The sequence below is a fragment of the Corvus cornix genome, chromosome 14, assembly GCF_000738735.6.
Source record: "Corvus cornix cornix isolate S_Up_H32 chromosome 14, ASM73873v5, whole genome shotgun sequence".
NCBI lineage: Eukaryota > Metazoa > Chordata > Aves > Passeriformes > Corvidae > Corvus > Corvus cornix.
Window position 1 is genome coordinate 14,968,622 of NC_046344.1, and position 60,792 is coordinate 15,029,413.

The 60,792-nt window shown below is 58.5% G+C and overlaps 6 protein-coding genes and 1 long non-coding RNA gene across 14 annotated transcripts; 4 read left to right on the plus strand and 3 right to left on the minus strand.

Moving 5' to 3' along the window:
• The first annotated feature begins 4,026 nt into the window (after nt 1-4,026).
• Nucleotides 4,027-6,719, plus strand: ANTKMT (adenine nucleotide translocase lysine methyltransferase). Its single transcript, XM_039560193.1, is given in 6 exon segments — nt 4,027-4,149; nt 4,151-4,216; nt 4,295-4,399; nt 4,987-5,127; nt 5,617-5,667; nt 6,220-6,719. Coding segments are annotated over 6 exon segments (669 nt in total). The 5' UTR covers nt 4,027-4,032; the 3' UTR covers nt 6,409-6,719.
• Nucleotides 6,720-6,991: 272 nt separating this feature from the next.
• CCDC78 (coiled-coil domain containing 78) lies at nt 6,992-22,375 on the minus strand. Of its 5 annotated transcripts, none has more exons than XM_039560163.1 (14): nt 21,824-22,375; nt 21,465-21,593; nt 21,203-21,289; nt 20,792-20,971; nt 16,112-16,255; nt 15,979-16,029; nt 15,228-15,316; nt 14,428-14,506; nt 13,868-13,993; nt 12,942-13,153; nt 12,234-12,508; nt 11,653-11,696; nt 8,552-8,652; nt 6,992-7,609 (listed from the first exon to the last, which is right to left on the minus strand). In XM_039560163.1, the coding sequence occupies exons 1-14, from the start codon at nt 21,854-21,856 to the stop codon at nt 7,519-7,521; spliced, it is 1,641 nt and encodes a 546-aa protein (XP_039416097.1). In that variant the 5' UTR covers nt 21,857-22,375; the 3' UTR covers nt 6,992-7,518. The 5 variants fall into 5 exon arrangements, 3 of the variants coding, with proteins under 3 accessions (XP_039416097.1, XP_039416098.1, XP_039416099.1); XR_005603122.1 differs by having other exon boundaries at nt 7,524-7,609; nt 12,234-12,405; XR_005603121.1 differs by lacking the exon at nt 6,992-7,609 and adding an exon at nt 9,968-10,034 and having other exon boundaries at nt 8,569-8,652.
• Nucleotides 22,376-28,400: 6,025 nt separating this feature from the next.
• On the plus strand, nt 28,401-31,401 carry IGFALS (insulin like growth factor binding protein acid labile subunit). The gene is made up of 2 exons (XM_039560152.1): nt 28,401-28,474; nt 29,067-31,401. Exons 1-2 carry the CDS (start codon nt 28,459-28,461, stop codon nt 30,878-30,880), a joined length of 1,830 nt encoding a protein of 609 aa, XP_039416086.1. The 5' UTR covers nt 28,401-28,458; the 3' UTR covers nt 30,881-31,401.
• An 852-nt stretch (nt 31,402-32,253) lies between these two features.
• NUBP2 (nucleotide binding protein 2) lies at nt 32,254-36,916 on the minus strand. Its single transcript, XM_039560178.1, has 7 exons — nt 36,841-36,916; nt 35,406-35,524; nt 34,598-34,796; nt 34,168-34,322; nt 33,901-34,011; nt 33,535-33,604; nt 32,254-32,956 (listed from the first exon to the last, which is right to left on the minus strand). The coding sequence occupies exons 1-7, from the start codon at nt 36,872-36,874 to the stop codon at nt 32,814-32,816; spliced, it is 831 nt and encodes a 276-aa protein (XP_039416112.1). The 5' UTR covers nt 36,875-36,916; the 3' UTR covers nt 32,254-32,813.
• Nucleotides 36,146-45,826, plus strand: SPSB3 (splA/ryanodine receptor domain and SOCS box containing 3). 3 transcript variants are annotated; one of them, XM_039560170.1, is made up of 8 exons: nt 36,146-36,404; nt 39,476-39,609; nt 41,159-41,339; nt 41,947-42,134; nt 43,900-44,002; nt 44,401-44,526; nt 44,764-45,126; nt 45,476-45,826. In XM_039560170.1, the coding sequence occupies exons 1-7, from the start codon at nt 36,356-36,358 to the stop codon at nt 45,108-45,110; spliced, it is 1,128 nt and encodes a 375-aa protein (XP_039416104.1). In that variant the 5' UTR covers nt 36,146-36,355; the 3' UTR covers nt 45,111-45,126; nt 45,476-45,826. The 3 variants fall into 3 exon arrangements, with proteins under 3 accessions (XP_039416104.1, XP_039416102.1, XP_039416105.1); XM_039560168.1 differs by having other exon boundaries at nt 44,764-45,826; XM_039560171.1 differs by having other exon boundaries at nt 41,162-41,339; nt 44,764-45,826.
• Nucleotides 45,827-52,383: 6,557 nt separating this feature from the next.
• On the minus strand, nt 52,384-54,678 carry LOC109143608. The gene is made up of 2 exons (XR_002043901.2): nt 53,839-54,678; nt 52,384-52,931 (listed from the first exon to the last, which is right to left on the minus strand). It is a non-coding gene; the product is annotated as an uncharacterized LOC109143608 (long non-coding RNA).
• A 140-nt stretch (nt 54,679-54,818) lies between these two features.
• On the plus strand, nt 54,819-60,223 carry LOC104684655 (nucleoside diphosphate kinase 3-like). Of its 2 annotated transcripts, none has more exons than XM_010392102.4 (5): nt 54,819-55,234; nt 56,172-56,302; nt 56,714-56,815; nt 57,274-57,386; nt 58,107-60,223. In XM_010392102.4, the coding sequence occupies exons 1-5, from the start codon at nt 55,186-55,188 to the stop codon at nt 58,222-58,224; spliced, it is 513 nt and encodes a 170-aa protein (XP_010390404.2). In that variant the 5' UTR covers nt 54,819-55,185; the 3' UTR covers nt 58,225-60,223. The 2 variants fall into 2 exon arrangements, with proteins under 2 accessions (XP_010390404.2, XP_039416113.1); XM_039560179.1 differs by lacking the exon at nt 54,819-55,234 and adding an exon at nt 55,773-55,882.
• The last annotated feature ends 569 nt before the right edge of the window (nt 60,224-60,792 follow it).

The following is a 60,792-nucleotide window of genomic DNA, read 5'->3' on the forward strand; positions in this document are numbered from 1 at the left end:
CCGCGCCTGCGCCCGGCGCGTCCGGCTGCCGACAGCTGGTGAGAAGCGGCTTTCCCAGCACATAGCGACAAATTCCTGGCGGTCAGGGCTGCTTTGCAGCCGCCGCGGCCCCGGCGGGGGAAGCTGCCCTGGAAAGAGGAGGATTAAAAGCTCTTTGGCTCCAGTGACACATCGCAACTGGTCCCCTCGCACGGCCACCTGCTCGTCCCGGCGCTCCGAGATGCTGCGGGCACCCCGGGGCTGGGGCAGGAGGGGATCGGCCGCCCCCCTGCTAAATCCCAGGGGCCCAGCGAGGAGGGCTCAGCCCTGCCTGGGAATCGCTGCCGTAATTAATTTGCTCTGCAGCACCACAGGGGCCCTTGGGCTGCTCCAGGGACCGGCTCATCCCCACGGACTGTCCTCCTCCTCCTCCTCCTCCGCAGCCCCCTGGCCCCCCTGTTCCCCCAGCTCCGATTTCCCTGGATTTTCTGCTTTAACCAGCTCCACCTGCCAGCAAGAAAAAGCAGGAACCGGAAAATCAGGGTGATCCCCGTGACCCCTGATTTGGCCACACTGGGCCCTTTGGGGGGGCTGGGAGGGAACAGCCCTGGGATGTATTTTGGCGGCAGCTTCACCTCCCTGTTGGAGCCCCACTGCTGCTCCTGGGAATGTGATTAATGGGGTCTGGTGGTTGTGAAGTGCCCTGAGCTGTGAGTGTCTGGGGGTAGAACACGTGGGGGTGCGTGTGGGTGCGTGTGCATCCTCATCCCACTCGGTTCCCACAAACCAAGTGAGGTGGGAGCAGGGCCACGTGCTGCCTCCGGCAGCTCCACTCCTGGCTCCTCTGCAAACAGGGGCTCCAGGGGGGCTGTGCTGGCCCCAGCACTGAGGAGATGGGAATCCCACTCCCCAATTCTGCCTCCCTGCACCCCAAAGCCATTCCCAGGATGGTGCGGGGTTCTCTTCTCCGCTGGCAATGCCCCCAGGGACACCGAGGCATGTGATGAGGCTGGTGGTCCTCTGGCAAGGACATGGGGTGCCACCAGCCCCCCCAGGCTCTCAGGGGACACCCTGATATGGTGCTGGAGTGGGACCCCCAGGAACCCCACAAATACTGACCCACAGGCTGAGGGGAGAGCGGGGGGAGGTGACAGCAGTGACATCCCTGGTGACATGTGGCTGCGGCCCTTTGTGCCCTTCTGAACGGGCGCTGTTCCCGCGTTTGGGGCGGCATGGGGGGGTCACTAATTGGGGGTGGGCAGGGGCTGCGGGGCCTGGCTGCCCCCCCGCATCCCAGCGCCTGGAATGTTCCCACAGTCGCTGCTGCCTCACAGCAGGAAAGCCCCAGGCTGAGGCAGCACAGCCCCAACAGCCCCACACGGGTGTGCACAGCCCCCCAACAGCCCCCAACAGCCCCACACGGGTGTGCACAGCCCCCCAACAGCCCCACACGGGTGTGCACAGCCCCAACAGCCCCACACGGGTGTGCAGAGCCCCACACGGGTGTGCACAGCCCCCAACAGCCCCACACGGGTGTGCAGAGCCCCACACGGGTGTGCAGAGCCCCCACAGGTGTGCAGAGCCCCCAACAGCCCCACACGGGTGTGCACAGCCCCCCAACAGCCCCACACGGGTGTGCAGAGCCCCCACAGGTGTGCAGAGCCCCCAACAGCCCCACACGGGTGTGAACAGCCCCCAACAGCCCCACACGGGTGTGCACAGCCCCCCAACAGCCCCACACGGGTGTGCAGAGCCCCCACAGGTGTGTACAGCCCCCAACAGCCCCACACGGGTGTGCAGAGCCCCCACAGGTGTGCAGAGCCCCCAACAGCCCCCCACAGGTGTGCACAGTTCCAACAGCCCCACACGGGTGTGCACAGCCCCCCAACAGCCCCCCATGAGTGTGCACAGCCCCCCAACAGCCCCCAACAGCCCCACACGGGTGTGAACAGCCCCCAACAGCCCCACACAAGTGTGCACAGCCCCCCAACAGCCCCACACGGGTGTGCACAGCCCCAACAGTCCCCCCTGAGTGTGAACAGCCCCCAACAGCCCCACATGAGTGTGAACAGCCCCCAACAGCCCCACACGGGTGTGCACAGCCCCAACAATCCCCCCTGAGTGTGAACAGCCCCAACAGCCCCCACATGAGTGTGCACAGCCCCCAACAGCCCCACACGGGTGTGCACAGCCCCCCAACAGCCCCACACGGGTGTGCAGAGCCCCAACAGCCCCACACGGGTGTGCACAGCCCCCCAACAGCCCCACACGGGTGTGCACAGCCCACAGCCCCATGCACAGCTGTGCACAGCTGGTCACAACTGCGCTCCACCGTGCACAACCAGACACACAACTGTGCACAACCAGACACACAACTGTGCACAACCATTCCCAGCTTCACTTTTGCCTGTCCATGCACCAGCACAGCCACACACAGCTGCACAAAACGGGGCACAGCTGTGCACAACCACACACAGCTGCGCACAGCTGCAGTGACCACACATGCACGAATCCATGCAGGACCATGCACGACTGCACACAACCGTTCACAGCCCTCCTCACCTGCGCACAGCCACACACAGGTGCACAAAACCGTGCACAGCCACAGCTTGCAAACACATAACTGTGCACTACTGCACAGCCTCTCACAGCTGCACAAACCTGGGCAGTCACACACAGCCCCTCCCAGCCCTGCACAACCGCACACAAACACTCACAGCTCCACACAGCCGTGTCCATCTCTGCACAGCCGTGCACGGCCACACGCAGCCGTCACAACCCTTCCCACAGCGTGTACAGCCCTGCACAAGCACACAGGACTGTGTGTAGCAGCGCACAGACACACACAACCATGCACAACCACTAGTCACACCTGCACACCACCACGCTCAGTCACGCACAGCCGCACGAGGCCGCGCACAACCGCGCACGACCACGCACAACCGCAGAGCCACGCACAAGCACACACACGGCTGCAGTCACTCACACCCTCCCCCAGCTGTGCTCCTCCAGGCACACTGTGCACACACACACAGCTACTCCCAGGAGCACACAGCCGCACCCATGGTGTGCAGCACACAGTGGCACACCGCTGCTCACAACAGCCGTGCACACACACACACACACAGAGCAGCACACGGCCATTCACCACGATTCACAGCTTTACACGGCCGCGTTTACACAGCTGTGCAGAACTGCGCCTGAGCAACCACAGCTCTGCACACACACAGCACTGGGATCACACACACACACAGAGCTGTGATCACACACAGCACTGGGATCACACACACACACAGAGCTGTGATCACACACACACACAGAGCTGTGCACACACACAGCACTGGGATCACACACACACACAGCTGTGATCACACACACACACAGCTGGGATGTCACACACACACACAGAGCTGTGCTCACACACACACACACAGCTGGGATCACACACACACAGATGCACACACAGAGCTGTGCACACACACACAGAGCTGGGATCACAGACACACACACACACACACAGCTGTGCACGCACACACACAGAGGTGTGCACACCCGCACAGAGCTGTGCTCACACACACAGAGCTATGCACACCCGCACAGAGCTGTGATCACACACACACACACAGAGCTGTGCTCACACACACAGAGCTATGCACACCCGCACAGAGCTGTGCTCACAGACACACACACAGAGCTGTGCTCACACACACAGAGCTGTGCACACCCGCACAGAGCTGTGATCACACACACACACATACAGCTGTGCACACACACACAGCCGTGCACACCCGCACACAACCCCGCACGGCTGTGCCGCCCCGTGCCCCCCACGGGCGCTGCCGCCCCGCAGACGCAGCCCCGGGGGCGGGGGCAGCGCGGACCCCCGGAGCCGTGTCCGTCCCGTGCCGGAGCCGTGTCCTTCCCGTCCCCCCGGCCCCGTGTCCCCGTGCCGGAGCAGTGCCCTCCCCGCCCTCTCCAGCCGCGTCCCCCGCTGCCCCGGAGCCGCTCCCGGCGGAAGGCGCCCGGCCGGGCTCCCCTCCCCTTCCGGCGGCCATGGAGCCGTGCTGGGAGCCGGGCGAGCCGGGCGAGCTGGGGGAGCCGGGCTGGGCACGGCCCGGGGGCGCGCTGGGCGGCCGGGGGCTGCTGGCCCTGGCCGTGGCCAGCGGGGCGGGCCGCATGGGCCACCTGGGCCGTGCTGCTGATGCCCGGCTTCCGCCGCGTCCCCCTGCGCCTGCAGGTACCCCGACACCCCCCCAGAGCCGTCCATCCCCGACCCCCGCACCCTGACCCACCCCGACCCCCCTGTGCCCCCTAGGTGCCCTACCAGCCCTCCAGCCCCCGGCAAGTGGCCAACGCCCTGGCACTGCTGCGGGGGCGCGCCGGGAAGACCGTGGATCTGGGATCCGGAGATGGACGGCTCGTAAGGGCTGGGTCCTGGGGGGGTTTGGGGTGTCCAGGGTGGGCGAAGGGCAGCGAGGGGGGCAGCGCGCACGGGGAGGCGGAGGGGAGACCCCCACCCGGCTGCTGCCTGGCTTCTGGCTGTGCTTCTGGGTGGCCCTCCTGGCTACGGTCCAGGACCATCCCAGGTAGTCCCAGAGGGTCCTAGATTGTCTTAGACAGCTCTAGGTGGCTCTAGATAGTCCTAGGTGTCCCTAGATGGCCCTAGATGGTCCTAAATGGTCCTAGGTTGTCCTAGGTGACCCTCTAAACAGCCCCAGGTGGTTCTAAGCAGTCCTAGGTGGTCCAGGGTGGCTCTAGATGGTCATAGGGAGTCCAGGGTGGCTCTAGATGGTCATAAGTGGTCTTGAACAGTCCTAAAAGACATCACATGCAGGGAGCAGGTGGGAATAAGGGCTCTGAGTGGTGCTGAGCACCGAGGTCACCCTGCCCGGGAGCCAGCAGGATGGGTTGAGTGGAGCTGGGCAACAGCCCCTGCCCACCCAAATCCTCTCCCAGACCCAGCACTGAGATGGTTTGATTTCCAGCCCTCCCTGTCTCCCTCTCCAGGTGCTCGAGGCTCACAGGCAGGGGCTGAGGCCAGCCCTGGGCTATGAGCTCAACCCCTGGCTGCTGTGTCTCGCCAACTACCGTGCCTGGAAGGCCGGGTACCATGGGAAGGTCTCCTTCGTGAAGAAGGATCTGTGGAAGGTAACAACATCCTGAGGGTCTGGATGCGCTCAGGGCAGGGCCAGAGCTCGGTTTGCATCTCCAGGATGGATTTGCTGATGGCTGCTTGATCCTTCCCCATCCCACGCTGCTCCTGGGAGGTGGAAAATGATCCTTCTTTCCAGGGGAACGCCAGCTGGGACAGCCAGTTCTGCTGCTTGGAGCAGCTCTGAGGAGAGGTCTGGGTGCTACTGACAGGGTCACCTGCAGTGATGAGCTTCTCAGGCTGACAGAAGGTGTTTGCAGCCTGACCAGAGAGAATCCATCAGGGAATGTGGTTCTGGGATGGTGCTGGAGGCAGGTGTTTTCCAAGAGGTGCCACTTTTACACTCACACTTCCCCATCCCACACATTTTGGGGCATCTTTGCTCCCTCCAAGGTTCCAAAGATCACCCACAAGGCTTGGACACTCAAAAAGCTGTTCCTGCTCTGCCTGTTGCTCCTGTGATTCCCCTTTTCCTTCTGTTTAAGGTGAATCTTTCCGACTGCCACAATGTGATCGTGTTCCTGGCCCCCAGTGTGGTGAGTCAGTCCCTCACACCCCGAGTGGTTCTGGGCCAGCTCAAGGGGGATTTTCTTGGGGAAAAAAGGGGATCTGGGATGGAGTAAGGCCAAGTGGGCATCGCTGTGGGTGAGTGCTTTGGTGCTGCACAGCATTTGGATTTACAGAATCATGGAATCATTTAGGTTGGAAAACCCCTCTGAGATGGAGTCCCACCATTCCCCCAGCACTGCCAAGGCCACACTGACCCCTGTCCCCAAGTGCCACGTCCATGTCTGTTAAATCCCTGCAGAGCTGGTGACTCCACCACTGCCCTGGGCAGCTGTGCCAGTGCCTGACCACCCTTCCCATGAAGGAATTTCCCCAATATCCAACCTAAACCTCCCCTGGTGCAACTTGAGGCTGTTTCCTCCTGTCCTGCTGCTCATCTCTTGCTCCAAGTCCCAGCCTTACACAGGGCCAGTACCAGCTTTGGTTGATGCCCCAGAAGCTGCCCCATGGTCCCTGGTGGCACTGCCACTGTGTGACCGTGTCCTAAGGCTGCCTGTCCCTGGCTGTGTCTCTCTCCCCAGAAACCTCCCTTGGCCACCAAGCTCCTGGCAGAACTGCCTGACGACGCCCGAGTGGTGGCTGGACGCTTCCCCTTCCCCTCCTGGACCCCCAGCAGCACCCTGGGGCAGGGGCTGGAGCAGGTCTGGGCCTATGACATGAAGGAGGTGCGGAGAGAAGCGCAGGGCAGCGCCCAGGGAAGCCGGATCTGACCCCAGCCTCGTTAAGCCCAGTTTAACACCAGCCTCATTAAGCCTGGCACTGAGGGTCAGAGCCTGTCCAGCCGTTGGCTCAGCTCAGGACAGCAGTGCTTGGCCAGCATTTGTCCTGGGGCCTTGCAGGGTGGCAGTCTTGCATTTTTCCAAAGAGTTTGAGCAAAGCAAGGGAGGAGAAAATGAGACCTAGAAATCCTGGGGTTAACGCAGGATTTAAGGAATAAAGCTCCAGTGCCTCTTTCTGGACGATTGCTACTTTATTTCTATTTAATTTTTTAAAATAAAGTTTTGGTTGATTGTTCCTCTGAGGTTTTTGCTTTGTCTTTGAGCTGCTGGACTTGGAGCAGCTGCTGCTCCTGGACTCGGGCTTTGCTCTGCCATTTCCAGCTCACCGTGTGAAGGATCAGTTAGGCCCTGCTCAGCCATATAATATTCCATTTTCCACTCAAACACAGAGGAAAATGGGGTTTTCCCACCACAGAGTCACAGAATCATGGAATGGGTTGGGTGGGAAGGGACCTTAAAGCTCATCCCGTTCCACCCCCTGCCATGGGCAGGGACACCTTTCCCTATCCCAGGCTGCTCCAAGCCCTGTTCAGCCTGGCCTTGGACACTACCAGGGATCCAGGGGCAGCCACAGCCTCTCTGGGCACCTTTCACCACCCTCCCAGTAAAAGAGCAGCTCATTCCTTTGTCCAACCCCAGAACGAATCCTGGCCTGAGCCAGCCTTGGCTCTGTCTCACAGGAGCCACGAGGGGAGCAAGGCAGGAGCAGCCCTTGGTCCAGGTCCAGCTCTCATCCAGGAAAAACATTACAGCCAGAGCAGGAACCTGTCCCTGCAGCCCAGCAGTAAAGAGCTGCCTGGGAAGCTGACCCCGTGTCCGAGGCATGCTCAGGGAGGAGCAGAATTCCCGCGGCCGGCGGGTGGCCGGGGATGGACGAGACGCAATTGTCTTGTCTCGTTTGAGTCCTGTGAACTTGAGACCAGGAACACCCACGTGGGTTCCCTCGCTGTTCCCAGCTCCCAGCCCGGGCAGGATCCTTGCCTGGCAGTCCATAAAACGCAGACCTGCCTTGGGATGCTGGTGTTCCCAAGGCTGGGGCTGCTATGGCTGGTGGCTGGCGGTCCTGGCGCGGGGCGCTTGGGGCACCTCGCTGCTCTCAGCGTTCCGCAGCCGGAGGATCTCCTGCTTGTACCTGCAGTGGGAGTGGCACTGTCACCACCTGGTGCCAGTGAGCCATGCCTAGGGCTGAGCCTGGCACGTCGATCCCACAGCCTGTCCCGAGGAAAAGGTGTTGATGGGCTCTGCCAGGTACGGGCAGAGCCTGACCCGAGCTCACGGCTGGGGCAGGTGGATCGTGCTCTGACACTGCTTGTGTCCTGTCCCTTCCCTGCCCTTCCCAGCTGTGCTCCCTGCTCCAGAGCAGGATGAGCCATGGAGAGGGGAACACAGATCAGGGGCTGCTGGAGGACTTAGATTAGAACCTGTGAAAAAGAGAACTCTAAAGGTTTTAGACTTTAGATTAGGCTTTAGGTTTTAGGTTCCTGTGAAGGCTCCAGGGAGACCTTAGACCCCCTTCCAGGGCCTAAAAGGGCTCCAAGAGAGCAGGAGAGGGACTTGGGACAATGGCATAAAGTGACAGGGCATGGGGAATGGCTTCCCACTGCCAGAGGGCAGGGAATGGATGGGATATTGGGAAGGAATTTTTCCCTGTGAGGGTGGGGAGGCCCTGGCACAGGGTGCCCAGAGCAGCTGGGACTGCCCCTGGATCCCTGGAAGTGTCCAAGGCCAGGCTGGACATTGGGGCTTGGAGCAACCTGGGCCAGTGGAAGGTGTCCCTGCCCGTGGCAGGGGAATTGGGTGATCATTTATGCCCCTTCCCACCCAATCCATTCCTTGATTCTGATTCCTCCCAGGGACAGGTGAGCACGCAGGGAAGGACACCTGTGGCAGGGCATGTCTGTCCTGCTGCACTGTAGGACAAGAGGTGGTGACAGCTGCCTGCACAGCTGGAGGAGCAGTGGGACATTGGCTGTGCTGGCAGCGCTGTGCCAGGGTCAGCAGCGGGCACGGGGATGTCACTGGCACCGAGCCTGGGAGAGGAAGCAGGAGCACGAGGGGGGATCCCTCAGCTGACCTGGCAAGGTGCTGATCTATGTACTCCTGCAGCTCCGACACCTGCTCCTCTGCCACCACAGCCCGGGTCAGCAGCTGGCTCCTCTCCTGCTCCAGATCCTCCTGGAGGGGCAAAGAAACATGGAAAAAACATGGGGAAAAAGCGGGATCTGTGAGATGGGAGTGATTGCTCAGCCCCTCTCTGCTGGGTGAGTCCGACCTTCTGACCACTTGCCCACCACTCCGACCTCTCAGCCACGACACCTCCCTTCCTTTGGCCACAGAGATACACCCAGTGCAGCTGTTCAGCTTGACACCCCCAGGAATGGTGGAGCACCTCCTCAGGCTGCTCTGGACAGGGAAAGCCACGACATGGGAGTGAATATCCCTGCACCCAGCAGGAACTAGACTGGGGAGCTGACTCAGATTCAGCCTAGGCTTGAACCAGGTCGAATAGAATTAAAGAATCTTGGAATTGTGGAGGTTGGAAAAGCCCACTAGAATCCAGGTGTTAACCCAGCACTGCCAAGGCCACCACTGACCCATGCCCCAAGTGCCACATCCACACGCCTTTTCAATCCCCCCAGGGATGGTGACCCCACCACTGCCCTGGGCAGCTGTGCCAGTGCCTGACCACCCTTCCCATGAAGGAATTTCCCCAATATCCAACCTAAACCTCCCCTGGCCCAGCCTGAGGCCGTTCCCTCTCCTCCTGTCCCTGTTCCCTGGCAGCACAGCCCGACCCCCCCGGCTGCCCCCTCCTGTCAGGGACTTGTGCAGAGCCACAAGGTCCCCCCTGAGCCTCCTTTGCTCCAGGCTGAGCCCCTTTCCCAGCTCCCTCAGCCGCTCCTGGGGCTCCAGCCCCTTCCCCAGCTCTGTTCCCTTCTCTGGACATGCTCCAGCCCCTCAGTGTCCGTCCTGTCATGATGGGCCCAAAAGTGCCCCCAGGACTGGAGGTGTCCCAGCAATGCCAGCACAGGGGGACAATCAGCCCCAGTTTGTAACAGAGATGCCAGAAGGTTGTTCTGAAATGCAGGCAGGAGTGATTAGGGGCTGCTCTGCTTCCTTTGGTAGCAGGGACAGTGGAGCCTTGAGACACCTCCAGCTGGGACCTGCCAGCATCGCTTGGAGGGCTGAGGCCAAAGCCACAGCAGGGCTCCATGGAAAGTGATCCCAGGGAATGGGCACGGCCCCGAGGCTGCCAGAGCTCCAGGAGCGTTTGGACAGCGCTGCCAGGAATGCCCAGGGTGGGGTTGTTGGGGTGTCTGTGCAGGGCCAGGGGCTGGATTGATGATCCCGGTAGGACCCTTCCCACTCAGGATGTGCTGTGACTCTACAGAAGTCTCCCCGCTCCAGCCTGGAGCAGCGTGTCAGCCCCGTCTCTGCCATGTGGGCGAGGGATGAGCTCTGACTCCCGTGGGCTGTTCCAGGCCTTTACCTGGGTGTTGTGTGTGAATTCCCGGAGCTGCTTCCTGACCTCTGCCCAGCCCTCCTCATCCAGCTGCCTGGGACAGAACAGCTTGTTTGGATCATGCCCAGACATCACATCCAGCCCCTCCACAGATCCCACACAACTGGTGCCCATCCCACCACAATCCCCAGCACTGGAACCTTTCCTCTCCCAGTGCCCGAACTTCCCCAGGGTGTGCGGCACCACCGGGGAGTCCCAGCCCTTCTGCCAGCCTGGGACTCCCCACCCACAGCCTGGGGCTGTCCCAAAAAACATCCATGCAGAAAGAGTCCTGAACCTGCCGCTGCGGGGCTGGATTTGGTGGCAACAGGGAGCCATCAGTGCCAAAGGCTGGCACTGCCCCTGTTTGGAGCAGGGACCGTCCGTTCTGGTCAGCGAGCATGAGAGGTGAGCTGTCTGCACAGCCCGGCGTGGGAAAGCCCTTCCCAGCCCGTCCCAGCCTCCGGGAGGAAAATACAGGTCACATCTGAGGCTCGGGAATTCAGGCTGTGTGAAGGCAGGAATGCATTGTGCTCCCTCCAGTTCCCTCCGCTGGCCGCAGCTTCCCGGCACGGGGAGATCCCGGCTGGGATTTCGTGGGAGCAAGGGGAGAAGGGAACAATAAGCAGGGAATTGGTGCAGCTGGTAAACCCCCACAGCAGGGGAGGTGGAAGGAGCTGGGCTTGAAGGTCCCTCGCAGCCCAAGCCATTCTCTGATAAAGGCAAGAAGCAGCGGGAATTGGAGCTGGAGTGCTGCGGGAACACCGGGATTCCTGTCTCTAGCTGGAGGAACAAGGCAGCAGCACGGATTAACCCATCAGTGTTTGAAGTGTGTGGGGTCTCTCGGCAGTTAAAAGAAACCCCAAAAGACGAGATGCATCACTGAAATTCATCTTCTGGGCTTTCCATGCCTTGCTCTGCCCAAATCACTGCATTTACTCATGGACCATTGCTATTTTCAGTGTGGAAAACGTGGCCGGGGCTGGTTGAGGCTCAAGCTTGTGCCCGAGACAGCCTTCCAGAGCCCAGGGGCTTTGGCACTGACCCACTCCTCAGTGCTAGCATCCAGCTAATGGAATATTTGACATGTTTTCTAGGTGACCACATCTTTTAAAAGGCTGAAAAACCCCAGCTCAGGTTTCTCCTGCGCTTCGTTCCAGCCCTCCACAGCCATAGTTGGTTGAGTTTTAGCAGGATAATGGAGCAGGGGGAAGAGACCCATCAAAATTTAGCAGCTCCAGGGCTTGTTGGGAAGCCAGGGAGGCACCAGCACAGCAGCACCAAAGGGTTCCAGCCCAACTCCCGCACTGGGAAGGAGGAAAACCAGGACCATGCCAAACTGGTGGTGTCTCACAGGCCTTTCTCAGGTTGTGATCCACCAAAGCACTTGGGCATCTGCTTAACTTCGGCTTTTAAAGAGGTCAGTGGGGCTAAAAACATCATTAAATCAAATATGTGCTTAAGAGCTTTCTTGGATCAAGGCCCAGTGCCCAGCTCTCTTCCCGCAGGAAGCGCTGTGCCGAGGGGACAGCTGCCTCTCCTTCCCACAGCAGGCCCCAGCAGCTCCCTCTCCCTGCTTTTTGCTGCCTCCACCCAGGCAAAAAAGATCCCTCAATCCACACATTCGTGAGAACTGCGAATGACAGAGATCCCAAGAAAGAAACAGCACTCACTGCTCCCGAGGCACTGGAAGGGCAGAGGCTTCTTTCAGGCTTTTCTGGAGGCAAAGGAAGAAGAGAATTCCTGTGAACGTGAACCCATTGCAGTCCCAGATCCTGCTGCTTTCAGAGAAATCATATCAGGGAATGGGTTAGGCTGGAAGGGACCTTAAGGATGATGGGTCCCTCCCCCCAGTGGGAGGACATTTCCCAATCCCTGGAAGTGTCCAAGGCCAGGCTGGACGGGGCTTGGAGCAGCCTGGGATAGTGGAAGGTGTCCCTGCCCATGGGATGGGGTGGGATGGGATGAGCTTTAAGGCCCCTTCCAACCCAAATCTCTCCATGATTCCATGATTTTGTGACAAGGAGATGACTGTTGTGCTCCCTGCCTGTGCCACGGGCACAGCAAACCCTTAGGGAGAGGGTGGATGTGGCACCTGGGGACGTGGTTCAGTGGTGGCTTTGGCAGTGCTGGGGGAAAGGTTGGACTCGACGATCTGAGAGGGCCTTGCCAACCTAACCAACCCTAGAAATGCCTCAGGAAGGGGCTGAATCTACAGCTCACAAACTCTTCCCACCAAGCCCCAGCTCCCCACCTTCTGCAGCTCCTGGAGCTGCATCTCCAGCTTTGCCTTCTCCTCCCGCAGCCGATTCAGCTCCCGGGAGCTGTTTGTCAGCAGCTCTGGGTCCGTGATGGAGAAGTGGAGCTCGGCAGGGCCACAATCCACGGCACTGCTCCCCAGGGAGCGGATCTGCTCCCGCTGCAGTCTGTAACGAGCCACAGGGGTCAGGCCCTCCTTTGGGTGACATCACTGAGCAGTTCTGCTGCTTCTGAAGGTGCCACTCACTGGGACCTGCTGGTTCTGGCCACCTGTGAAGGACAAGTGGGAGACTTTCTGAGGGGAGCTTGTCCTAGAGCTATTTGTGGCTTTTATACCACAAGTATTTCTGCTGCTTCCCACAGCCCAAGCTGCCGAGAGAGCTGAGAGCACTGCAGGGACGGGCTGGGAGGTGGAGCTATTTGTGGTACCTCTGCATTTCCACACCATGCACCGTGGGATCCATCTCTCACCCTGCATTTTAAGTGGGAGGAATGTATGTGCAAAGCAGCTCCATGGGGTCCAGAGCACCCTGATGTGCAGCTGGAGGCAGCGTGATCCTGCATTGCCGGGAGCAGGGAGATAAATGTGCTTTGCAGATCCTCTCCTCCACCTGGGAGCTGTGTTTGCCTCTTTCTAGGGCAGAGGGTGGGTGCTACGGGGCTTTTCCACTTGGTCCTGAGGGAGGAGGTGGCTGAGATTTACCCATAGGCAATCAGCAGGTTCTCGTGCTTCTTGGCCAAGTCCTTCATGCGTTTCTTGTACCCACGTGCTGCCCGTGCCAGCTGCTCCTCCCGGGACTTGTAGGAAGCCCGGATATCCCTGAGCATGCTGTCCACAAAGTGCTTCATGGCAGCCTGGCCAGCCGGGACCTTGTCATGTCCTGTCATGCTGCTGGGTTTGCTGTCCATGTAGTTCTGTAAATGCACAGAGAGGGGAATCCAGGGGGAACACCTTCCCACTGCCAGAGGGCAGGGAATGGATGGGATATTGGGAAGGAATTGTTCCCTGGGAGGGTGAGGCCCTGGCACAGGGTGCCCAGAGCAGCTGTGGCTGCCCCTGGATCCCTGGCAGTGTCCAAGGCCAGGTTGGACGGGGCTTGGAGCAGCCTGGGACAGTGGGAGGTGTCCTTGACCATGGCAGGGGAACTGAATGATCTATTCTGTCATTCTATACCAGCCCCCCTCCGCACACAGATTTCCTGTATGGCCACACAAAATTATCTGTGAGCTTCTGCTGGGACTTTCCTGGTCAGATTACAGGGATTAAAAGACCCCTTTCTTTACTTATTTATTGGCAGCAGCCTACAAGAGGAGGGTGCCAGCATGGAGAGACCTGAGGGAACAGCTGGAGCTGTGCCAGGGGAGGTTTAGGCTGCATTTTAGGAAAAGACTCTTCCCCCAGTGGAAGAGCACTGCCCAGGCTCCCCAGGCAATGGTCCCGGCCCCAAGGCTGCCAGAGCTCCAGGAGTGCTTGGAGCCGCCAGGGATGCCCAGGGTGGGGTTGTTGGGGTGTCTGTGCAGGGCCAGGGGCTGGATCCATGATCCTTGTAGGTCCTTTCCAGCTCAGGATATTCCATGGTTCTGTGACACCTCCCCAGGCCAGGAGAGCCCTGGGCTGGGGGTACCCACCGCCACATCCCTGATGTACTGCGCCAGCCGGGAGCGATATTCCTCGTTCAGCTCCTTCAGCCGGAGCTGCAGCCGGGAGTTCTCTGCCTCCACCTCCTGGAGCTGCCTCTGGGACGTGAGCAGCACCTGGCACAGCAAACAGAAACCCTGCTGCCCTGTCCTCTGGCCAAGGAGGGGGAGCTGAGACGCTCCATAAGAGCCCAGGGTCTTCATTTCCAGATATTTGGCTTCTCTAGAGCTGGGAAGGGCCTGGATTTTCAGAGGAACCCACTGGAAATGTTTATAATCCCTATTCCCCTGCTACCTTCTGTCATTTACCACCCCCCACCCCAGCGATTCCACCAAGTCTTGCTGAAAACCAGCGAACAAAATTCCTCCCACCACCTTTGCAAGCAGCACTTCCACCACGTGCAGGGGGAAACTGCACGGGGAGAACCTCAGTGTGACGAGCTCCCTGGAGAGGGAGAGGTGTTGGAACACCTGGATTCAAGGCATCCCAGGCCTGCCAGCTCGGGAGGAGCACACGGCAGCCGGATGAGGTGAGGGAAGCCCGTCCTCACCGCTGACTGCTCCGCCAGCCGGTGCCGGCTGTCCCCGATCGCTCCCTTCGCCTCCTGCAGCTCCTTCCCCAGCGCCAGCCTGGACACACAGGAAGAAGCTGGGTTTATTTTAACCCCCCAAACTCCTTCTCCATCCCTGGAAGTGTTCAAGGCCAGTTTGGAAGGGGCTTGGAACAACCTGGGATACTGGAAGGTGTCCCTGCCCATGGCAGGGGGTGGAATGGGATGAGCTTTAAGGTCCCTTCCAACCCAAACATTCCGGGATTCTGTGATTCTCCACAGGTCCAACACAGCCAGCTTTGGGAAGAAAATTGCTTTGGCATGACAGAAACCTCCCAGCAGCAGCTGCCAGCCCCCAAATGTGGGTCAAGCAGTGCCACAAAATCTCTCCCTGCTAAAGGTGAACACCCTCCGCAGCTCAGAGGGTCGAGTCCTGTAGTGTCCCTGCTGGGGCAGCCTTTCCTGGGACATCAACCCCATCCCAAGGTGATGGAAAACCCACTGTGGAGGTAAGGGCTGGGCTGGATTCATCTCTGGGCTGTCACACGTTTGCTATGTGTCACAGAGGATTTTCAAAGTGTCCCTAAACACCACCAACTTTAACCTGACAGCTGACTCTCTGAAGAGCCTTGAAAACATCAGGTGTTCCAGGCCTCACTTCTTCCAAGGGTGGATCATCATTCCTTCCCTGTACCCCCCAAAGGCAGGCTGCCTCCTCCCCTGCTCCCGTGGATCAAATCCAGCTGCAACAAGTCCCACAAACACCTGGCTCAGCAGAGGGACGTGCCCCCAACACTCACACTCGCTCCTCCAGCTTCTGCTGCTGCTCATCGTGGGCTTTCTTCAGTTTTTCAAGCTCCACTTTTATGTGATCCTGGTTTCCAAGCAACTGAGGGACACAAGAAGAGGAAGATGAGGCAGAAGGCTGAGTGAAGAGAGGACAACGTGAGGAGAACCTCGAGCTGAGCGCTCGTCCAGCTGAGCAGGGACATGCTGAGGGAAGGACTGGTTTAACTGGGAGGGACTGGTGCCCTCTTGCACGGCAGGAATGGTGTGTGGTGTGCAGCCAGGGCACGTGGAGGTGCACACGTGTGGCTCTCCCGAGGGAAATGCTCACGTTGAGAGTCAGATTCCCAGCAGGAGCCGGCGGCAGAGCCCAAGCTGGTTTCACACGGGCTGCAGATGGGGAGGAGGCAGGGACCATCTCTGCGCTCTCAGTTTTGGGTGCTTCATCACCCCCAGCCTTCTCAAGTGCGAGAAAGAAGGAAAAAAAGTGTCCTCTGCACTTGTTGGCTTCTACACTCCTGTCTGTGTTCCCCCTGCTGGGCACGGACCCAGGGAATCACCTCTGCCCCCCTCAGCTCTGCCTGCACATCTGGAGTTATTCCCGTCTCGTTTTGCAACTGTGGAGTTTAAAAAAAGGATTTAAAATGAATCAAGGCATCAGCTGATCCACAGAACTCAAGTTAGCACCAGGAGGTGCCAGCCACGGTTGGAATCAATCCCCCCTCTGCTTCCCAAGGATCCAGCAGCAGACCCCCACACACTCACGTTTCTTTCCAGCTCCTGCTGCTCGTGTTCAGGGGCAGCTGCGTCTTCGGGCTGGTTTGGGGAGAGGGAGAAGAAGGGGCCTGGTAGATCCCTGTTCTCCAAGGGGCTGGTGGAAGGGCAGAGAGTCCCTTACCTTCCCCCTCCGAGCAGAGCGGGGATGTCCTGCTGCTCTCCCTCTTCGCAGCTCGGGGGAGGATTGCTGGGCCGAGCCAGCAGGGTGGGGGCTCTCTTTGGCCAGGCTGAGCAGCTCTTGGGTCAGCTCCTCATTCCTCATCACCTGCCAGGTCAAATGAGAAGGAAAGAGCTTCTGAAATCCCCCTCTGGTCAGCACAGCCCTGCTGCTCCTGGAGTGTGCTCCAGGCAGGTACCCCCTCCCATCCCCAAGTCGAGTTTTAATTTTAGTTCTGTCTCACATGTCCAAGGATACTGGTGATTTTCTGCTTCTCATGGCAGAGCATTGCCAGGCAGCAGGGCTATTCCCACTGAATATTATCCCTCTGCACATCTCACTCTCACACTCAAATCCAGGTCCCAGTGCCAGCCCTGGGCACAGCTCTGCCATCACCTCTCCAGGCCTCCAGCCCCCTCCTCGCCCCCACCCTGCACCCTCCAAGCAGCTTCCCAACACTTCAGGAATGTCTTTCCCTATGGAACAGCTTTGAACAGCACTGGGCTCCACAAGGCAAGGAGAAGTCTCCATCCATCCGTCTGTCCATCCATCCATCCATCCATCCATCCCTCCATCCCTCCATCCATCCATCATCCATCCATCCATCCCTCCATCATCCATCCCTCCATCCATCCATCCATCATCCATCATCCATCCATCCATCCATCCATCATCCATCCCTCCATCCCTCCATCCCTCCATCCATCCCTCCATCATCCATCCATCCATCCCTCCATCCATCCCTCCATCCATCCCTCCATCATCCATCCCTCCCTCCATCCATCCATCCCTCCATCATCCATCATCCATCCATCCATCCATCCATCCCTCCATCATCCATCCATCCATCATCCATCCCTCATCCATCCATCATCCATCCCTCCATCCCTCATCCATCCATCCCTCCATCCATCATCCATCCCTCCATCCATCCATCCCTCCATCCCTCATCCATCCATCCATCCATCCATCCCTCCATCCATCCCTCCATCCCTCCTCCATCCCTCCATCCCTCCATCCATCCCTCCATCCCTCCTCCATCCCTCCATCCCTCCTCCATCCCTCCCTCCATCCATCCATCCCTCCATCCATCCATCCATCCATCCATCCATCCATCCATCCCTCTGGGATGACATAATCTCAGTTGGCTTGGAATGCATCCCCCCAGCAGCAGCCAGCCCACAGCCCCGTGTAGGCAGCGAGATTCAAAGCAGCGCTGGTGTGAAGTGACACATTTCCAAAAGATGAAGAGGATCTGAATGAGAAAAGCTCTGTTACAGGTGATCTGGAAGGAGCACTGAGGGAATTCTTGTCTCCCAGGAGGGTTTCTGTGTAGATAACAAAGCTTTGATGGGGTTTATGACTGGGGACAAGCTTGAGTAATTGTTACCATGGCAGTGAATCGGGAGGATGGGAGGCAGAGGTCATCTGAGTCATCCGTGGAGAGAATAGCTTATCAAAAGATAGCACGGGGTGGGCTGGGGGAGAGCGAGGAGAAAGGAGGATGACAAAGAGGTGAGATATACAGCTGTGAAACCTGACAGCCCCGCAGAGACAGCCCGCTCGTTCCCCGGCCCGCAGCGATCCATCTGCAGCTGTCAGCCCTGACAATTTGATCACAGGGGTCACAAGGACCGGTTTGGCCAAAAAAACAAAAAACAAAAAAAGAGGCAACCCCCGGTTGGAGTTGGGCTTCGCTGCCTTTCCTGAGCTGCCGAGCCTGGCGTAGCTCCAGGGAAAACCCCGGCGTGGAACCCAGAGCGCGTTCGGGTCCCCTCCGGGGCTGCCGCCGCAGCCGGCGCGAGCCAGGGGGACAAAAGGAGAAGGAAACGGAGAGCGAGGAGAGGTCAGAGCCTTGAAAAGGAAGAATTTACAGCGAGCCAGAAAACAGGCTCCGAGTGCCTGCCTGGCATCTCCTGCGAGGCGCTTCCCAAGGGCTGGGCAAGGCCGGCTCCTGCGGCCGGACAGACCCAGCGCGATGTGTGAATCCCGCGGACAATGGAGCCGCGACAATTCAGAGGCTCCGACTGTTCCCCGGACAAGGGGCCGTGAATGAGCTCGCCGAGCTGCTCCTGAGCCAAGCAGCCATGACAACATATTGGCAAGGTCACAAGTAGCACTTGTAATTGGGAATGTGTAAAAGGTTCATTGTCTCCCCCAGAAGAGCGCCGGGGAAGGGGAGGGGGCAGAACCGCAGGCTGCTTTTCCCATTTCCTTTGGGAAAGTCCGCACTGGGAAAATAATGAGCAAGAGGCCCATGTCGCGACAAGTCCCAGGCTGCCAAGTCGGAGCCTCTCTGGCTTCAGGCAGGGATTTTTGGGAGTCGGAGCCAAGAAGCTGGGGTAAATTCCTCGGCATATGGAGGACATCCAAGGAATTCACCCCTGGCTTCTGGACCCGCTTCACCACTTCTTGGAGCAACCTTGTCTGGGGGAAGGTGTCCCATGGCTGGGGGGTGGAATGAGATGGGCTTTGAAGTCCTCTTCCAACCCAGAGCATTCCATGACTCTGTGTTTCTTCAGGATGCCCAGATAGGCACAAAACTGAATCCACGTGCTTTGACTCTCCGAAACATTCCAGGATCCATGTGAAAGCAGTGTGTTATTACCACTAAAACCTGCTAAACCCATCATTTAGAGACGTCAGCTGCCTGAAAATCCAATTTTTGACAGACATATTGCACCCCCTTGGGGACAAGAAGCAGCTGAGAGTGCTGATGGCTGAACTATTCCTCCCTGAGCCTGGCAGAACCGGGAGCAGAGCGGCTCTGCCTCGTGCTCCAGCGGGATCACGGGGTGGGATCACCCCCCTGCAAGAGCTGAGGTCGCATTCTTGTAAGAAATTCCCATTTCTCAGCTTCTGGGAGACAAATGAGCTCTCCACAAGGCTCACTAACTCACGGATGATCATTATCCTGTGTCCTGCTCTGCCAGAGACCATCCAGACACACTGGACCAAAGCAGCAGCTCCGCGTCTTCCCAGCACAGCTCGGCATGGAAAACCAGGTCACTGAGCTGAGGCAGCAAAACTATCTGCTGGGGGAGGGAGGGAGGGAGGCAGGCAGGAGGGTGTCACTCACTCCATCCAATTCAAAAAGGAGAAGCGGGAGGGGGGAGAGGGAGGGGACAGAGGAAGGGCTATTGAAGTAGCCAAAGAACTACACAAATCTGGGTCCGAAAGCCTCTGGTTAATCATTGCTAAGTTAGCAGTCAGTCTGTCTCTTAAGGAACCATCAGAAACTTGCTTGAATTCGGTGTTTTTATAAACTTGCCGACCTGAAAGCTGCCGGGCCCCTTCCCGCCGCCGCCCGAAATGAGAACGGCTCCAATCCATTCACGTGCGGGCTGCGCAAGCCAAGCAGAAAAAAAGGGAAACAAAGCGCGCTGGCAGCGCGGAGGGAGCGGCCCCGGGCAGCCCCGCCGTGACCTCCGGGCAGCGCCGTGGGGCCGCCGGGGAGCGGGAGGGCTCTGCCCGCGGGGTGCCGGGCGAGCAGCGGGTCAGCGAGGGCACAGCCCTGTCCCAGCACTGTCCCAGCTCTGTCCCCAGCTCTGTCCCAGCCCTGTCCCAGCCCTGTCCCAGCTCTGTCCCAGCCCTGTCCCAGCTCTGTCCCAGCTCTGTCCCAGCTCTGTCCCAGCCCTGTCCCAGCCCTGTCCCAGCCCTGTCCCAGCCCTGTCCCAGCTCTGTCCCAGCCCTGTCCCGGCTCTATCCCAGCCCTGTCCTGGCTCTGTCCCATCCCTGTCCCGGCTCTGTCCCCGCTGCGAGTGCAGGTCCTGCACACCCTGTGAGAAGGAGGCTCTGTTACATTAAATCCTTGGAGACAGTCCCATGGCCGGGCTGTGCCGTGGCACAGCTCAGAGGCTCCGGGTTGGACATGTCCTGGTCGTGTGTGCTGGGACCCTGAAACCCCCCCATGCCCTGGGCTGACCCCCAGCGTGGGCAGCAGGGGAGGGGGGGATTCTGCCCCTCTGCCCCCTCAGGTGAGACCCCACCTGCAGAGCTGCCCCAGCCCTGGGATCCAACAGCAGAGGGACGTGGAGCTGCTGGAGAGAGCCCAGGGGAGGCCACAGAGATGCCCCAAGGGCTGGAGCCCCTCTGCTCTGGAGCCCGGCTGGGAGAGCTGGGGGTGCTCACCTGGACAAGAGAAGGCTCCAGGGACACCTCAGAGCCCCTTGCAGGGCCTAAAGGGGCTCCAGGAGAGCTGGAGAGGGACTGGGGACAAGGCATGGAGGGACAGGACACAGAGAATGGCTTCCCAGTGCCAGAGGGCAGGGCTGGATGGGATATTGGGAAGGAATTGATCCCTGGGAGGGTGGGCAGGCCCTGGCACAGGGTGCCCAGAGCAGCTGGGGCGGCCCCTGGATCCCTGGCAGTGTCCAAGGCCAGGTTGGACACTGGGGCTTGGAGCAGCCTGGGACAGTGGAGGGTGTCTCTGCCATGGCAGGGGTGGCACTGGATGGTTTTTGTGGATTCGGTGGCCTTTGAGAGGTCCCCTCAACAAGAACCTTTGTACAATTGCATGAGAAGCCTCCCTGGACCTGAGCTGAGACAGGGATGCACAACCCAAAGCCAACCAAGGTACCTGCACAGCAGGGAAATGTGAGGTGGAGCTGGGATCCCTGGGATGAGCTCTGTGGCCTCTCTCACCTCCTGGTCCAGCTCTCTGCCAAGGGCCAGGTAGTTGCTTTTCAGGATGATGAACTCCTCCGCCAGCTGCTGCCGGCTGCTCTCCAGGACCTGCAGGCGCTCCCGCAAGGAATCTCGCTCCTCCGTGACCCTGGCACTGCACAGCTCCAGCTCCTGCACTCGGCTCTCCAGGGCCTGGAGCTGCACAGGGGAGGCAGCAGGATTAGATGTGGCCCAGGCCAGCAGCAAGCACAGGGAGATGATTTCATGGGAGTTCCTGGGATCTGGGGAGCTGGGGGGGGGGGGTGCGGAATTCAGCTCCATCTAAAGCCGGGAGAAGATGCCAAGCACAGCAAGGTGGGTGTGTAGGAGCTGCAGAGCTGGATGGAGGTACTGGCAGGGCTGAAATGGGCTAGTCCAAAACGTGGGTACCGTATTTTTCAGTTCGAAGTTCTCAGTCTCATAACGCTCCTTCATTTTGTTTGTCTCGATCTGGAGATCCACGAGGTCTTTGGAAATCTGGGAGAGAGGAAGAATTCGGTGAAGGCCGTGGATGGATTCTGAGGCCAGTGTGATGTTTTGAGCACAACACATCCCCCTCTAGAGGAGGAATTTCCCCCCAGATTTTCCACTGTGGCTCTACTGGCCTCACACGGCTTCACAGCTCAGTTCTCTCCAACTCCCAAAGTTTTACCTTCAGTTTTTCCTCTTCACTGAGGACCATCCTGCCTGGGAAATCTGTCTTGGAGCCAGGCAGCTTCCCCATCTCCTCCTGGGGGTCTCCAAGGTGGTGCATCCCCTCGTTCCTGTCCTCCAGCTGCACCTGCAGGCGCAGAGCAGCTCCGGCTGAGCCCTCCTCTCCCCCTGCCACCCTCCCACCATTACTGCTGGAAGAGTTCAACACATCCAGCATTCCAGCCAGGCTTTCCAGCTGCCATTTCTCCCCTGTAGCTGGGATTTCCCTGGCAGAGCGCTGCTTCCATGACCTGGGAAGGGCTGTGGACCTTCATACCTGAATTTTCAGTCAGCGAGGCGCTCTGTCAGAGTACTCACAGTCTCATTCTCTGCAACAATCCCAAGATCCATGTGCTCAGAGGCCGGGATCTCTGCACAGAGTTGGGCAGGCAGCGGCTGAGAAGCCAAGGAAGGATCCGAGGATCTCTAAGGAACGTCTCCCGGGAGGTCCAGCGCTGTTGCTACCAACTGTGGTTACCAGAGGGTGCGGCTTCCACCTCGGTTTTAAGGTGGCTCCAACTCTCACAGCCACCCTGGGAGCTGCTAGAGGGAGAGCAATGGCACTTCCCAGGAGGTTTCTGTATTCCCAGCTCAGCCCACAGCAGAGACTGGAACCAGCAGCTCAGGAGCACCCCCAGGGCAGCAATACTGCCAGTGAGGGGGTACCAGCCTTTGTCATGGACTGTTCCCAAACCTGGCTGTAGGTTTGGCCTCCAGCTCCTGTGCAGGGATATTCCAGCGCTTTAGGGGGCTGACAACAAAGAGGGAGAGTGACTTTTTCCATGGTGATAGAACAAGGGGAAAGATTTTAAAGTAACAGAGGAGAAATTTAGAGTGAATAGAGAGCAGGGATGGATGGGATATTGGGAAGGAATTGTTCCCTGGGAGGGTGGGCAGGCCCTGGCACAGGGTGCCCAGAGAAGCTGTGGCTGCCCCTGGATCCCTGGCAGTGCCCAAGGCCGGGTTGGATGGGGCTTGGAGCAGCCTGGGACAGGGGAAGGTGTCCATGGCAGGGGGTGGAACTGGATGGGCTTTAAGGTCCCTTCCCACCCAAACCATTCCATGATTCCAAGGTCTGATCAACCTGTTAATTAACCCACTAATCCAACCACCTGCTCCGAGACCATCCCGTAGTATCCAGTTTGCTTCCAGGCAACTTTCCCTTGATCTCTGCAGCCCTCGAACCTCCTGTGCCAATGAGCTGCCCAAAAGGTCCCAGGATCTCCGAGTTCAGCCCCAGCTAAAAGACCTTTCCCAATTTATCCTTTCACATCAGAGATGCTGCGTGGAAAAACACGTTTTAAAGCAAAGCATGCACTGAAACAAGCCTGGATTAGCCCAGACTGCTAAATCCGGGCTGTGCTGGTCTGTGTGCTGCTGCTGGCTCCAAACTGGGACCTGCCAGGCTGGAATGGGACAAATCCCACAGCCCAAAGTTCTTGCAGAATCTCCAAGGTCAGAGTGAGGGTAGCAGGGAGTGCAGGGCAGAGTGGGGAAGCCTGGAAAACCTTGAAGAGGAGTAAAATCAGATGGACCAGGAGACCTTTAAAGGCCCCTTGCAACTCAAACTCTTCTGTGATTCTAAAATGAATTCCAGCTCTTAATCTCCTCATTTCAGGCTTATTATTGCTGCTATTTCTGTAGAGTGGGTGAGTTTAGGTAAGAATCTATCTCCCACAGAAGAAAAGCTTTGACAATATGATGTTCAAAAAAGCCCAGAGCTCTGAATAACTCCTTAGATCTGTCAGAGCTCAGGGGATGAGAGCAAGAGGGGCCATCCTGACAGCAGCCCCGTGACAAGCAGAGCTCCTCACCTGTTCCAGGCTGCCGGAGGAGACCCCAGAGCCCCTCAGGGAAGGTCCGCAGAGGCCAGACGCAGGGGCTGAGCGTTTGGGGGGGCTCGGGGGAAGGAGAAAGCGAGCAAAGCCTGCAATTACGGCTTGTTTTTCTGCAAAAGAACTTAACAGACCTGAAGTAATTTTATTAAGGTAATGAAAGTGTTGATGAGAATTCACAGTCTCTTCACACCCAGCGCGGAGCCGAATTCACACCCGGCCCACGGCGCCGGGAGCTCGGGAGCCTCGGGGGGGGCTCGGGAGCACGGAGGAGCTGAGCAGCAACTCCACCCCCCGAGGGGTCCCAGCCCCACATGGACACCCCAAGGATGGGCACCTCCACCCCTCGGATGCTGTCCTGGACCCCGAGACCCCGGTTTGGGGGGGGGAGCAGCCCCACCCGTCAGCTGGGGGCTCGCTGAGCCGCGGGGAGCCCGTCGCACCCGGCAGAGGGCAATTCCCGGGCGCAAACACGGCTTTGTGTCTGCGAACGCACCCGTGCCGCCACCAGGAAGGACAGCGACCGCTTTTCCCACGGGTTGGGAATACGAAGCCAATTTTGTCCTGGGCAACACCACAAAAAAAAGCAGATTCGGGCTGAGAAATGAAGTTTTGGGGTGTCACTGCAGCTCGGAATCTCCAGCACCATTCCGGACTGAGCCACACAACCCCACCAGATCGAAATGCAAATCCCAGCTCTGTCCTGAGGGATTTTCACTCTTCTCGTCAGGGACACCTTGAGCACAGCCCCGGGAATGCAGCTTTGGGAGACGAAACCGCTCCGAAATCCAGGAGCTCCAGGGGCAGCTTTGGAGCGCGCAGCCGCCGGCCCGATCCCGCTGTGTGTTGTCAGCTCTCCCCAGCCCTGGCAGCCCTCGGCGGGGTCACACCCCACCCTGTGCCCTCCAGGGGACCCTGTGGCCCCGCAGGGGAGCCCCGAGCGGAGCAGGGGGAGCAGCCCCGCGCTCTCCGGAGCTCTCGGCAGGGCCGCACGGCGGTCGCGCAGTGACGGGCTCCATCTGGCTTCCAGCGCCAGCAAAGGGAATTCGCGTCCGCTCCCGGATCTGACAAATTCCTCTTGGGATGCCGCTGGAGTACCCTGGCACCCGGGACGCCTGAGGTGCCACAGCCCAGGGATGGGGAATCCTCTGGGAGCCCGACTCCCACCGATCCCCCCCAACTCCTCTTTGTGTCCAACCTAAACCCAACCTCTTCCAGTTTAAAATCATCACCCTTTCTCCTGGCTTGAGGAAAAGCTTCTGTCACTTTTCCAAGCCCTCAGGCTGCCACAAGGCTTTCTCCAGGCTGGACAGCCCCAGGTCTCCCAGGCTGGAGAGGGGAGAGGAGGAGGGAGCTGAAGAACCTCTCCCAGCTCCCCCACAAAGAACAGGAAAGGTTCTTCCAGCCCCTGACCACCTCCATGGTTCCCTCTGGGTCTGCTCTGACCCATCCAGGCCTGCTCTGGCCCAGGATCCCAAGGTGGGATGTGTGTGTGCTCCAGGGGGGCTGAGGGGGAGAATCCTACCCTGCTGATCACCCCTCTGGTGATGCAGCCCCGGAGGTGCTGGGTTTGTGGGCTGCCAGCACCCACTGCCACCCCACGTCCCCTTTGTCAACCCTGGCATCTCCAGGGGCTTCCCTGCAGGACTGGAAGGAGGGTTGGGATGGGGCAGGCAGGGACACCCTGGCAGAAGGAGTGAGGTCATGGCCTTGTGATCACGGGCAGGAGGGAAGCCGGGGTCCCTCTGCCCCACTCTCACCCCATCGCTCCAGCCAGGCACCCCGAGGACCAGGCTGCTCCCTCCATCCAGCAGGAAGCTGATGTCCAGGTCTGCAGAGCTGACACAGAACATGGAAAATGCCTTTCCCCTCTCCCCACCCACCCTGGCACTGCCATCAGGATCAGCCCTGCTGATCAGGATCAGTCCTGCCATCAGGATCCCTCTGTTCACTCCCCCAGCCCAGTTCCACTCTGACAGCCACTGCTCTCCTGCCATTCCCTGCCTCCATTGCCTCCAAATTCCCACTCCCAGGGCTCCTCTTCTCCCCACACCTCAGTGTTTGGGAATTGTCCCATCTGTGCTTCCAGCAATGGCCCTGGCCACCCTGAGTCATGTCTTGGGGACATCCTTGCCTCTCCCAGTCCAACCAGTCCGGCCAGGCTGGTGTTGGTGATGCGGTTCTGCGTGGCCACGTGGGCCACCAGGGTTTGGCATCCCTGGGAGCACCTTTCCCAACTTCCCACACGGGCTCTGCAGCCGTGGCAGGGCAGTAGGTGGCACTCAGAGATGCCCGTGGGGACCTTTGCCAGTAGCTGCCGCCACTCCTTGGTGCCCATCTCCTGTAGCAGGGACCAGGATGACCAGAAAGGTGGGAGGTCAGTGAGCACCAGGCAAAGCACCACTCCTGGGGCTTGGTCCCTGCTGGTGTCCCCTGGAGAATGGCACAAGCTCTGTGGTGCTGGTGTCACCCCTCCCATCTTTATCGGGCACGTTTTTGGTCCTGAACGAGGAGCAGGAGTGCTGGTTGCCCTGGCAACGTGAGATGCTCTCCTCCAGACAGGGACAATATTTGGCAAGATTTGCTAAAAATACTCCCTAACTCAGCTGTGACAACGCCACACGTGTCACCTCCCTGCTCCCCTCAGGGCTCATTGGGCGGGTGCTGTCCCTGCCGGTGTCCAGAGTGTCCCTGGTCACTCACCCTGGCTGGGTGGGGACGGAGCAGGGATGTCCCGGGGTCCCACAGCAGATGTGGCCCAGCACTGTCCCCTCCCCAGTTCAGCCAGCCCAGGGACAGAACAGGGACAGCTGGTGGCATGTCCCACCCAAAGGCACTGGGAAGCTCCCTGGGGAGGGACCTGCAGGCACAGGGGGGCTGCTGGGGAAGGTAAATGATTCCTTAGAGTTTAAATAGGTTTTAAAACTACTTTTTTTATGATTTTGCTGCTTTTCCTAACACCATTACAGCCTTCTCCATGGCAACCAGGGGAGGGGCTCAGACTTTGGTCCCGGCCTGGGGAGTTTATCTGCTGGAGCTGGAGCAGTGAGGGGATCAGATGGGGGGGTCCCCACATTGGCCAGGGGCACCCTGGGAAGGGGACACCCCCAAACCCAGGTCCCCGTGGTGGAGCTGTGGTTCCCTGGGCAGATGGGGGGGCCTGGGGTGCAGGGACCAGCACCTGCAGGGTCCCAGCATCTCCCACCACAGGAGATGGGACACATCCGGAGGAGAGGTCCCCAGGGAGGTCTAAAGGTGGAGCCAGGCCCAGAGGAGATGCTTCAAGGACCTCTAAAGGTGGGGATGGGTCCAGCTCCTCCCTGCACCACACCCACACTGGGAAGGGATTTCCTTATTTACCCTCCTTATTTTCCCATCGCATCTCGTTTGATATTTCCCCTGGGGAGGGAAATATTGATATTACCCCTGCTGGAGGCAGGGATAAACCTGCTCCCAGCTGCAGGCAGGGCTTGTTTAAACTTCCCAACGAGGTTTTGTGGGTTTTGGCTGGCTGAGCTGTGCTGGTTCAGCTCTTTCTAGCTTCCAGATTGATTACACCTTGTGTCAATATGTGCTCAGTGCCTATTAGTGGGCGCATGTATCCCTATCCCTCATTTCTCCCTCCTGATCTATAAATTCCCAGAAGACAGGATTAAAATAGAGGGGGAGGAGAATTCCACTCCGGGCCAAAAGGGAAGAGAGAAAACAGAGCCTGTGGGAAAGTTGGGTGGCAAGGCTGGAGCCTGGATGTCTCCCTCCAACACCTCTTCCCATGGGCCGAGATGTGAGCTGGGGAGATGCCAGGCTCCCGTGGGAAGGGGCAAGGTGGGAGCAAGGTGTGGGAACGGTGGGGGAGAGAATCCCTGCTCCAGCTGCACCTCCCAAACCAGCCTGGGGGAACCAGGGCTGGGAAGAGCAACCCCAGGGGGAGATGCCTGTTCCTGGAGGTGTGGGTGTGAGTGGTGCCAGCCTGGTGCACCTCCAGGGAAGAAGGGGGCTACCAGGACAGGGGAAGGTTGAGCCATGGCTTTTCCATCCGGCAGCTGCTGGCCGCAGGGCTCCTCTTGCTGGGGCTTTTTCTTTCTTTTTCTTTCCTGGAAACTGGTAAAAGATTCCACAGAAGCTGTGTTGGAGCCTGGTGGGGAAATGACCTGGGACACAGGATGGGGTCAGCGGCCTCCCCAGGGTGGTTTTGATGAGCTGCCAGGGGCAGAGGGTGATCTGCCAGCCCTGGAGCATCATCCATCCTGACCCCGCTGGATGGGGGCCTGGCAGAGGAGCGGGGCACCCCCACAGCCACCACCTCACCAGGGGGCCCCTGGCTTTGCTCTCTGTTTCCTCTTTGGCACAGAAGCACTGGGCAGAGCAGGGGGTAGAGCTCCCAGCACCATCCCCACCCATACGGCACGACAGGAGGGAAAATGGGAAAATGCCCACAGGAGGGGCTGAGGGTTCTGCCCCGAGGTTTTCAGTGCCACACAGGGAAGAGTTTTTTCCCCATTTTCCAGCTGATTTCCCACTTGCATCCCCACAAACCCTCAGGTGTTTCAGCCCATCTCGTACTAGAGATGATCCCCAAACCTTTAATCCCTGTGGATGCTCCAAGCCCCAGCGTGTGGCTTTTGTGTCCTGACGGAAAGTGAGGACCCACTGCCAGGGCTTATCCCAGGGCATCCCTGGCAGAGCAAGGCAGGGAAGGGTCAGTGCTGCTGCTCAGAACCCTCCCGGAGCTCAGGGTGCGGTGGTGGGACACCCTGCGAGGTTACCCCATTCCTCCCTCCGCACTCAAAGCCCACACAACCCCCATCCCTGGCAGGACCACCCTCTGCAGAACCCCCATCAGGTTCCTGGACATCTCATTCCGTGCCCCATTGCCGAGTTGCCCTAAAGGCAGTCCCAGAGCCGGGGGAGCAGCGAGGAGCCCGTGCCGGTGCCGCTGCCGCCGGCCAGGCTGTCCCCGGGGCTCGGCCGCGGCCCGGGCCAGCAGCAGTGGGGTTAAGGCCGGCCGGGCGGGCGGCTGGACAGGCGTCAAGGTGGTTGCTCCATCCATCCCTGCGCAGTCGGAGGGGCCGGAGAGCGGAGCGGGAGCGGGAGCCCTGCCCTGCCCTGCCCGCCGCCATGAGCACAGGCAAAGGTAAGGCTGGAACTGCTCCCGTCCAGGCTGGGGCTGGCGGGGGGGGGACACAAGCTGAGACTCTGCCCGGGCTTCAATCACCCTTTCCTCTGCTCCTCCTCTGCTGCTAACAGGACATTTTGGGGGCCCCCGAGCTGCCTGGGGGGCTGCAGGCACTGCAGGGCAGAGCCCGAGCCCGGATGGGGAGCGCAGGGATGGGCGGGGGCCGTGGTACTGAGACCCCGCAGGGCTGAGGGAGTCAAAGGGGGGCAGCTGGTGAGGAAGGGGAGAGGGGTCTGGGAGCTTTTCCCTGTAAAAGAGAGAAGCTGCTGCTGCAATATAGAGATGGATTTGGGGGGGGGGTCCTGCAGCTGAGGGGTCAGAGCTGTGGTAGGAGGGGGGGTGATGATCTTGCACCATTTCCCAAGGGATCCAGCCTCTGAAAACTCCTGCAGCTGCCCCGTGTGTGCAACGGGCTGGGGAGTGACCCCCTCACTCCCCAGCCCCAGCGGTGCAGGCACCCGGCCAGGGGGTCCCAAGGGTGTCCCAAGGGTGTCCCCTAGAGCAGCCACAGCCCTGCACTGACAGCGTCCCCTTTCCTCCACCCCCCCAGCAGGCATCCCCCTCCTGCTCCCCCTGGCCCTGCTGCTGGCTGCAGCCTCCCAGCCCCCCGGGGGGGACCCCCCGAAGGAGCCGGGGGACGGGGACGGCCCGCGCTGCCCCAGCCCCTGCGCCTGCAGCCTGGACGATTACAGCGAGGAGCTGAACGTCTTCTGCAGCGGCCGCAACCTGACGCGCCTGCCCGAGGACGTGCCCCCCAACGCCAAAGCCCTGTGGCTGGACGGCAACAACTTCACGCTGCTGCCGGCCGCTGCCTTCAGGAATTTATCAGCCCTGGACTTCCTGGACCTGCAGAGCAGCCAGCTGGGCTCCGTGGAGCAGCACGCCTTCCACGGGCTGCGCAGCCTCTACCACCTGCACCTGGAGCGCAACCGCCTCAAGCACCTGGCTCCGCACACCTTCCTGCACACCCAGAACCTCGTGTCCCTCAGCCTCAACAACAACCACTTCAGCAAGGTGGAGGAAGGGCTGTTCGCTGGGCTCTCCAACCTCTGGTACCTGAACCTGGGCTGGAACTCGCTGGTGGTGCTGCCTGACAGGGTGTTCCATGACCTGCCCAACCTGAGGGAGCTGATCCTGGCTGGGAACAAGCTGCCCTACCTCCAGCACCAGCTCTTCTGCAGCCTCACCGAGCTGAAGGAGCTGGACCTGAGCGGGAACGCGCTCAAGGGCATCAAGATCAACATCTTTGTCAAGCTGCAGAAGCTGCAGAAGCTGTACCTGAACCACAACCACATCAACGCCATCGCGCCCCGCGCCTTCATGGGCATGAAGTCCCTGCGGTGGCTGGACCTGTCCCACAACCGCCTGGTCTCGCTCTACGAGGACACCTTCCTGGGCCTCCTGAGCCTGCACGTCCTGCGCTTGTCCACCAACTCCATCACCAGCTTGAGGCCCAGGACTTTCAAGGACCTCCAGTTCCTGGAGGAGCTGCAGCTGGGGCACAACCGGATCCGGAGCCTGGCGGAAAGGACCTTCGAGGGGCTGGGCCAGCTGGAGGTGCTCAGCCTCAACAACAACCAGCTGCAGGACATCAGGGCCGGGGCCTTCCTGGGGCTGCACAACGTGGCCGTGATGCACTTGTCTGCCAACTGCATCAAGGTCCTGCCTGACTTTGTCTTCAAGGGGGTCACCAAGCTGCACAGCCTCCACCTGGAGCACAGCTGCGTGGGCAGGATCCGGGCCAACACCTTCTCCGGGCTCTCCAGCCTGCGGCGGCTCTTCCTGCAGCACAACAGCATCTCCCTCATCGAGGACCAGAGCTTCAGCGAACTGCACGAGCTCCTGGAGCTTGACCTGAAGCACAACAGGCTGAGCCACCTTTCGCCCCAGCTCTTCGTGGGGCTGAGCAACCTGGAGTACCTCTTCCTCTCCTCCAACCAGCTCCTGGAGATCTCCCAGGACACCTTCAGCCCGCTCCAGAGACTCTTCTGGCTCGACCTCTCCCACAACCAGCTGGAGACACTGGACAACAGCATCATCTCCCCCCTGGCCAACCTGCGCTACCTCAGCCTGAGGAATAACTCCCTGGAGACCTTCTCGGTGGCATTCCTGCGCCCCCCCTTCGCCCTGGAGCAGCTGTGGCTGGGGGGCAACACCTGGCACTGCAACTGCTCGCTGAAGGGCCTGCGGGACTTCTCCCTGCAGCACCCCGCCGTGGTCCCGCGCTTCGTGCAGTCGGTGGCCGAGGGGGACGACACCCATGTCCCCATCTACACCTACAACAACCTCACCTGCCTGCACCCCCCGGGCCTGGCGGGGCTGGACCTCCGCGACACCGCTGAGGAGAGCTTTGCTCACTGCTGAGCTGGGCTGGCCCCCCCAGGGACCCTCATCCACCACCACCCTGGCCCTGGCCCGGCCTCCCCGGGGCAGCAGCAGCAGCTGGGGCTCTGTGGCCACCCCAGACGAGCATCTCCAGCAGCCGCCTTGCTCAGAAGATGCTGGATGGGCACCAGCCCCCTGGGCTTCAAACTGAGTATTTCAGTCCCTTAATATTTAAATAGCAGCCCCCAGGGCAGAGCATGGTTGCTCCCAGCTCCCAGCAGGAGCATCTCTGGATGGGGGAATGCTGCACCCCCAGCCCTGCAGCCACAGCAAGGGGCAGCCCTGCCCAGGCCAGGACCTTTATGAGACAAAACAAAGAGTTTTCCTGCCATGGAGCAGTGGAGAAATCCTAAAAGCCCCCCCAAGCTTAGGGAAGGGGGCAGAGGACTTGCTGTAATGATTCCTTGCAGCAGCAGGTGTAGGCAGGGCACAGAAAGCCACACGTTGCTCACCTGATAAATGGCAGCAGACAAATAAACCTTTGGAGCTATTGCAACCCACCTTGTAAGTTATGTTTTTTCCAAAGCTCGTGCTGCCCCCGGCCGGGATTTCTCCCCAGAGCCCCTCAGGGTGAGGGATTCAGGCTCCTGGGGGCTCCCGGCATTTCCTGCAAGCCCTGGGTGGGTGGCACGTTCCCAGGGAGGGAGCAAGAAATGCCCAGCTATCCCACAGAAGCCAACAGCCCTGAGAGATTCCAGTGCTACTGCCTGGCTCTCCAAATCCCAGGTAAGTGTCCAAAGGTCAGACAAAATTTTCCTGGAAAATTGCATGAAGGGAAACCTGCTCGGGTGTGGGTCCTTGTGCAGCGGGAGCAGGGGTGGATGCTGCTCCTGCTCTCCTGCCTGCTGTAATCCAGCCTCATTGGTGGAAATGCAGTATTTCCCCATCTTCCCAAAACCTCACCGTGAGGGTGAGTCCCAAAGGTGGCCAGGGAGGCAGGCAGGAGGGCCTCAGAGTCCAGGAGGGAGGGAGATAAGATGCAAGGCCTTCATGTGCTTCCCCAGCTAAACTCAAGCCTGCAAGAGGACAGCAGGTCCCACGGGAGCAGCAGCCCACGGGGAGAGGTGCAGGGACACTCGGAAGTGAATGGAGCAGGAACCACCTGGGGACACAGAGGAGCCCCAGGCTGGGGTTGGAGAAGAGCTGTGGCAAAGCATCCCATGAAGGGCTGCCAGGGCCAGCTCACAGCAAGACAAGGGACAGGCTGGATCCTGATGCTGTTATAGGAGAGATTCAGCTGAATTCCAGCAAGGAAACCAGGGAAAAGCAGGAAGCACCTTGATGCACGTGACGGGCCAAGACTCAGAGCTACAGCGAGGCCTGAAGCCATGGAAGAACAGAAGTCACAGACCTGCATTTTAAGAAGAGTGTTTACTGCCTGGAACCTTGAAAAATATTCCTGAGTCACACACCCCTGGCAGACCCCAAGGCCTCATTCCCAGCACGATGGGATGCACCTCCCAGACAGCTCCCGAAGGCTTTTCCTCACACCCAGCCCATGCCGTGCCCTCACCGCCCGTCAGGAACCAGTGAGCTGAGAATTCTGAGCACAGGGGCCTGGCCTGGCTCCACATGGGAGCACCCAGCACGACCCAGCCACTGAAGCAAGCCCTGTGTGATCCATCAGGCAGGGGCAGCGGGAGAAGGCAGCAGCACACGGAGCCGCCATCCAGGTGATTGGAGCCGTCTGGGATCGCTGAGGGAAGAACAGCGCTTGACACAGCAGCTCCAGAGTCTCTTTGGGTCTGAGGGGATGGAGCTGCTTCCCCCTGGGACTGCCAGCAGCAATCTGTGCTCTCCCTCCCTCCCTCCCTCACACCCCCCAGTGAGACAGTTTGAGTTAAACAGCTCCTGCAGCCCCTTCCCACTGCTGGGGCTGCCAGCCTGGCACCAGTCCAGCTCCACACCCTCCTCAGGAGCTCCTCTGCGATGTATCCAAGATCTGCTGGGCAATGTGAGTCAAGGCAGGGAAGGCAGAGCTCTTGGGAAACTCTTGGATGAAGTCTCTGCCTTCTTCCAAGCTCTGGCTGAGCTGGGGGTCCAGGGGGACGCAGCCTGTGGGACAGGGGAGAGGAGGGTGAGAGCTCAGCTCGCTCCCTGTATGGCCAGGGTCTGCAGCCAGGGATCAAAAACACACTGCCAGGGTCAGCTCCAGGGAAAGGGGTAGGGAAGAGCAACCACTGCCCTCCCAGAGCTCTCCAGGAGACAATTCTCACCTGCAAGCACCTCCTCTGGGCCCAAGATCCCACCCCACCCTGGTGCTTCATGAGAGGGGCTCTTCCCTCTGATCCCAGCCCAGGGACGTGGGCTGATCCCTTCTGATCCCCTGTCCCAGGGACAGGGTTCAGCCCTCAGCCCCCATTTCTCAGGAAGGCTCCAGACATTCCAACATGGTTCTCATGGAGCTCCAGGCTTGTTTACGCTGTCACCATGATGTGGCATCACCATCTGTGGCCCAGCAGGGCCAGGGGCCAAATGTGAGGAGTTTGGATGGCAGAGAAGCAAAGCACAAACCTCAGCTCTGCCCAGGTGCCTGGGGCTCACAGCCCAGCCCACCTGCCTTCCCTGATGCTCCTTCTCTGTGCTCAGCCCTCCCACAGCACCATGAGATCACCCTGAGCAGAGCCACTCACCCAGGAAGGGCACCCCGGCGTGCTTGGCCAGCTCCTCACCTCCCCCTTTGGAGAAGATGTTTGTGCACTCCTGAAGGAATGAGCAGTGAGTCAGGAAGCCCAGAGCCCCGTGTGACAGGGCAGGTGCTGCCAGGCCCTGAGCAGAGCCAGCTCCCCTCCACCCTCCAGCCCCAGGCACTCGCTGTGCCCCCGCCCTCTCCCAGTGCTCCTGAGCAGAGCCCAGAGCTGGCAGCGTCTCCCCTCCCTGGCTCACAGCATCACCCCCATGGCATTTCCCGATTTGCCACCCAAGGCTCAGCACCCCACTAGTACAAGGAAGAGCCCACAAGAGCCCCAAGGCTGGACAATAAGGTCAGGAGAGCTCACAGAGCAGTGGGGGCACACGAAGCCGCTCATGTTCTCCACGATGCCGAGGATCCGCAGTCCCGCCTTCCTACAGAACGTCAGCTCCCGCCTCACATCCCCCACGGACACAGCCTGAGGGGGAACAACAGGACCTGGGGATCCCTCTGTGCACACTGATTGCGGCTCCAGAGCAGATGTGTACAACGAGACAGACCTGTGCAAACCTGGCATGCATTTTTCCCCCCTCCAAACCTGCAGCCTGCCAGGAATTCCAGCCCCGTGTCCTACCTGAGGTGTCGTGACCAGGATTGCTCCGAGCAGCTGGAAGGGCCTCAAGGCCTCCACGGTGGAGATGTGCTCGTCGGACGTGCCCGGCGGCGTGTCCACGATGAGGAAGTCCAGGTCCCCCCAGGCCACGTCAGTGAGAAATTGTTTGATCAAAGCTATGGAAATAAAAGGGGCAGATAAAAAAAACCCCAAACCACAACGGGTTTCAGCAGGTGACTTGGGAGCTGTGGGACAGGAGTTGGGAAGCGCCCTGGGGACAGGGACCCAGGGAGAGGGGACAAGGCTGTCTGTCAGCACAACATGGGAGGGATTTAAACCCACCCTTGTGGAACTGGAGCTTCATTCCCCCAAGGAATAACATCTCCAGGAGGCAGCAGCACCTCCAGGAGCGTTCACAGAAGGTTTCACCAGCAGCAAACCCCGGTGTTACCGTTTTTCTTGGGTCCTCTCCACACCACGGCATCGTCCGGCCTCTCCAGCAGGAAGCCGATGGACATGAGGGCGATGGCCTTGTCCTGGCCCACGAAGACGGGGACCCAGCCGCTGTCACACTGGTGCACGGCGCTGTCCTGCACCCTCAGCATGCGGGGGATGCTGGGGCCACACAGGTCCACGTCCAGGATCCCCACCTGGGGACAGGCACAGCCCTTCGGACAGGCCCGGCACGCTGGGCTCAGGAACCCCAAGCACCCAGCTCTGGGCTGCTCACAGCACTTCCACAACAGCCTCTGCAGCTCAGCAGCCACATTTGAAACACAAATGCTTTACACTTCACATCCCTCCCGACCTCCTTCTCCCCAAGGAGCATCTCCTGGGTGTTTCCAAGTGCTTTATGCCAGAACCCAAGTGGCACTGGCTGCACAGAGCTTTTAATAAGATCCTCGGGGGATTCAGTCTGTCTCCTGCTCACACTTTTTGTCCCCATTTTAAGAGTCCTTGAGCTCACCCACTTCACCCCACAGAGGGAGCGAGGGTGACACCACAAAGGAGCAAAGTCACATCTCAGGCCAATTTCAACAACAAATATTGGGTGATTTAAGAGAACAGATAAAAGAGAAATGAACTGCAGTATCTGATCCAGGTACCTGAGCTGGATCACACTCTCACAAATTGCATTTTCCCAGGGAATCCACACACTGCCCACCCAGCACACCCACATGGGAAGGGTGGGCAAAACCCAGCCCAGCTGGAGGCTGGAAGGGAAAAGCCAGAGCTCAGCACCCCAAACCCTCTCTCACCCTCTTCCCGGCGCTGCGCAGCGCCAGGGCCAGCTCGGTGGAGATGGTGCTCTTCCCAACGCCGCCCTTCCCGGACAGCACCAGCAGGATGTGCCGCACCCCGGCCAGGCTGGCTCTGTCTGCAAGGGCATCAGAGAGTCACAGAACATCCTGAGTGGGAAAGGACCCACAGGGATCATCCAGTCCCACCTCTGGTCCTGCACAGACACCCCAAATCCCACCCTGGGCGTCCCTGGCAGCGCTGTCCAAATGCTCCTGGAGCTCTGGCAGCCTCGGGGCCGTGCCCATTCCCTGGGGAGCCTGTTCAGCGCCCAGCACCCTCTGGGGGAAGGACCTTTCCCTGATCTCCAGCCTGACCCTGCCTGGCACAGCTCCAGCCGTTCCCTGTCCCTGTCCCAGAGATGGGAGCTGCCCCTCAGGAGGAGCTGCTGCCCCGGTGAGGTCTCACCTCAGTGTAAGGCAGTGGGAAAGAAGAGGTGGATGTGCCACGGGCTTTTTGTCATCAGAAAAGGGACAATAAGAACAATGGCAATAAACAGTGTGTGTGGGGAGCAAAGGCTTGTCCCGGTGACCTAAGTGGCCATTGGCCAGCACAGCAATAAACACGCACCAGGCTCGTGAGGCTCAGCCCGGGCATGGCCGGAGGCTGCTGGTGAGCTCAGGCCCTTGGCGTTTCCTTCCTCTGTGCCACACCAGTCCCTTCCTGCCAGTCCCACGCTCCACTCCAGCCTTCCTGCTGTTCCCTGCTGTGCTGTCAGCGCTCCCGACTCTGCTTTGGGCTCAGCTCCCTGGAGCAGGGAGCGCTCGGGACCGCTGTCCCCGGTCCGGGGCAGCACAGGGGGCTCCAGCCCACAGCCGGCAAACGCCACCCGCCCACCTGGGGCCCCGTCACGACCGGGCACGGACTCGAGGCGCCGGGGCTGGCCCGGCAGCCCAGCGGCACCGGTGGCATGGAGCCCGCACGCACCATGGCAGAGCTCATCCGCACCTCCGCCGACGGTAAAGACCACGGGCCCCACAACGGGAAGGGGGGGAGAAGGGGGCCGGGGAGGGGCGAGACGGGGCCCCGCAGCGAGGCGCTCCCGGGATACCGCCCGGTGACAGCGGCAGCCCCGCGCCGGGCCCGGTTACTCGGCGCTGTCTTCCGCGGGAGTCGAGCCCGGGCCTCTGGCAAGGCTCAACGTCGCCTCCCGATAACCGGGGCCCGCCGCCTATGGGACCCCGACCCGGCCCGGCGCTCCCCTCACCGGGAGTCGGGCCCAACACCGCGGCACCGGCTCGGCCCGAGCACCTCGGAATTCCACAGGACCGGGTCCTAACCCCCCACTAGGCCTGGGCATTCCGGGCGGGACGTCCCCCTTGAGGCGAGTAGGGCCCCCCCAGACCGAGACCCCAGATCTCGGATCCTCCAGGCCGCGGCCGCTGCTCTGCTCACCCCCAGCCGTTTCCTCCATGTTGCCTCCCCGCATCCCTCGCTTCCGCCTTCCGCCGGCCCACAGCCCCGCCCCCTCAGACTGACAGGAACCGTGTCCAATCGCAAGCCGCGCTCTCACCGGAGAACCCGCCCTCCAGGGCACCGCAGCCAATCCAGTCCTCGCACTCCCCTTGCATCAGCCAATAGGCTTAGTGCTTTCCCTTCGCGAGCGGCCGCCCAATGGCGCCGCTTCCCGGCGATTGGCACACGGGACAACCAATAGCGAGGGGCTTCTTCAGACCCCGCCCCCTCCGTCCTCCTCCGCATGTGAGTGACAGGGAGCCTAGCCAATGGCGAAGGGGCGCGGCGCCGCCGCAGCCAATGGGCGCCTGGGGGGCGGTGCCGGGAGCGGATTGTTTATGTCCCGGGAGGGGAAAAGTAGGTCAGAAGCGCCGCGGGGCCGGGCCGGGGCAGCGCCGGGCCGGGCAGGGCCGGGCCGGCAGGTGGGCCGGGGGGCTCGGGGGACGGGCTGGAGGTGGGAGCCGGGGGTTGGGGTTTGGCTCAGGGCGGGCCGGGGTTGTGCGACCTAAGCGCGGTGGCCTGGCCTGGCTGGCCTGGCCTTGTCCTGTCCGGCCGCGCCTCAGCTACCGGGACAGCTGGGGGCTCCGGTAGCCGCCCTCGGTGGAACCGCTGCTTTCCGCAGCCACGGAGCCGGGTCGGGCGGGTCGGGCAGCCTGCCGTGGTTCCTCCGCGCCGCTCGGTGGCCTGGGGAAGTGCCGGGGTTAGCGCGGGTCACGCCGCAGCATCGCCTCGGGCCCGCGGAAAGGCCTCAGCGGCCCAAGGCCCCTGAGGGGTGAAGGGGCTTTTGTGGCAGCACCGGTTGTGACAGCAGGAGCGGGACAGTGGCCGTCCCCTGCGCTGGCACTGCTGAGGCACCTCCAATCCTAGGGGCAGTTCTGGGCAAGAAAAACTCTGGGGGGCTGGAGCGGGTCCAGAGAAGGGAACAGAGCTGGGAAGGGGCTGGAGCACCAGGAGCGGCTGAGGGAGCTGGGAAAGGGGCTCAGCCTGGAGCAAAGGAGGCTCAGGGGGGACCTTGTGGCTCTGCACAAGTTCCTGACAGGAGGGGGCCAGCCGGGAGGGGGTCGGCTGTGCTGCCAGGGAACAGGGACAGGAGGAGAGGGAACGGCCTCAGGCTGGGCCAGGGGAGGTTTAGGTTGGATATTGGGGAAATTCCTTCATGGGAAGGGTGGTCAGGCACTGGCACAGCTGCCCAGGGCAGTGGTGGGGTCACCATCCCTGGGGGGATTTAAAAGCTGTGTGGATGTGGCACTTGGTGGCCTTGGCAGTGCCGGGGGAATGGTTGGACTCGTTGATCCAAGAGGTCTTTTCCAGCCATAATGATTCCATGACTGACTCTGCCGTCGGTGCTGGATCATGTACTGGGATCTCTGTGCTGACTCTAAGGCCCAGCCTTAGCAAGGGCCTGGGGTACAGAGCTGCTCTGTTGGGCTGCTGTGGGTGCCCAACAAAGCTGGAGAAGGGGTTTCTGCTGGGGTTTTAGGTCCTTTCCCAGCATGGCTGTGTGAGCCCTGTGATTCCAGCAGGTGGGATTTCCAGAGCCCTTCAAAGCATCCATGGGCAGCTGCACAGCCGGCTGTGGCTTGGCCTGTCCTGCTTTTCCAGGAGCTGCTCTCCTGCTGGTGACTGAGGCATAGGAGGAACAGGGCCAGGAGCTTTATGGCTGGCCCTGGCTTGGGACTGAGCTGAGGGAGAGGGTTCAAGGGTTACAGCCCTGCGGGTGCCTCTTGGTGGGGAGTTGAATTCTGCAAAGATAAACTTCAGGGGGGTGAGATTGGAAGCTGAGGTTTCCCCATCACATCCAGTGCAGTGCTCCTGTGTGGCAGCTGGAAGCTGGGCTGGCCTGTCAAGCTGTCCACTGGGAAGGAGCCTTGGGAAGTCTGTCTCTGAACAACATCCCTGCTGGACTGGGAGACAGGCGGCTGCTTCCCTTCTGCCTGTTGTCCTTGAGGCAAGTTGGGACAGGTCTGTCACAAGCCTAATTTCCCTCCAGAGCAGGAAAGTGGTTTTGCTTCCTCTCCAAGCACTGAGAGCAAAGGCCTTGCTCAGAGGGCAGTTGCAGGTGGACAGCCTTCCCTGCAGACAGACGGGCTGCAGTGAGGCTGGGGCAGTGCAGGTGGCCAGAGCCAGGACAGCCGCTGAAGGGTCGCTGGGCACCAGGGAGGCCGTGTTTTAGAGCAGCCTGCTCTAGTGGAAGGTGTCCCTGCCTATGGCAGGGGGTGGAACGAGATGAGCTTGAAGGTCCTTCCACCCCAAACAATTCTGTGATTCTGACAGCCCTGAAGCTTCTTAGGCCAGGTGAGAGGTGGTGGCTGGATCCAATTCCTGCGGTGGGGCAGCTGCTGCCACCACCACTGCATATTGGGAGTGTTTCTAGGGACCAGCTGAACACCTGGCTCACGGAGGAGTTGACCCTAGGTGGAGAAAGAGAAGTTTGGGTGAAGTTTGCAAAGGCTCTTGATGCAGCTGGAACTTCTTTGCATTGGCTCATCTTGTGCTAGTCCCCCTGGGGGGTTTGGTGACCCAGGGAGTGGCCATGGGACGTGGCAGAAGTGTAACCTCGTGTCCCTTTCCCCAGCCTACCTGTCTGGGAGCAGCATGGCGCGGCGCCCGCGGAGCAGCCGGGCCTGGCACTTTGTGCTGAGCGGGGTCCGGCGCGAGGCCGACGGCCGGGCCGGTGCACGGGGCTGGGGCTACGACTCCGACGGGCAGGTAGGCTGGGCTCGGGGGGCTCTGGGGGGCACAGGGTGGCACAGGGGACGTTTTCCTTTCCCTGATATCAGGTGTGTACTGGCCAAAAGCAGAAAGGATTTAACAATGGTCAGTATTGATGCTAAGCGAAATGCTTTTTTAAGCACAGAATGGGTGTGTCATACATAAAGTACATACAATATTTTTAAATACTGTTCTGGAAGTAGAGCTCTAGATAAGTGTGTGAAGTGGATCTGTTCCCTAATCTGGCTCGCTGTGCTCCCTCCTGGGCTGTGAGGCCCTTAGAGATGGTAGTGGAGATTGTGGGACAGTGTCTTCAGACTGAGATTTCCTCACATTTCCTGCTTTGTGATGTGAACATCACTTCTGAAGCTGGTCCAGGTGTGCTGGAGATGGGAACACAGCAGGGAGAGCAGGAGTAAAACAAGGCAAGGAGTGACTGATTTGCCTCTGCCATCATTCCCTCTTTTCCCTAATACTTGAGTGTGTGAGTTGAGTTCCCTGTGTAGTGGTGGGGACACAAGGAGCTGCTCCAGGAGCTTCAGGGCCACACTGAAGCCATGAGGCCACTGCCAGAGCACAGTGTCCAAACCCAGGCACTGTGCTCCCAGAAATCGAGCAGTTTTCTGTGCCTGCAGTCATGGGAATGACAGGATTTCTAGGTGGCAGTACTTAGGGAAGTAAGAAGTTAGGAAAGACAGAACCCAAGCTCTTGGGTTTGCAGGCCAGAGGAGATCTGGGCAGTACATACGTAAGCCCAAGTAGTTTCAATTCCCTGTCTTACACAGCTGCAAGAACATGAGTTTAAATGATTTTTGTCATTAAATACCCCTTACCTTGGGGGTGAATAACAAGCAGGTACATCTGAGCAGTGTGTAAACCTAGAGTAACTCGCTGCAATCAGTGATAAGAGAATCCCTTAGGCAACACCATAACACAGGGGTGAAACTGGGCTGTGACTCCCACAGTGTCTAGTCCAGGATCACTTTTGTCTCTTGGCACTGGGGAACAGTAAATCAGGTTTTTGTGTTCATGAATGTAAACAAAAGCCCTTTAATCCTGCCCTGGGTTCCCCGTGGGCCTGTCTGCAGCACTGGCCTGAGGAGCTGCAGCCGTGCTGCTCAACTGGCTCCCTTTGTTCTGCCCCCTCTCCCTTCTCCCCCTTGTGTGTCCCAGGCTCCTCACAGCCTCTCCAGAGCAGTGCTTGGCTCTGCTGATGGCTGGAACCTGCCTGGTGAAAGCCAAAGCTTCAGCACAGAATTTCCTTCAAAATGTGTGTTCCAGGCTTGTGACCCTGCTGTGACAGCTCCTTGTTCCCAGCAGGCACAAAGAACGTACCTGCACCGCAGAGTGCTGAGAGGTCCCTGCAGCTCAGCAGGCACTGCCCATGTCCCAAAGCAGGGTAATGCCACGGGCACAGCCTCCCTGTGTGACAGGCCAGGACATGACATGAGCCTGGGGATGTCCCTGCACAGCCCTCAGGGAGCTCTGCCAGCCCAGCTCCCACGCCCAGGGATGCCCAGCAGCGACCATTCCCTGTTCTCCCCAGCAGCACAGCGACTCGGACTCGGAGCCGGAGTTTTCCTCCCTGTCTCCCTCCATCCCGAGCGCCATCCCTGTGACTGGAGAGTCCTACTGCAACTGTGAGAACCAGAGTGAAGCTCCCTACTGCTCCAGCCTGCACGCCCTGCACCGTGTCCGCGACTGCCGCTGCGGCGAGGAGGACGAGTGTAAGGGGCTGGGGGGGCCCCTGCAGTGTCCCGTCCCTGTCCCAGCATTCCTTTGTTTACATCCCGAGGCTGTAGGGGGATTACCAGCCTGTGCCTGCTGTCATGTTTCCAGGGCTCAGGGCTGAGCTGTGACAGCATCAGCTCTCACCTCTGGGACATGCTTTCCGATCCGGCTTAGGCCACAGGTGAAACAGAGCCGGTGCTTAGGGCCCTCCTGATCCCTGCAATGGCTGGTGGGGTGCCAGGCTCAGAGCACAGAGTGGGCTTGGGCTGGCTGGCAGAGCCTGTGGCATGGCAGAGCCATCCCTTGATCCCGTGAGGAGTGCGGGGAGAAGGGAGGCTCTCCCTGGTGTCAGCCAAAATTGGGCCTGGTGAATGCTGCCAGCTTTGGAGCACTGATCCATCTGTGGTGGGGCACTGCAGAATAGTTCAGGCCTCAAGCAGTTCTCTGATGTGCACAGCCTAAGATTTACCCTCTTAAACTGTAAGAGAAACATAAACAACCCCACTAACAGCCTTCAAAACAAACATCCACCCATGCTTTGGCTTGGTGGTAGTTCCCTGAAGGTCTTTGCCCATCCTTGTCCCCTCTGTGCTTCCTCAACAGATTTCGACTGGGTGTGGGATGACCTGAACAAGTCGACGGCCACCCTGCTGACGTGTGACAACCGCAAGGTGAACTTCCACATGGAGTACAGCTGTGGCACGGCCGCCATCCGCGGCAACAAGGAGCTGGCAGATGGGCAGCACTTCTGGGAGATCAAGATGACCTCCCCGGTGTATGGCACTGACATGGTACGTGTGGGGCACACAGAAGTGCCCAGGGTTTTGGACAGGAGCTGGGAGGATGCGGTTCCACCACAGCAGATCAGGTTTGAGGCTGTCTGGAAGTGCACAAGTGCCTGGGGACCTGATGAGATGCATCCCTGGGATCTGAGGGAACTGGTGGATGAAGTGGTGTAGCCACTATCTGTCATATCTGAGAAGCTGTGGCAGTCTGGTGAAGTACCCAGTGACTGGAAAAGAGGAAACTTAACCCCCATTTTTCAAAAGGCAAATAAGGAAGATCTGGGGAAGTACAGGCTGGCCGGTCTTACCTCTGTGCCTGGCAGTCATGGAGCAGATCCTTTTGGAAACTATGCAAAGGCTCATGGAAAAAGTGGAGGTGGTTGATGACGTCCATCAGGGCTTCACTAAGGGCAAATCCTGCCTGACAGATGCAGTGGCGTTCTGTGATGGGGTTGCAGTGTTGGTGCATGAGGGAAGAGGAAGTGATCTCATCTACTTGAATTTGGGCAAAGGATTTGTTGCTGCCTTGCATGGCATCTCTCACCTGGAGAGACATGGATTTGACAGAGGGACCACTTGGTGGGCATGGAATTGTCTGGATGGTCACACGCAAAGAGGTGGAGTCAACAGAGACCAGTTACAAGTGACATTGCTCAGGGGCTGGCATTGGGGCCAGTACTGGACATGGACATGGGATCAGGGCACTCAGCCAGGCTGGAGCTGACACCCAGCTGTGTGGGGAGGTGACACCCTGGAGGGGAGACATGGGGCATCCCGAGGGACCTGGACAGGCTGGAGAGGTGGGGCCATGGGAAAAAAGTTCAACAAAGCCAAGTGCCAGTGCTGCACCTGGGTCAGGGCACTAATCCAGGCTGGGCAGAGAATGGATCGAGAGCAGCCCTGGGAGAAGGACGTGGAGTGTTGGAGGATGAGAACTGGACACAGCCTGGTCATGTGCACCCAGATCCCCCCCATGCCCTGGGCTGAGCCCCAGAGTGGGCAGCAGGGGAGGGGGGGATTCTGCCCCTCTGCCCCCTCAGGTGAGACCCCACCTGCAGAGCTGCCCCAGCCCTGGGGCCAACAGCAGAGGGATGTGGAGCTGCTGGAGAGAGTCCAGAGAAAGCCACGGAGATGTCCCAAGGGCTGGAGCCCCTCTGCTCTGGAGCCAGGCTGGGAGAGCTGGGGGTGCTCACCTGGACAAGTGAAGGCTCCAGGGACACCTCAGAGCCCCTTGCAGGGCCTAAAGGGGCTCCAGGAGAGCTGCAGAGGGATTGGGGACAGGGATGGAGGGACAGGACACAGGGAATGGCTTCCCAGTGCCAGAGGGCAGGGCTGGATGGGATATGGGGAAGGAATTGTTCCCTGGGAGGGTGGGGAGGTCCTGGCACAGGGTGCCCAGAAGAATCCCTGGCAGTGTCCAAGGCCAGGCTGGATGGGGCCTGGAGCAGGCTGGGATAGGGGAAGGTGTCCCTGCCCATGGCAGGGGGTGGAATGGGATGAGCTTTAAGGTCCCTTCCAACTCAGACCATTCCATGACTCTGAACAGGACAGTGACCTTCTTCAGCAGTTCAGCTGGGCCTCCTCACTTAGGAAATTGAAGCTGGGAGCCTTCAGCTCCACCCTGAAACCTCTGACTTGGCTTCACCAAGCCCTCTGGGTGTTTTGGACTGAGCCAAGAAGAGGAGGGAAGAACTGGAGGTGGAATGTGGTTGTGTTTTGTTACTTGAAAAGACACTGAGCTTGTGTTCTTACTCCCTGCTTTGCCTCCCAGATGGTGGGAATTGGGACGTCCGATGTGAACCTGGACAAGTACCGTCACACCTTCTGCAGCCTGCTGGGCAAGGACGAGGACAGCTGGGGACTCTCTTACACAGGTAACACAGACAGGGGGGCTGGATGGGCAGCAGTAGCCCAAGAGGTGCCCCCAGACCTGTGAATCCCTTCATTAAGGACACCAGAGCAGCTGCCGACAGCTCACAGCCCTTGGAGCGTCTCTCCTGGCCCGTGTTTTGCAGAGCCCTTAGACCTGGTGTGGGACCCTCCAGGGCACCAGGGTGCTACTGTCACATCACCACTTTGGGGTTTCAGTGCTGGAGTTGTAAAACCACAACTTTCCCCTTTCTAGCAGCCACTCTGGGATGGGAGGGCAAGGATCAGGCAGTGCAGGGATGTTTCTGGCACTGAGCGAGGCTGTACCAGCAGCATGGGAGTCGGGATGAACTCCTGGAGTGCAGGTTTTCCACAGAATGCCATTTTTTGGGTGTGTTTTCAGGACTGCTGCATCACAAGGGAGACAAAACAAACTTCTCCTCGAGGTTTGGCCAGGGCTCCATTATTGGGGTGCATTTGGACACGTGGCACGGGACACTCACATTCTTCAAGAACCGCAAGTGCATAGGTGAGAGCCAGGGATGGGGTGGGAGGAACTCGAGTCTGGCTGCAGCAGAAAACACTGAGAAAGCAGAAGACCAAGGTGTGAAGTGAGTGGGGGGAAGATCACATTTCTTGTTTAATAGATTGGGAGTTCAGAAAGCTTTTCCCAAGAGCTTTGCAGTTAATGGGCTCGGGGTAGGTGAGAGGGGGGAGATCCCTCTGTCTAAACTAACATGCCCTCCCTGGTGCTGTGCCCTGGCAGGGGTGGCAGCCACGAAGCTGCAGAACAAGAAGTTTTACCCCATGGTGTGCTCGACGGCGGCCAAGAGCAGCATGAAGGTGATCCGGTCCTGCGCCAGCTGCACGTCCCTGCAGTACCTGTGCTGCTTCCGCCTGCGCCAGCTCCTGCCCGACTACGTGGACACGCTGGAGGTGCTGCCCCTGCCCCCGGGACTCAAGCAGGTGCTGCACAACAAACTGGGCTGGGTCTTGAGCATGAACTATAGCACGTCGAAGCCTTCCTCCTCCTCGTCCTCGGGGAGCGACTCGGACAGCTCGTGCAGCTCGGATGCGGAGGCCTGCCAAAGGAAGAGGTGCAGGAGGACATAATGGCTCTGCACACCAGGTGGGTGGGGGTTTGTTGTGTTGTCTGTGAGGGCCAGCCAAGCCTGATGCACCTCTTCCTTCATGGGGACATCCATTTCTACGTGTTGGCAAAGATTTCTCCAGTGCTGTGGAAATCTTTGGCCTCGACATCCATCACAGGCATTTAGAAGAGTTGCTGGCTCCAAGAGATGCCAGTTCTGACACAAGAAAATTGTGGTGAAATGTCTGAGCTTCATCTCCTGACTTGCTATGGAAGCCAGCACCTCTTCCTGAAGGATCTCTCTTCTCCCTGTTGGCACAGACAACGTTTAAGAAATTGGACTTGATGACAGGAGTTGGACTTGATAATCTTTGTGGCTCCTTTCCAGCTCAGGATATTGTGATGATTAAAGCGGCCTCCTGGTTGGAGTGTACTGGATTCCAGTCAGACAACGGACCTGACTCATCGAGACACAATCCCAGGCCAGTCCTCTCCTCTCTGTGTGTGTAGGTTTGGTGTCTGCCATGACCTCGTCCCGCTCTGGGGCACAACAGAGCAGCAGCTGGAGGGAAAGGGCCCCCAGAGACACTGCTGGGAGCAGGTACAGGAGCTGAGCTGTGGGTGGTCTTCCTCGAGCCCCCGGGGACTTTGAATTGCTTTGCATGTTGGTTCCTGCTGCTTCTCCTCTGTCCAAGACTGTGTTAAACTGTAATAATAAAAGTAGAAGCTGTCTGTTGTTCCTCTTGGGGCCCTTGAAGGCAGGAAGCTGCAGGTGCTTGTCAAAAACAGCCTGGGCAGCAGCGTGGAGGGGAGGTTTTGGCTGCAGCAGTTGTGTGTCAGAGCTGGAGGAGGTGAAGGCAGCAGAGATGCCCTTGTCTCTGTGCAGGGCTCTTGTGCTTCCCACTGAACCAGAAGTCTGGCTGGGGTGATGTTCAGTGGAGCCAGGCTGCTGCCTGTGGCTGTGCACTGGGAGGGTTTATAGTGCCTGTCCTCTGGCAGGTCACGCTGGGACAAACACCCCAAACCCCCACCCCAGAGCCTGGCAATCAGAGCCACCCCTCCAAGACTTTGTGGTCATGCTGAGAGGAAATGCTGGATTAGGATCTGGACAAGTGACTGATTGTGTAGTGGCCTCGTGCCACTGCCAGGGAATGGGCTCTGTGCTCCCACAGGACTGGTGCCAGTCCCTGCAGGGCCTGTGGACAGCCCATGGGGCTTTTCCCCAGCCTGTGAGCTCTCTTCTGGTGGACAGCTGAGGATTCAGTACTGAGCTGGTGCTGTTAGCCTTGCAAAGGGCATTGGAAAGCGGAACAGGGCTGAGGTATGGACGGGAAATGGCTTTTAACCAGTTCTCTCTGTGGGTTTCCTCCCAACAAGTTCCAGCTGCTGCCTTTTCCTTTCCCATCACAGACCCCCATAGGGTCAGGTAAAACTTGCACCATGTGCACTTACTCCTTGCTGAGCTCATTCCCAGATCCTGAAGCGAAGATGGCTCTTGCTCCTCTGGGGCCAGGCTTTGAATGAGAACCTTACTGCAGCAGTAAGGCCCTGTCCGTGCCTCTGGATCTGTGCTGCAGCCAGAACAAGCTTGCCTGGTTTGCTCTTCCCCAGAAACTGATTCAGGCAGCAGCAGCTGGAGGCAGAGGAATCCCTGGCAGGGAGGAAGGTGGTTTGGAGGGGCCCTCCCGCTCCTGCAGCACTGGTTGTTCCAAGGGAGGAAGTTCAGGAGTTCTGTGTCACTGTGGAAAGCCCCAGTGAACAATCCCAAGCCTCAGCAGGCACTGGGGGAGCCCTGACCCACCCCCGTCCTGGCTGTGGCTATTTCTGAGTAATAATGGAGCATATGCTTTGGGAAAAGAGAATCCCATCCTAACCCACCATTTCCCATGGATTTTCTACAGCTTATCCAGCATTTTCTCGTGTTGGGAGTTCAGTGAACAAACCCCTGCTCTGCCCTGAGCTGTGTTACCCCAAGGATGTAGTTCCCCTCTGGCCAGCTGGTTTTGACAGCTGGCAGGTGTTTTCCAAAGTTACTCAAACAGGATCCACCTGTCCCTGGAAGCCACAGCAGGATCTACAGTAACAGATCCCACAAAGAGCCAGAGCAGGACATGCAGTCAGGACACGCTGAAGAAAACACATGGCTTGTCCAACACCTCACCTGCAAAGATAGAGCTACCCCCAGCCCCTGTTCCAACATTCCTTAGCTCTCACAGGAGACAGACAGCTTTCCAGCCAGTGGGATAGAAAGCTGGGGGAGCTGAAAGAGGAAATGAGAGCCAAGAGGCTGAAGAAAGCATCTGTAAGGAGACATTTATTGATGTGCAAGTCTCTGTTCTGAAGGAGAATCAGCTGCTTCCCCTGGCCAGGCTCCCGGCTGCAGTTCAGCCCCAGCCGAGCACTGGCAGATAAAAGGAGTGACCAGCACCACCCCCAGTCCCTCTGCGGGGATCAGGACAGAACCAGAACAAGGCTGGGCTTAGAGAGGTGGCAGGGCCAGCTTGCCCTAGCACAGTGGTCTCTGCCACTGATGTCCCATGTCACTGGGATGCTCAGAGGGTGTCATTTGTCACCTTCTGTGCTGCATTCTCCATGGGCCTTTGAGCACATGAGAAGAGGCAGCAGTTAGCACAGATGCTCTAGAAGACCCCAGTCATCCCTGCAGGCCTCAATCCCATTGTTACAGTGAGGATCCATGACTGAGCCTTCATCCAAACATATCAGGATGGGGGGATACAGCTCAGAAGAAACAACATCTATCACTTGGAAACAGACCTTGCACACACTCAGTGGTGTGCTGTCTCTCCAGAGAGAGCTGTAAAGCCACTTCATCAAATCCTAGAATGGTTTGGATTGGGAGGGACCTTAAAGCCCATCTCATCCCACCCCCTGCCATGGGCAGGGACACCTTCCACTAGCCCAGGCTGCTCCAAGCCCCATCCAACCTGGCCTTGGGCACTGCCAGGGATCCAGGGGCAGCCCCAGCTGCTCTGGGCACCCTGTGCCATGGCCTCACCACCCTCCCAGGGAACAATTCCTTCCCAATATCCCATCCAGCCCTGCCCTCTGGCAGTGGGAAGAAACACATCTTCCAAAGAAGCTGTGCTGATGACAGAGACCAAAGCTCCAGGGGAAGGAAAAGGACGGGAGAGTATTTGATTATGTGAGATTATAGAAAAAAATGTCAGAGTTCCTCATCTAGTAGGAGTTTTATATGATTAATGTTCACAAAAACAAGCACTTGCTGATAAAAATGTGCCTTCATCCATTGGCTGAGCTGCTGTCAGAATGGTCAGAGCATTCCAGTCTAATCCTGCTCCTGCTGCTCTCAGTTGGGAACAGCAGAAAGCTCAGGGGTGTGTGGGGGGGGGAGATCTTGGTGAGCTAAAGCAGCTCCCTGAAGGTTCAGACAGCAGAAGAGCAAGAGAAGTGTGGGGTACACCATGAGGAGAGTTTGATGTCCTGTGTAAAGCCCTCACACTTCTGGGGTGACACATTTTCTGCCTGAGGGGCTGTAGCTGGCACACTGCAGCAGCAGCCACTGGGACATCAAAAGCAGAGCTGAGGGACAGACCGTGGGGGACAGTGGATGCCCCAACAATCCCTGAGCTGCCCTGGCTGGGTGGGCAACCAAAGGTATCATCGTGCCAGGGGAACATGGCACGATGATGTGAGCAGGTCCTGGGAAGTGAGACCACAGCAGGGAGGCCTGGGAGGGCCAACGGGAGGGTGAGCAGGCACTGCTGGAACAATGCTCTGGTTTAATCACACATTCACCCAGAGACAAGCCTCGCTTCCCTGGGGAGCTGGTGGCACATTCAGGGCTTGTTTGCTCCATCAACACAGAACTTTTAGTGAGGATGCCCATGACAGCCCTCGCTGCCCTTGTCCTCCAAGCTTTAACAGGCCACAGAGGGCCTTGAGGGCTTTCCTGTAACAGGGGAGGGGTTGCTTCTATTGTAGCTGCTGCTGCTGCTGCAGGGCTGACTCGGTTCTACTGCTGGAATTGTCAGTTCCACACCTGCCACAGTCCTGGGCTGTCCTTCTCCATTTGCAAGCCCTGACCCAGGCCCTGGAAGGGCAGGAAGGAAACTCCTGCAGCTCCAGCTGTCTCCTGCAGAAAGCTGGGAGCAAGGCCTGAGGCTGGTGTGTGCCCAGACCCTGCAGCCCTTCCCTGGCATTAAGCTCTGGGCTTCTTCTAAAGCCTCTTTCTGCCAAGGGCTAATATTTTTTCCAGCTCAATCTTCTTTCCTTTCCTGGACATCTCCAGAGCACGGGGGTGAAAAGATTTTCCTAAGGTCATCTTGCCTCCTTCCCTAGTGCTGAGTCACCACTGCATTCACCACGAGAACAGATTTTCATCTGCAGAGACTCAAAAGGATCTTGAGACACACAAATAATTGGGGCCCTTCCACTGACAGCATCAAGGATAGGCTGGCAGCCACTGACAAATGTTCCTGTAACTTTCACGGAGGTTTCCCAAAGCTCTGGGCTTGGGATGTGAAGGAATGACTCACTTGTCCAGGTGTTTTGTTCTTGCCCTTGTCAGAGAGGTGCTGGCCAAATTCCTGCCACGTGTCTAGGGAGAGCAGTGTGGTGGTCACCCCATGGCTGCAGCACTCACTCAGAGGAGAAGTGACAGAGTTCACCTCACGTGTAACACACCGACCAAAGCTCAGGTGAGCCAGGAGAGCCCGAGCTCCTCACCCTCTTCACCCCTTCTAGCGCCAGTGTCACCAAAGGCACTTGGTGAGAGCAGCAGGGCAGAGCTGGAGTCACCATCCCTGGGAGTGGTCAAAAAACCACACACAGTGGATATGGCACTTCCCTATATGGCCTAGTGGGCACGGGGGTGTTTGGACAAAGGTTGGACTTGATCTTGGAGGTTTTTTCCAACCTTAAAGATTCTCTGAAAGCACATGGGTTGGACACATCCCTGGGCGGGATGACGCCGGGCTGGGCCGGCAGGGGAGGGAGGCGGGATGGCAGCGGAGGGAGAGGGACCGGCAGGGGAGGGAGAGGGGCTGGCAGCGGAGGGACCGGGGCCGGCAGCGGAGGGAGAGGGGCCGGCAGCGGAGGGACCTGGGCCGGCAGCGGAGGGAGAGGGGCCGGCAGCGGAGGGACCTGGGCCGGCAGCGGAGGGACCTGGGCCGGCAGCGGAGGGAGCCGGGCTGCCCAGAGCTGCGGCTCTGTTTACTCAGCTACACCAAAGCTGCTCATCCTTCTTAACTCCCCGTAAGCCACAAGTCCTAACCCCCTTTGGGGGCACATTCTGGCAGGGCAGGAATTTAGCTCAAGGGATATCAAGGCAGGGTTTAGATGGTGTTTGACCTACTTTGTGACTGCCGTGGCATCACAAGGAGCGCTGCTGGGGGAACACAGGCCCTGCAAGGCAGGCAACTGAGGGAGAACCAACAGCCCCTTTCACAGCTGGGCAGCTGGTGGTGCAGTTGGGGAGGGGAGGTTGCATTCAGGCCCCTCCGAACCAGGGTCTTAAGAACAAGGGGCTCCAAATAGTGCCTCAAAGTTTGCAGTCCCTCCTCCATCCCACTGCCAGCCGGGGTGAAGGTGTAAACCTGATCCAAGCCAGCCACCACCTCCCTGGCAAAGCATTCCTTCACAGAACTCACACACATGGGACTTTGCCATCAGCTCAAGTGACAGAAAACTTCAAGGACTGTAAGTTTTACCTCCACTGTCTCCTCGTGAGGCACAGGAAGCTTCCTGGGAGCTGGGGCTCTGCATTCCCAGGTTCAGGAGCTGCTCCCTGCCCTGCTCTGGGCACAGGGCTCATGCAGGAGCCCCACACACTCACACCCCAGGGCTCCTGTCCATAAAGAGGGAAAGGTCAGGCTTAGTCCCACATCTGCCACCTCTGATCTGACTCAGAGCTGGAGATAAAGGTGTGCAGCAGCTCCCCTGTGAGTGAGAGGAGACCCCAAACCAGGGTGAGAGCCAATGGCTGCCTCTGCTGGCAGAACTCCACAGGCCACAGCTGGGTTTTCATACAAAAAAATTTATCCTCACAGACTTAAGTGAGAAGGAGCTGAGGAGGTGGTAAGACAGGGGCTGTCCCTGAGAAATCATCCCTGATGCTCCAAGGGCTGGAGCCCCTCTGCTCTGGAGCCAGGCTGGGAGAACTGGGGGTGCTCACCTGGACAAGAGAAGGCTCCAGGGACACCTCAGAGCCCCTTGCAGGGCCTAAAGGGGCTCCAAGAGAGCTGGAGAGGGACTGGGGACAAGGGCTGGAGGGACAGGACACAGGGAATGGCTTCCCAGTGCCAGAGGGCAGGGCTGGATGGGATATGGGGAAGGAATTGTTCCCTGGGAGGGTGGGGAGGCCCTGGCACAGGGTGCCCAGAGCAGCTGTGGCTGCCCCTGGATCCCTGGCAGTGTCCAAGGCCAGGCTGGACAGGGCTTGGAGCCACCTGGGACAGTGGAGGGTGTCCCTGCCATGGCAGGGGTGGGATGGGATGAGCTTTAAGGTTCCTTCCAACCCAAACCATTCTGGGATTCTGTGAAATACTCCAGACAGAACAGGACAGACCAAGCTACCATAGCTGCATCTGTGCAGGAATTTTGGACATGATCCCACCATCAGCACAGAGGAGACTCCTTTGCTGTGCACCTACAAGGACAGGAAGGACCCAGGACTGGGAGCAGCACACGAGTGACACACTCAGGGCACAAGACAAGGGCTCCAGGCCCTGCACATCTCTCAGGGCACTGAACAGCAGCCAAAGCCCTCCTGGCTCACCTCCAGAGCATCAGCACCCGTATCACAGGCACTGCCAATTCCAGCCTGTCCTTCTCTGGTCTTGGATGGAACTGGATGGACTGGGATGGGCTCGGACCAGCGTTGCAGGAGCTGTTATTAGTTTATCAGTCTCACATCCAGAGAGACAAAGTTGGTACACAGCTCACGCTGCCACAGAGACATCCCCCAATTTCCTGGTTGCAAAGCATTCTTAAAAGCTTTTTGGCCAATAGTGTGCTTCTAAAAGTTACAGACATCTGTCTTAACCAATCCTTAATAAAGCACCTACATCTATTGTACACAATAGTCACTTGTTATGCCTTACATAATAACATACAACATCCCATTATTAAGCTTAAACTTATCTCTCTAACTAAATATACTTTTTGCAACTTCAACATCTATCTAGGTCAAGCCTAAGAACTAACCATTGTCTTTTAATGTCCTTGCTGCTTATAACTGTATCTTCTCCTAATTTTCCCAGGAAAAGCTGAATTCTAAATCCCTTGCTTTATTTCCTGAGGCCTGCTTCTATTTCTCACACCAAAAATCCTTTCCACTTTTTGTGATTCCCCACAGGGAATTTCTCAGGGAAGAAGCACAGGCTGCTCAGACAGGCATAAATAAAATGCTGTAGCACTGCACAGAAGTGAGAACTAACACAAACCTCTGCTTCAAAATGCAAGCGTTTCCCTGGGCTGTGTACTCAGAATGTTTCTTTCAAGGAAATCTTTTATGGACTCCATGAGAATGGAAAAGCCAAATGCAAGGAAAGGCAAGTCTGGCCTGGGCAGTTCCCTCTGAGGAAACAGCACCTGTCCTAGGGTTAAAGGGGTATCCCTGGAGACCTCCTGCTGTACTCATACAGCTACTCCCAGTTTCCAGAGCACCCCTCTCTGTATCAGAGCTTTGTTCCAGGATGGAGCAATGGCAGTTTTGAATGGATCCTCTCGTCCGTTCCACGTTCACTTGGAAAGTGACCCTGCTGTAGAGCACTTTGTGGAGCTCTGGCTCTGACATCTGTATCCCCTGGGTCCAGCAAAAGGTGCTTAAGGAAATCTTCTGGCTCTCCCAACCCCTCTTTATCCTAAAAGGTGAAATATTTGCAGCAGGATCAGTGGTGCAGTATGAAAGTAGACAGGTCTACACCTGTGCAGAGCCCACACTGTAAGAGGCACCAACACTCCAGGCTGTGTCAATGCTACGCTGGTGAAAGACCAGGGCTGAACTGAAAGGTGAAAATCCTCCCCAAACAAGCAAAAAGGTGCAAAAGGAGCCTGAGAAGGAAGGCAGTGCCAACCACAGGACTTACTAAGTGTGATGAAAGGAGACAAACAGCCTCTGTCTGCACTGCACAGTGCTGGATGGCCACGTTTTCTGCACCTACATGCTCTGGAGTCTCTTACATAACCACAGTATCTGCAATGTTCTATCCAGCAAGAGCAGAAATAGAGTTCTGCCTCCGCCTGAAATTCCTGCAGTGGGGGCGAGCACGGGAACAGCCCCCCCCAGCCTCCCCTGCCACGCTGGGATCCTTCCACACTGAACCTTCCACTGAAATGAGAAGATATTTGGTGCCAGAAGGTACCTGGCCTTTCAGGTTCCCAGTGAGGGGTTTAAAAAGCGATCACAGGGCTTTCCAAACGAGGCAGCAAATTCGTTCAGCCTCTTCCAGATGTGCAGCTGTTGCCTGTGGCACCATTCTGTGCACACATCTGGGCTGGGAATGCTGAGCACCCAAGTGGCACCTCTGTAGGGAGGATTTGTGATCCCATTCTTGCTTGCTGCAGCTTCCTGGGCTCACCCTCAATACACATCTACCTAAAACTGTGCATAAAAGACACTGGCTCAGGAACAATCTGCCTGGGAATCAGACCCAGCTCCATTTCCCAAGCTACCTGGTCACCAGCAATCTGCATTTCTGGGGCTCCTAGAGGGAAGTCAAAGCTCTCTCCCCACAGCACATCATGCCAGAGAAGATGAGAAGGACTCACCCAAGTGAAGAGTGTTTGGCATGTTTCTCCTCCAAGTTCTGCTGCAGGGAACTGCCTGAGGCTCAAAAGAACGTTTACAGTCCAAGGAAATGAAAACCTTCACCCAAGTGCCTGCATTGGGATCTTTGAGGAGACTTGTGGAGAACGACAGAATAACCCTGGTATGAGAAAAAGAGGTGTTTCATCAGCATTAATAAACAACAAAAATAAAACAAGTGTGAAATGAGGGATTCTGCCTGTGTGGAAGTCTGGTTGCCTGCAGCACACACAGGTGCTGGCTGGGTTGGGGACTGAGTTGTTGACTTCATTACTGACACCTCTGCAGGCAGCCTGAAAAGTGTCCTAGAATAAATCTTATTAAATTGACAGAAACATCATTATTTTTGAAATAGCTCTCCGTGAAGGAAGACTGAGATCAGCCATCAGGCTGGAGTTAGGAAGCTGGGTTTCACCACCTGCCACGCTCCCCTCAGCCCCACTCCCTTCATCCCTGTGCACACCAGGCTGGACACACACAGATGTCACCGGGAGCACATGGAGAATGCGCTCTTAATTAGCGGCTCTGTGAGTAGCTAATGAGAGCTGACACCATCTATTGGGCACCTTCCTCAGAGCACTCTGCAACCTTTCCAAACCGCGTGAGGGCTGTTTCCTTTCACAGACACCCGCTCCAGACGGGATTTGTTTGACATGTTCCAACAAAATCGCCCGGCTGTCCCTAAGAACACAAGGGAAGGGCTGACAACACGCTGCTTGTCCACCTTAAAATTCCAGCATTGTTTTAGGGAAGCGTCGCCCGCGGGAGTGCCCGGGACGGGATGGACTTTGGGATGCCGAGGGCTGGCTGAAGGCTGGGAGCTCCTCCGCGCTGCCTGCGCTCCCTCTGCCGGCACCGGCGCTCCCGGGAGCAGCAGGGAAAAGCCTCTGGCACCGCCCTCAGCTCCCGAGCCGTGCCCACCACTCCACAACGGGCAGTGCTCATCCTACGAAGACTTTTCCGCCGGCGGAATAATAACCACCACAGCACGGCTGTGCTGGAGCAAACAGGGACAACTTTCCTCAGGCAAAGCCATGCTCCGGACCTCCGGGATACAACCGCTGATTATTTACTCGTACAAACGCGGGAATAATTTACTCAAAACTATGTTGGATAAAGCAGCTGGGTCCCTGCTCTTTGGAGACAGATCCCTGCTTGTCCCAGCCAAGGTCTGAACAGAGGAAAGCGAGCAGAACACTGTCTCTGAACAGGAGAAGCAGGTTGGGAGCAGACCCAGCACTCCATGAGGCACCTGGAACAGCTCTGGCAGCAAATCCAGCCCTCCACAGGGCACCTGGAGAAGGTATTTCATGTGCTGGTATTTCCAGAGGCTAATCTTGAAGGGAGCTGAACCAAGAGGTGAGTTCCTGAGAGCAGGAAATGGAGCCCTGGAGTTCCAGAGCAGGTTAACAGCCGGGATCCTACACCCCAAAATTAAATCAGCAACACGTGCTCTGTACAGAGGAGCTCCCGCAGCTCTGCGGGGCTGCAGCTCTGCCCTTCTGCTCCTGCAGCACGGCCCGGGGGCGCTCAGCTCTTCCAGAGGTGCCAGCCTGGGCCTGCCCGAGATAGAGAGGCTGCTCAGGTACCACCGGACTAGTCTAACCACGACTCGTGTGCGGTCACGACCGCAACGACAGAGACAGCCAAGGCAAAACAGTCTCATGAACACCCGGGACGCTGTGGCCGGGCCAGCGGCACAGGGGAGCTCAGGGGCGGCAGCAAGGACGCCGCGGCTGGGACAGCCCGCACAGGGGGAGCCTGGTCCCACCGCTCCCGCCCCGCCGCCATCGCTCCCGCGGGGCCCCCCGACCCCGGCAGGCACCAGGCCCCGCCCGTTGCCATGGGAACGTGCTGTTCCCGGTCTCTCGGCCCCGCCGCTCCGCGGCCCCGGCTCGATGGTTCCGCGGGGGGCGGTGACAGCGCGGGGGGAGCTCGGCCCCTTTAAGAGCGCTGCCGCCATGATCTGCCTGGTGCTGGGGCTCTTCGCCGGCCTCTTCCACAGTGGTACGGAACGGAACGGGACCCCCGGCCCTGTGCCTGAGGACCAGGGACCCCCATTCCCCTGGTGCCTGAGGGCCAGGGACCTCCCTTCCCCGGGAGAGGCTCCGCGGCTGAGTGCCCAGGCCAGGCCTCCCCCCATCTCCGTGCCCTCCGCGCCCTGCCCTCCTCTGCGGGATCCTGGGAACCCCCCCGTGTCCCCACGGCTGAGGGCCTGGGACGCCCCTGTGCCCGCTTGGCTGAAAGCCCGGAGGCGTCTCATCCCCCCCCTCAGACCTCTGCCCTCTCCCTGCAGCCTTCGGCGGGGTCAATGAACGAACCTTCGTGGCCATCAAACCGGACGGGGTCCAGCGGCACCTGGTCGGGGAGATCATCCGGCGCTTCGAGAGGAAGGGGCTGCAGTTGGTGGGGATGAAGCTGCTGCAGGTGAGCGGCCGGGCCCACCCAGGCTGGGGGTCCCGGGAGCTGAGGAGCCCCTGCAGCTCCTCAGGCTGTGCTGGTAACTGCTGGGGGTTCTGCCTGTCCTCTGGCCTGTGCAGCCTGCTGGTGTCATTCCAGCTCCAAATCCTCACAGCTCAGAGGAGTGTTGGTACCAGGAGGGCTGATTCCAGCTTTGGGGAGCATGTGTGCCCTTGGCTGTGCCCGTGCTCCAGGGCTGTCACTGTAAGCTGGCAGGTGTTGCTGCTCTGACCTGGAAGCTCCTGTCTGTGTCAGGCTACTCCTGGAACTGAGCATCTGTGCAAGAGCTTAATTCTCTTAATTCCCTGCATCCCTGAGGTGCAGCCCTTGCCCAGATTGCCGTGTGTGGGAGCAGACTAAGCTCTGTGCTCTGTGCAGGCCTCGGAGGAGCTGCTGAAGGAACACTACATCGCCCTGCGGGACCGTCCCTTCTACGGCCGTCTGGTGAAGTACATGAGCTCCGGGCCCATCGTGGCCATGGTGAGTGCTGGCCAGGGCCCCTGGACCGAGGAACAGGGATAAAGTGCAAGGTCTGAGCAGCAGTGGCTGTTGGCACAGTGGAAGCAAGGTGGTATCTCCCCTCAGAGGGTCTCTTGAAGCTGTACTGAACTTCAGGGATGTTTTCCATTGTAAATTAAATCATGGAATGGTTTGGGTTGGAAGGGACCTTGAAAGTCTTATTCCACCCCCTGCCATGGGCAGGGACACCTTCCACTACCCCAGGTTGCTCCAAGCCCCGTGCAGCCTGGCCTTGAGTGCTTCCAGGGATAGGGAGAAATCCACACACAATTTGGATTATTTTCCAAAATCAACTTCGGAGGAATAATTTGGAGAGACCTGTTCCTGTCTCTCTCCCAGGATCCAGTGGGGAATTCAGAGGACAGATGTGACCTGCTGGGGCAGTTGTGGAAGCTGATCCTGGTTTTGCTCTCCCGTAGGTCTGGCAGGGCCTGGATGTGGTGAAGACAGTTCGCACCATGATCGGGGAGACCAATCCAGCTGAATCCAGGCCTGGCACCATCCGAGGGGACTTCTGTGTTGAAGTCAGCAAGTGAGAGCTTTGACTTTTTCTTCCCTCAGTGCTTCAGGGCATCCTGTCCAGGCATTCCTGTGCCAGGCCTGCTTGAGCCATATGAGTCTGCATTCCCAGAGCAGAAGTTGTCCCTTCTATGCTCAGACCAGAGCTGAGCTCTGCTTCCCGGGGTTGGCTTTAGTAGGAGGAAGAGCCTGGGTTGTGTCTTTCCTTCCTCCTGAGTCCTCTGTTGAAAGCAGGTGGAGTTTGCCTGTTTTCCTGTGGTAATTGGGACTGTGAGGCTGTGAAGAGGGAGGTGCCCACTCAGTCCTTTCGTGGGAGTAGGTGAAGATCCATGGGTGGTGACCTTGGGTGGCCCCAGCCTGGCTTGTGGTAGACAAGGCTCTTACTGATCCTGCCTTAGATCTCTGTTCCCTGGTGTCTGATACCAAACCTGCTTTGCTGGAATGGGGAAAATCTGGAGGCACAGCTGGAATCACTGACATAAAAACTGCAAATCCCAGACCTACAGCCACTTGCAGCTCCTCCTGTAGCAAACAAATGGCTCCTCAGCATGGGAGGAAGGAGTGCTGGGAACTGGCACTTCTGGAAGGATGAGGGGTGTGTGACAGGAAGGGATGTCATGAGGTAGGACTGGCTCCATCAGTTTAAGTAAATTGGTCAAGGGGGAATTTTCCAGCATCCCTCTCCCACCTTTCTCAGCTTGGTGCCAGCTGCTCCCTTTCTCCTTGCCCACAGGAATGTGATCCACGGCAGTGACTCAGTGGAGAGCGCCCAGCAGGAGATCTCGCTCTGGTTCCGCCCAGAGGAGCTGCCGTGCTGGGAGGACACAGCTGCACACTGGATCTACGAGTGAGGAGGAATCCCAAGGGAAGTACATCTTCCTGCTGGGACACAGGACATGTCCATCCATTTCATGGCAGCTGCTGGGGCTGGCTGCAGATCCTGCTGTGGGATTCCTGTTCTGCCTGTGGGATCCTGGGAGCTGGGCTGTGTGTGGAACTCTGTGGGTCAGCTCCTGCCAAGGGGAGCTGTTTCTTTTTTTCTCTCTTTCTGTTCTAGTAAGTAGTTGGTATTGTTGCTCTGTTTGCTGCAGCATCTTAAATCCCAAGTAGCTCAAGCTGATTCACTGAAGTAAAACTTGGGCTCTTGGCCCATTCCTGGGTATTCTCATCCCTGCCTGGAGCAGGAGAATGCATTTTCCCTGCTGCTGGGAGAGGTGCTGGTCACAAGGTGACGGGCTTGACAATTTACCTGCATTTCTAGAAGGCTTTTCACCAAAGGCTTTTAAAGAATTGGGCTGCTGTAGGATAAGGGGGCAAATTCTCATTTTAGAGCTCATTCCGAGACAAGGAATGAAGGATGGGACAATCCTCTCTCCCTTGGTGGGAGCTCTGCGTGCTGGAGCTGGCACAAGCTCACCCAGTTTCAGACATGATGAGTGAGTCCATGGTAGGAAGATTCTCCAAATGCTGTTAAACGCACAATTCCTCGGGCTCTGGTTCCTGGGCTGTGGGAAGCAGCTCCTCCAGGTGTGCTCGGGTTCTCTGGGGCTGCACAGCCCTGACCCAGCCTGACGCCACACTGTCCCTCCGTGGTGAGTGACGAGAAGCAGCAGCACTGGGGCAGCCACAGGAATAGAAGGGGGAGAGGGAGGCAGAGGATTTGTGGATCTGGGGCTCAGGAAGGATGAGTGAGGAGAGTGGCACTGAGCTCTGGGAGATCCCAAGATCTTCCTTGTCCCCCTCAGAGCTTCCAGTGGAGCTTTCCTGCTGGGAGGGTATCTAGAAACCAGTTTGTAATAGGCTGGACACTACCTGTGAGCTGTCCCTGGGCCACCCAGCTCCTCAGAGCTGTGTCTGAGCTCCCTGTGCAGCCTCACCAGAGCATAAGGACAGGGACAGTGACAGTGACATGGAATCCTGCCATGACAGGGACACGGTTAAACCGAGGGAACAAACCAGGGCTTTCCTGTGTGCAGGATGAGTTTGGCCTGTGCCCTAAAAGCCTGTCCCTCTGGGTCCTCAGCTTTGTGGGTGCTGGGGAATGAGGGCAACTCTTAGGGGGCAGAGTAAAGTCACCCCCAGTGCTGCTCTGTGCTGGCCCCAGGGTGGTGGGGCTGAGTGGGACAGGGCTGGGGGTCTCCCTTCAGTGAGTGGGACTTTCCCCAGCTGCCCAGCTGCCTCAGCCAAGGCTCCTCATGCCTCAGGGCCTTCTCCAGGCACCTGTGTCCAGCTCTAAATACCTGACAGATCCCATTTGTTCCTGGAACTTGTCCACTTGGCTGAACTCGGAGTCTGGCTGCAGCAAGGCTGCACAAGAAGACACTGGTGAAGACCGAGGCGTGAAGCGAGTGGGAGGAAGGTCACATTTGTTGTTTAATAGATGCATTGAGAAGAGCTGTTGGTGCCAAAAAGCTGCCAGCTCTGACACAGGAAGCTCAGAAATACCTGAGCTTCATCTCCTGCCATTGCCTCTTCCTGAAGGGATCCCTCTTCTCCCTGTCCACACAGACGAGATTTAATTTGCCCTCCCAGTTTCAAAGCTCAATGAACTCCAGTCAGACAACGGACCTGACTCATCGAGACACAATCCCAGGCCAGTCCTCTCCTCTCTGTGTGTGTAGGTTTGGTGTCTGCCATGACCTCGTCCCGCTCTGGGGCACAACAGAGCAGCAGCTGGAGGGAAAGGGCCCCCAGAGACACTGCTGGGAGCAGGTACAGGAGCTGAGCTGTGGGTGGTCTTCCTCGAGCCCCCGGGGACTTTGAATTGCTTTGCATGTTGGTTCCTGCTGCTTCTCCTCTGTCCAAGACTGTGTTAAACTGTAATAATAAAAGTAGAAGCTGTCTGTTGTTCCTCTTGGGGCCCTTGAAGGCAGGAAGCTGCAGGTGCTTGTCAAAAACAGCCTGGGCAGCAGCGTGGAGGGGAGGTTTTGGCTGCAGCAGTTGTGTGTCAGAGCTGGAGGAGGTGAAGGCAGCAGAGATGCCCTTGTCTCTGTGCAGGGCTCTTGTGCTTCCCACTGAACCAGAAGTCTGGCTGGGGTGATGTTCAGTGGAGCCAGGCTGCTGCTGCAGCCCCACACGCTCATGGCAGCAGAATCAGCAGGGTCTGTGCTCCTGCAGGACTCACAAAATCCCAGAACAGCCAGGGTTGGAAAGGATCCCTGGAGATCATCCAGTTGCCTGTCACAGCAGGGTCACCTGGAGCAGCTGTCACAGGAATGTGTCCAGGTGGGTTTGGAATGTCTCCAGAGCTCCATGCCCTCCCTGGGCACCTGCTCCCATGCTTTGCCACCCTTAGTGTAAAGAAATTCTTCCTCATGTTGAGGTGGGACTTCTTGTGTTTTAGTTTCTGGCTGTTGTTCCTCACCCTGTTGCTGGGCACCACTGGAAAGAGCTCTGCACCATCCTCTTGGCTGGATGCC

What these genes read in the sequence shown, in the direction of transcription:
- CCDC78 (XM_039560163.1), bottom strand. Translation starts at nt 21,856, where the DNA reads ATGGATCTTGGGATTGTTGCAGAGAATGAGACT. An exon ending in GCAGAGAGCTGGACCAGGAG is followed by an intron (nt 16,256 to 20,791) that starts GTGAGAGAGGCC and finishes TTGACCTGGCAG; the next exon opens with GTGATGAGGAATGAGGAGCT. An exon ending in GGCTGGCGGAGCAGTCAGCG is followed by an intron (nt 13,994 to 14,427) that starts GTGAGGACGGGC and finishes TTGCTGTGCCAG; the next exon opens with GTGCTGCTCACGTCCCAGAG.
- SPSB3 (XM_039560168.1), top strand. Translation starts at nt 36,356, where the DNA reads ATGGAGCCCGCACGCACCATGGCAGAGCTCATCCGCACCTCCGCCGAC. An exon ending in CGGTGTATGGCACTGACATG is followed by an intron (nt 42,135 to 43,899) that starts GTACGTGTGGGG and finishes TTTGCCTCCCAG; the next exon opens with ATGGTGGGAATTGGGACGTC. An exon ending in CAAGAACCGCAAGTGCATAG is followed by an intron (nt 44,527 to 44,763) that starts GTGAGAGCCAGG and finishes GTGCCCTGGCAG; the next exon opens with GGGTGGCAGCCACGAAGCTG.
- NUBP2 (XM_039560178.1), bottom strand. Translation starts at nt 36,874, where the DNA reads ATGCGGGGAGGCAACATGGAGGAAACGGCTGGGG. An exon ending in TCCTGGTCACGACACCTCAG is followed by an intron (nt 34,012 to 34,167) that starts GTAGGACACGGG and finishes GTTCCCCCTCAG; the next exon opens with GCTGTGTCCGTGGGGGATGT. An exon ending in CGCCGGGGTGCCCTTCCTGG is followed by an intron (nt 32,957 to 33,534) that starts GTGAGTGGCTCT and finishes CCTGTCCCACAG; the next exon opens with GCTGCGTCCCCCTGGACCCC.
- LOC104684655 (XM_039560179.1), top strand. Translation starts at nt 55,774, where the DNA reads ATGGTTCCGCGGGGGGCGGTGACAGCGCGGGGGGAGCTCGGCCCCTTT. An exon ending in CGCCGGCCTCTTCCACAGTG is followed by an intron (nt 55,883 to 56,171) that starts GTACGGAACGGA and finishes CTCTCCCTGCAG; the next exon opens with CCTTCGGCGGGGTCAATGAA. An exon ending in CCGGGCCCATCGTGGCCATG is followed by an intron (nt 56,816 to 57,273) that starts GTGAGTGCTGGC and finishes GCTCTCCCGTAG; the next exon opens with GTCTGGCAGGGCCTGGATGT.